The sequence below is a fragment of the Ictidomys tridecemlineatus genome, chromosome 14 (assembly GCF_052094955.1).
Source record: "Ictidomys tridecemlineatus isolate mIctTri1 chromosome 14, mIctTri1.hap1, whole genome shotgun sequence".
Classification (NCBI taxonomy): Eukaryota; Metazoa; Chordata; class Mammalia; order Rodentia; family Sciuridae; genus Ictidomys; species Ictidomys tridecemlineatus.
The window spans coordinates 5,051,303-5,122,545 of NC_135490.1; the positions used below are offsets into that span (position 1 = coordinate 5,051,303).

General features: G+C 46.7%; 1 protein-coding gene and 2 long non-coding RNA genes across 3 annotated transcripts; all 3 read right to left on the reverse strand.

Moving 5' to 3' along the window:
* Positions 1-5,129: 5,129 nt before the first annotated feature.
* On the reverse strand, positions 5,130-7,292 carry LOC144370562 (uncharacterized). Its single transcript, XR_013430480.1, has 3 exons — positions 7,217-7,292; positions 5,902-6,082; positions 5,130-5,337 (listed from the first exon to the last, which is right to left on the reverse strand). It is a non-coding gene; the product is annotated as an uncharacterized LOC144370562 (long non-coding RNA).
* Positions 7,293-27,114: 19,822 nt separating this feature from the next.
* On the reverse strand, positions 27,115-29,274 carry LOC144370650 (neutrophil antibiotic peptide NP-2-like). The gene is made up of 3 exons (XM_078031365.1): positions 29,198-29,274; positions 27,885-28,065; positions 27,115-27,319 (listed from the first exon to the last, which is right to left on the reverse strand). The coding sequence occupies exons 2-3, from the start codon at positions 28,051-28,053 to the stop codon at positions 27,210-27,212; spliced, it is 279 nt and encodes a 92-aa protein (XP_077887491.1). The 5' UTR covers positions 28,054-28,065; positions 29,198-29,274; the 3' UTR covers positions 27,115-27,209.
* A 38,682-nt stretch (positions 29,275-67,956) lies between these two features.
* Positions 67,957-70,136, reverse strand: LOC144370563 (uncharacterized). The gene is made up of 3 exons (XR_013430481.1): positions 70,037-70,136; positions 68,730-68,910; positions 67,957-68,163 (listed from the first exon to the last, which is right to left on the reverse strand). It is a non-coding gene; the product is annotated as an uncharacterized LOC144370563 (long non-coding RNA).
* Between the last annotated feature and the right edge of the window lie 1,107 nt (positions 70,137-71,243).

The window sequence follows — 71,243 nt, forward strand, 5'->3', positions numbered from 1 at the left end:
GGCCAAGAGCATGATCCAGGCAGAAGAAAGAAGCAAAGGTAAGGGCAAGATTCCCACTCGTCCCGAGTCCTGGCACCAGCCTCTCTGTGAAGTCAGAAATCCTGTTGAAATCCCCAGGACCGGGAAGCAGCTGCTGACACAGCTGGAGGGTTTCTGAGGGTCAACTCCAAGACTCATGCTAGTGCACAAGGTAAGCATGAAAAATAGCAAACACAGAGAAGTAGACACACAGACCTTAGATTGCACCAGGGGGAAATTAAGAGCAGAGCTTAGTTGATGTGGGTGCAGCCTGGTCTTCAGACTCCCCTGGTGACTCCGTGCTCTGCCAAGTGTGAGAAACACCTCCCATCTGCTGATTGACAGGGAGGGAAGCAGCCAAGTGAGGGGAGGTAAGGCAGGGGGTGAGGCTGGGGACCAGAGGCCCTGAGGCTGATAGTCAGAGGGAGGCCTGCAAGTGATGGCCAGAGTTAGAGTGTGGCCCTGGGTCAGGGGCAGAAGGCAGAGTAGGGAGGGTCAATATCGTTCGGGTTAGAGGACAGGGAGTTTGGTGTGGTGAATAGCAGGCCATGTTAGACTGAAGAACATTTTCCTCTTCCCTGTATGTTTCTCAATGCGTTTCTAGTGGCAAAGGGAAAAATTAAGCAAGCCCTTAAAATACAGGGGAACTTTTCCCATTATTTACATTCTGGTGGTAAGCAGAGTTCTGAAAATTGAATATCAGAAGGAAAACCAAAAGAGTAACTGTAGTCAAAATGTTGAAGAACTGTGTGTTTTCCATGTTTTTTTGCAGCTAGATTCACAGAAGCCTAGAAATGTCAGCAACTGATGTGTCCCTCCATGGAGAAGTGCCAAGGGGATGTGGCATCTGCACATTCACAGTGGAGATATTTTCAGTCGTACAAACTTGAGTGAGCCCAGAGGACACTAGTTAAGTGATCAAAGCCAGGCACATCTTAGTCATGTGGAATCTATGTTTTTCTCATAGAAGTAGGGAGTGGAATAATGTTCTAGCAAGAGAGAGAGATGAGAGGAGGGATTGAGTGTTGGTTGATGGACAAAGTGGGTTACTATGGGCCACAAGCTCTTGTGTTCTACTGCATAGTGAACCTAGTAAAAAATAATGTATTGTATATTTCAAAATAGGAGGAAAGGAAGATTTGACCGTTTCACCCCAAATAAATGCTAAGTGTTTGAGGTGATGTGTACACTAATTACCTGTCTTGATTACTTGACTTGATGACCATTCAGCATATATATGTGTCAAAAACTTCACAATAAATGCCATAAATTTGTACAGTCATTAGGTATTAGCTAAAATAATTTGTAATAAAGGGATGTCTTCTGATTTAAAGAATATTGCCCATGCAATTTTTAAAAACGGGAAGGAAGATGTATTCAGAAGATCTCAATGAGGTCAAGACCGATCTATAAAAAAGCTGAAATCAACCATCTTGTAGCAGAAGGCAGAATTTTTGGAGGAGAGCCATGGAGCAGACTGGATAAGGTTATGGGGAAGTTGTCAGTGTCCTCCACTGTCATCTTCCTGATTTGCATTTGCTGGTTTTAGGCTTCCACTGTCTGTCAAGGAGCAAGATCTCTTTCCATTCCATTTCAAAGGGCTGGCTCCACACCTGACCAAAGCTCATTCCTTGCCCTTTCACAGGAGTAGCCCATTGAAGGGAGAAATCTCAAATGTCCTGTGGGTGATCAGCACATAAGCAGTGGATGTCTGCTGCTGTTCATGGATTTGGGGTCTCGCTGGAGGCTGAGGAAGTTTCTTCCCTACCACCTCTGTGCCTGGAGGTGGCATGTGGCTCAGACCAGCCTCGATTGTCACAGCAACAGCCCAGGTCATGGGGCTGTGCCCTGCATCCACAGAGCAGACAGGTTGGTCCCACTCCTCCATGGCCCCTCTCCCTGATTGGCAGAGGCTTCTGGCCCTATCTGCCCTGAGCTCTGCTCACCCTCTTCCGGACTGTGTCCCTTCCCCCAGGCCATGGAGGTGGACCTGGCCCTGGTGCCCCCTTTTCCTCGCACTCTGTGCCTCAAATTCGGCCCCACTCCTTCCATGAACCTATCTGTTTCCCATGTCTGTGTGCTGCAGGAGGAGATTGACCGCAAACTGTTTTCTTAACCAGCTCTTTTTTTAAAGAGAGAGAGAGAGAGAGAGAGAGAGAGAGAGAGAGAGAGAGAGAAAGAGAGATAGAGAGAGAGAATTTTCTAAAATATTTATTTATATACTTTTTAGTTTTCGGTAGACACATCTTTATTTGTATGTGCTGCTGAGGATCAAATCGTGGCCACACGCATTGAATGCAAGCGTGCTAATGCTTGAGCCACATCCCCAGCCCTCAACGTGCTCTTTTGATTTAAACGTTCTGATGCTTCATGAAATTAAGATCATCTATTAATGCAATTAGATTAAACATTAATATCAATATTTATATATTCTTGTTTAATTCTAAAGGATTTTAATTATTTTATTTGACATAAATTGACATGTGAATTGGATACATGGAATGATTTTTCTCTGTAGGAATGAATTTTCTTCTAGACAGCTTAACAAAAATAACATCATTCATAACACTAGTTGCAGTTAGATGAAATTAATAATTTTGTGATAATGCAGCAGTCAGAATTAAATTCTGCATCACCTAATACATGTTAAGGAGTCACCCAGGTAGAGGGGAAGTGATGAGCAAAACATGGGTCATACATTCTATGGGAAACCAGTGCCAGAGAAGAACTAAATAAAATGTATGGCATGGTTTGACCTCCACAGAAGGAGCAAGAGAAGAAGTTGGATGTTGACAGCAGGGGAAACAGGGTGCAATCTGAAATATGGAATCACACAAAGCCCAGGGACAACGTGAAATTATAGAAGATAGCTGGGGGAGGGAGCTGGTCTGGAGGGCGTTGGGATCTGGAGCAGCCACATCCACAATTTAGGAATGATGTGGAGGCTTCCATTAGACCAGGACACAAAGAAAAGATCACTGACTCCAATTAATATCAAATTAAAGCAAGGTTATTATTTCAACCGGCTGGGCTGCCTCTCCCAACAAACACCACGGAGGTGAGATAGCTGTGCAGCGTTGTTGCAGCCTAGCCTTATAGCACATGAAGTTACACAAAGGAGGTGGGGGAGTTACAGATAACAAAACTCTGACCAGCATAACACAATGGCTAGTTTATACTTTTGCTGGCCCCGACATCAGAATTTATGAAGGTAATTAGAGTCTCAGAGAGGGTCGTTATCTGGCCAGGGAAGGCCAAGATTTAAGAGGCGCCACTGAAGTTTCAGAGTGGGCTGCTATGTGGTCAGAGAGAGCCGGGCATGGGTGAGTTCAAGGCATGGGCAGCATTCCAAGGCAGCTCAGAATTTGCAGTAATTTATAGTAAAGCAGAAATGAGCTTTTCATGTCTTTGTGGTGAGATGGCTCCCAATTTAAAGAGGGAATCAGGCTGGGTCTATGAGAACCTCAAGCCAGTGGAGGTGTAAGCCCCGGAAGAATGCACCTGACCTTCTAGGGAGTACCCCGTGGTAGACCTTCACTGTTCACACTGAGTCGAGCTGGTCCTTTTCTGTGTGAGACCCATAGACTTCCTCTGTGCTCCCTGGGGTCACTGTCCTGGTTCCCCAGCTGTGGGTGGTCCGTGGAGCCCCGTTCTGACCGTCTCACACAGGAAGACCCTTATTTGGGCTAAGACAGACCTCAGAGTCCAGTGGAGAGCATGAGGGAAGAGGACGTGTTTCCTTGGGCTGTCTGGGAATGGGTTCATTCTGGTGGTCACTGCCATGTCTGGGCCCATCTCAGTGTATCCTAGGTTGCAAATGATTCCACTTGTGTCACTGACCCTCTCTTTGCACCCTGTGGTCTCTGTTGCTCTAGGTCTTAGGTCATTTACCTGTGACCAGACAGCAGGAGTAGCACAGATGCCCTGGCAGCCCTATCTCCAGTCCTGTGCTCTAGGATCCCTTGGGAAGTACTGGGTGGAGTCAGGTTAGGACTCAGGGGCTCACACTGGACACCTCCCAGGGGCTCCTGTGTGGTGGACTCAGGGACAAACGGCCCAGAGGTCAGGGGTTTTTCTTGGGGAGGGAAGGAGAGGACCGACAGGATTGAGAGACGCATCCCACCCCAACAAGATGGAGTTGGCCCTTAGACATGGGTTTTAAGCAAGAGCATGACATCTTGACAATACTTTTTCACACAGGGATGGGTGGGGTTGTGTGTGTGTGTGTGTGTGTGTGTGTGTGTGTGTGTGTGTGTTGGGTGGCTGTGTGGTTCACAGGGCAGCAGGGAGCTGTGGCCATGCTGGTCCAGACCCTGGGATCTGGGGGCGCTGCTCCAGCCCTCCTTTCCCCACACCCAGATCCTGCCCTCAGTGGCCCTGCCTGAAGCTCTGAGGCTCAACCCCTCAGCACCCTGGAGCATGGCCGTGAACTCTGGGTGGCTTGGTCACTGCCTCCGACCCCTTCAGTCCTGGGTCTCCTTGGAAGCTGCACTTTACAGGCAGAGTCAGGTTCCCACAGCGGAGGGCATCCACCCGGGTGCCTGGGCCAGGTGGGGCTGAGTCCTGCTGGTGCCTGGTGAGCCTCTGGACCCAGCTCTGTGTGCCCAACCCAGCTCCACTAGTGTGCTACATGGTGGGGACGAGAGTGCGTCACCCTGAGGGGCACTCTGCTTTTCTTCCTGTGTGTGCTGTCCCCACTAAGAACCCTTCCTTCCACTCCTAGGGCTCTCTGTGTGGAGCGTCCGCAGCCCAGGGCCTAAAAACCAGATTACCCTCAGTGAGTTCAGGAAAATCCCACACTTTGAAGAGAGAAGGCGGTTTCTCTAGAAGGCATAATGACAAACTGGAAGCAGACAGTGATTGCTTTGCCACCACATGGGAGAGTCTTTGAGAGGGAGTCCACTCTAAGTGAGGGCAGAGCTCAGAGACAGGAGAGGGAATCAGGGGCACCAGCTGCATTTCAGCGTTCTCAACACTCCTTGTCTGAACCACTGTTCACCTTGGAATCCTCTCTATGAAGCCTGGATTTTGTTTAAAGTGCATTCATTGTCGATAACCCAAAGGAGTGCTCATGGGACACACAGCAAGCTTCCAAGGACCAAATGCACAGAGAGATTGATGCAAGGAATTTATTTGGGCTGGGAGGGAAATTGATGATATGACACAGTGAAACAGCGGCTTCCTTCTAGGTGTCAAAGCAAATTGTGACTTAACGGCAACAAAGCCTGAAATTGAGGCCATTCCGTATGCATCTTCCTGAGTTGCGCTCCAGGATCCCACAGAGGAATCTACAGTGGCACACCGCTCCTGCCCTTACACCTGCAGACATAGAAAGTGTGAGAATCCAGTGCTGGGCAGGAGGAGAGTCTGGGGAGGTGCAATCTGGGTGGGGAGGTTCCTCCTGTAAGTGCATTACAGAGAGTGGCCTGTGCTGACTCAGCCTATTGGAGTAAGGCACATGGCAAGCTCAGGTCACCCACATGGTCAGGCACACACCTTCTCCTGCCTTCACTCCAGCCCCATCACACATATGACTGAATACTCCTTCACACACATTTCCCATTCCTAAATGTTCCTTCTGAGAGAAAGAAGAAAATTGTCTCCCTGAGACTAAGGCGACCCAATTAGATCCAGAAAGGACTGGTCACTAAGTGTCTTCATGCACTAGACCTAGTATGGTAAAAACCTATCTTGGAATCAAAGGTTTTTGCAGGAAAGAAGTCCTCTGCCAAGAGTTACCAGGCACTCACTGTTCAATGAGAAATTTGAGGGCTCTGGGGCTTAGGTGAAGTCACGTCAGTGACTGTGGCTGGCCTGAGTCTGGGGCCCCCTGCCGTCCTCCCTTTGCACACTCTGTGTGTCCTACAGGAAGGCAGCTCTCACCTGCATCCTGAGCAGAGTTTTCATCCCCTGTAAAGGAGATGGTTGCCACCTGGTCCTCTTGTCCTGGCTGCTGCTGGTCCGGGGCCTCCTCAACTCTTGCTCTGAGAGGCTCAGCCTGGGCCTGGAGGGCCAGCAGGAGAAGGGCAGCGAGGAGGGCGAGGGTCCTCATGGCTGCAGTCACCTGGGGGAATGGAGGCAGGGGCCTGAGAGTGTGGAGGAGACATGGGCTGCATTTGCAGGTGTGTGAGGAGCAGGTTCACAGCCCGTGGCCGTGTCTCCATTGGATGGGAGGAGGGGAGCCTTGTCCTTGAGGTCCTCAAGGGAAACTGACAATGACGATTAAGACTCTGCTAAGGTTTTCTATTTCCCACCTAGATTTCCCATTTCCCTTTAGATCAAAAGTTTCCTTTTTAATATTTGAAAAGCAAGATCCTGTGGAGCACAGAGGAGTAGAAGGTGAGCTCTCCTGAGCAGGCTCAGGGCTGACTCTCCCTCTGAAGGGGGTATTGAGTCAGGGGGTGAGCAGGCTCCTGCCTGAGCAGGAGTGGGGCTCACAGTGGCCTCATCAGGAGTGACAGGAGCTCAGCAGGACCCTGGACAGAGAGCGCCTAAGCTGGAGCCTGTTGATGTTTCCATCTTTTGGAGCAAGCAGTGGCTACTTAGAACCTGTGTCTAAAGTGCACCACCTGATGTAGGATGTTCATTATTGGACCTTTGTCCACAGCAAATGGATTTAAAGCCTCAACACAAGACCTGAGAACACAGGGCGACTGGAAGGACACCTAGAGGTGCCTTCTGACCCTGGACCTGGCAGTGAGGTCTTGCCTGTGACCCCAAAGGCAGAGGCAGCAGAAGCCAAGGTGGAGCTAAGGGGTGGCCTCAGATCATGCAGGATTACACACAGAGGAAGCCACCAGCTGGATGAGGAAGCACAGCAGGAAGTGGGAGAAAACACAGGGAAAGCAGGAGTTCAGCCAGGATTCATGTCCACAGACACAGGCAACAGAGCACGTCAGTAGCCAAACCAAAGGACCTGGTTGAAACATGAGCAGCAGACGTTAGTGGACATTTCACAAAATCAGGGAATGTTTTATGGAGCCACTGTTCTGAGCAGGACAGAACCAGTAGGGTGCGTGTGTCTGGAGCCTTTGAGCTCCTCAGTAACTTAGCTGAGAGGGGCTCCCCTGGGCAGCTCCCAGGGGCCTGCAGAGGACCCCTGCAGGGCCTCCCCACTTGGCTTTCCTGCACAGGAGGAAGTGCTATCAGGCCAATGAGCTGAGCAGAGGGCAAAGCTCTGGAGCTTTCAGTTACTCACAGATCCTCAGCGAGGCTGGGCGACAGAAGCAGGCAGCGAGCAGTGCTGAGTCCCAGGTCGACTGAAGCCACAGCAGCCGCACACTCACAGGACACACTTCCCCTATTTAAAGGGCACTGGGTGGGGTGTCGTCACCTCTGTGTGTTTCTATTGGGCACTTCCAACAACTCTTGCACAAGGGCGATTGAACATTTTGTTGTGGTGGTGGGGTCAGAAGAGGGGCCCAAAGGGACATCTTACCTTTGTCCAGGTGTCTTTGCCTGGTCTAGCTGGTGACCAAGCTCCTTCTCCCTTCCTCCTAAGGTGGTAGACCCTGTGGCTGTGGCTGAAGCACCCAGAGCAGAGAAACTTTAAAAGGTGTCAGGAAATCATAGTCTGCAGGTCATATTCAGGCTTTGCTAAGATGACTAAGCTAAGATTGCCAAGACCACCCAAGAGGGTTTAGAATAAACTCTTGGTCAGCCTCCCCAGGGGCTGGGATCTCACCAGGAGAGCAATTATAGCTTGTGGCCAGTGGGGAGCCTGGGCCCTGGGGAGCTGTTATGCCAGTATTGCCTGTGTTGTGGAGTTGGGCAGGCCACACTGGAGTCTCCCTGACTGATGGATGTGTATGCAGCATGCAGTTCCCAAGGAACCAGCATCTCCTTGCTTGGCCAGTAGAAAGGCCAGGCTAAAGGACTGTCTGACCATCTGGGCCAAGCACTCATCAGATTGATGGCCCTCAAGAGGCAGCCAAGATGCTAGAGAGATTGTCCTTAGCCATTCACCTGGGGTTGTGTGCTGAAAGACATTGTACCCAAACTGGAACTGAACAGTCTCAAAGTGTCTCTCAGTGGAATAGCACTAGTGTAGTTTGCATGAGTCCTGGGTTGCCTTGGAAAAACTGAACATAAAAAAATACCTGTTGTATTTAAGATAGTGAATAGTGACATTTATGTCTATATACTGTTCCTTACCATCTCATGCCTCCTCATGGTGTGGTAAATGGGACCAGGTTCGTGGGAAAGAGAAATGAAACTCACAATCCCTGAGATACTAAGTACCCATGTCAAGCTTGCTAATTCAAATACAGTGAGTGACCCTCTAGGCCTTGGGGTTGTGCATATATTGAGGCTAGTGGACCATCTCAGAAGCCTTGCTTTATCTCTGTCAAGGTGGACACGTCAGTCTGAAGAATTTACAGGAATGTGTGAGTCGCAGAGAGGCTGAGGGCCTCAGTCCTGTGTCATATAATGAAGGCCAGGTCATCAGGGAGGTTACCCTGCAGGGACCCAGCATGTCTGTGTTGTGTGGGGCCAGCAGATGTTTGAAGAATCTGGGCGCAGGTCTCAGTACAGCACAGGGCCATATTAGGAATGGGATCTCAGATGATGGTTTTGGGGGCCTTGTTTGTATCTGGAGGGGCCCAGCAAAATGTGGATGTGGAGAGGAGCATTGGTGGTGTGTGCAAGAGGAATATCCTGGCAGTTGTTACACCTCTGTTGGCCCCCAGAAGTTAGAACATAAAGCAACTCCCATCCCCAAGTGTTTCCCACTGAGGCAGGAGAGAGCGGCATTATTGGGCAATCCAGTTAGACTGGCTGTTGTAATGTGTGGGTCTCCCAGTTCCACGAGTTTTGCATAACTACTGGGCATCTTCCCAACTGGCCGAGGCCTTGTGGCTTCCTTACAGTAGGGGGCATAGCTACTGGGGCCTCACTGAAGGCAAACAGTGGTCTCAGAAAATGCCATTCTGTGGGGTCATGTTCTGGGTATTTAGGGAAGCATGAGCCCAGTTGTGTGCCACTGCAAGTCAGGTGTACTGGACAAGACTGGCACTGCCTCCTCTGGCTATAGATGTCCCCAGCCTCTGCAGAAATAGGAAGAGGCTGTAAGTGAGCAGTGAGTGAGATTCCTTCTGTCTCCATTCTGATGAGGCCCCTGTTTACCTGGATGATCTCTTGAATTGGTGTGCCTTGCTCTGAAGCAGTGACATTCCACCAATGGTCTCATGGATGCAGGTGTTTAGTCATCTGGATATGGGGGTCACCTTTGTTGTGTCCACTCATGAAGGGAAGTGGAGAGTTGGGCATCTGGTGCCTAATGCAAGCCTTCGAGGCCAGAATACCTTGATTTGCATCAGGGCTGCACAAGCCTGTTAACTGCTGTGGGTCTTGCTGGTGTAGGCTTTATGGTGCTCCTGAGTCACACAGGGTGCTCCTGATCATATGTGGCATCTGTTGGTGGCTTGTGCACATCCTGGAGACTGGGATGAATTCGCGGGAAGTCTCTGGGATCTCTGCATGTGAAGCTCTTAGCCTGGGGCCCTGAGTTTGGGTTTGTCCTGCACAGCATCACTGACCAATGCAGAGGAGAGCCTGGCCATCTGAGGGCTGGCTGCCCATCTCTAAGACTTGAGCTGGGGTCGCAGAGCCCTGTCTGTTTCAGGCATTGGAGCCAGAGGGTGCATTTAGGGAGTAAGGATTGAAATTCAGGGCTGTATGCCTCCTTCTACCAGCGTTTCAGCATACCTGGGATTATAGGCTGGGTTACAACATTAGACCCGGAAGGCCTGTGTTTACAAACTGCCTGACGGGCACCCCAGAGCAGTGCCATCACCCCACTGCACAGAAGATAGCAGGCAAGGGCCACCATACACCATGCCACCTTCCTCTTCCGTGGGCTGTCTTCCCAGTGCTCCCTGTCAGCATTTCCATGGGGACCAACACTTGTTAGTGGCTTCCTGTGCCTCTGACATCAGCAAGGCCTTGAATGGTACTTCCATGTGGTCATCATTTAGTGTGGCCAGTGTCCATTCTTTGAGGGCTGCCTCTTCTTGTCTGGTGACCCAGGCTGAGTCACCTGTGGGACTCAGAGCCATCATCTTCTTGGCTTGGGGGTGGGGTGAGAGAGAGCTAGTAAGCAACCTTTAAACCTGGTGAAACCTGAGCTTCTGTGAAGGCTGCGTGTTGCTTGGGAAAATAGGTCCAGCAAGAGCCCCTTGTATGTGCTTTTTGCCTGCAGGACTGAGCTCTCTGGCCCCCAGGTATTGTAGCTTAGTCTGTCCCAGAAGGGTCCTCATTAAATATTGGAGGGCAATATGCATGAAATCTAGTACAGCTAGGGTGTATGTCAGTATTGGAGAAAATGTAAATGTTATTATCTCTATGGGAAATGACCCTGAGTCTTCTCCATGGCCATGGTGATCTAGGCTCAATTGTGATGAGGTGCTGTGACCAAGTTTCAAGAGTTAGTGTTAGGCTCTTGGAAGGAGCATGCTGTGCTTGGGGTCTGTGCATTCTTCAGGCTGAGTAATAAGAAGGTCAGGAGTCCATGTGTTAACCGAGGAGACCATGGGCTAGGCAACGCTAGGCAAGGTGGACGCAGTGTGGTGTCTCCTGGGCCACCGTAGCTGAGGAGTGGAGGGGTGCTGATCTGAATGGATGATACTGTGTGATCCAAAAGCAGGAAGCCAGGGATATCACAGTGTGGTGTTCTTCTGGGTGTCTGCATGGGAGAAACCCACAGAGGCTGAGACAGTGACTGTCTCTGCTCCTGGCTGCAGAGGGAACGGTCCCCACTGTGTGGGGGGGGAGAGGCCGAGGAAGTCAGTTTTCCACCAGCAGAAAGGTACCACCCCCAGGAACAAGGCAGTGCAGGCCTTATGCCATTGCTCAGGGCCACCAGCATTTGCAGACGCAGGTGATGTTGGGCCAGGGGAGAGGGAAGGGACCCCTGAGGATTGTGGCCCTCCAGCCTGTGCACAGATCCCAGAGGATGGAGGCTGAGTCATACCTCTGCCAGCACGGAGGCAAGAGGCCTGTGAACCTGGAAGGAAAGGAGACACTGCTGATGTCCTGGTGTAGGGACAAAGAGGGGTTTGGACTGCCTCACTTTGAGGAGGGACGTCAGGGGACTGTCACTCAGCTCTGTGTGGAGCCAAGAGCCAGCAGGTACAGTCATGGTCACAGCGATAGGGCTGAATCACCTGCCCTGTGGGGGGAAACAGCTCTGGGCCTGAGGCCCCGTGGGTAAGGCACCAGAGACACATTGCCTGTGGGTTGTTGGGGCGTCCACTAATGTGACTCAAGCCGGTTCAGGGTCCTTCCTGAATGTTAAAGAAGTCACATAGCCTTTGGCCCAGTCACATCAGCTGCCCATGCACATGACCTGGAAATCGTAAAAAGGAACCCGAGTGTGGTCTTTCACCTTGGCATCCTTCACTGCCCTCCAGAGTACCTGTCTCTGCAAGGTGGTGAGCCCAACTCTCTCCCTGGGGTGGGGTTGTTCCCCTCCTAGGTGGGTCAGCCGCTGTCCAAGGAGCTGAAGGCCGTGTGGCTCCTGGTTCCCTTCCCTCAGCTCTCCCAGGGGACTTCCCAGGTCAGCAGACATCCACTCTGTCTGCACTGAGGTCAGTTCCTGTGTGTTTGTGGGAGGGGGCTGAGTAACAGGGTGGCCCTGTCCTTCTGTCCTTTCAGAGACCACTGTGTCAGGATGGCTGCTCCTGCTGGCACCATTTCCATTAGACCAGAGGCCATGGAGAGTCTGAGACGCAGTGCACAGCTGGACTCTGCTCACAGAGGCAGTGGGGCAAGGTGGCTTTACCTGCAGCAGACAGGTGCTTTTCTGAGGGGCTTGAGGAGCTGGGCCTCCAGGATCCTCCGTGTGAGGAGGACATTGGTTAATCTGGGGCCACTGTGGGTGAGTGTGCATATGGAGGTAGGAAGAAGAGAGCTCTAGAAGGAACAAGGACATGACCCTGAGGTCCTGCTGTTCCTGATGCAGACACAGTGCAAGTCCAGTGGGGAGATGGCACTGGCAGGAGCCTCAGTCCCAGCAAGTGTGTGTCGGGGGCTTGGTGGGAGCCTCACAGGGAGCAGGACTTGGAGAGTTCGCATCCCTCTTTCTCTGGTCCCTCCACTGTCCTGGTCCTCTGAGGCCTGTGTCCTGTCTTCACACAGGGATGAAGCTTCGGAGCCTCCTTATCCTGCAGAGTCTGTGGCCCTGAAGAATCAGTGGCCCAGCCAGGGCCTGCCCTCCCTCCCTTCCCTCACGGTTTCACCCGCCCCTCCCAAACTCTCTCTACATTCCGTGTTTGTTGTCTGCTTTAATATTCCAACAAGATAGGAGGAAAGAGTGAAGTCTCTCTGGAAGCCATTCACCAGGTTTGAGGAAGCCCAGGTGTCCCATGAAGAGAACACAGGAACAAGAGGTCCCTTGTTATGGAGGACCCTAAATAGTTACAACCAGCTTCCTAGGAACAAAATGCCCTGATACATTGTGTTTGTTTGGAGATGTCAGTGGTCAAGATCCTCCTCACTATGGACATTAAAACTGTTTGAAAAACCTCCCCTCTTGAGCTGGATGAACTGATTCCAGCCCATCACCTGGTCCCATCCCCAGCCCTGTCTGAGCTCCCAGCGGGTGGCCAGTTCCCAAGTGCCAGCCCTATGGTAAGTCATCCTGCAATGACTTCTATATCCCCAAAGGGCACTTCTTCTGCCCATGGAGTTGACCAAAGCCCTAGTGGCAACTGTGCGTGTTAACACCTGTGCATGTTTCCAGGCCCCTAAGTGCTGGTGGGTTCTTAAGCAGAAGCAGGGGTATTGGGACAATTTCACAGGCCTGCAGAGAGGAGGGCCTGATGCACTTCCTTAGTCAACTATGTCTTCCCCAACTTGTTGGTGAAGTGGGTTTGAATTTTCCAAGTGTAAAAAATAACAAATTGTGTTGAAGTGGCATAAGATTCTGGACTCTAGAATATTTTGATGGACAATATTCCACTGACTCTTGGTACAGGGGATGCAGGAACAATAGGTGACCCAGGTGAGGTGCATAATCTTCCCTCAGGGACAGATTCAGAAGGACATTTTTTTTTTGTCTGGGTGTGTGTTTGCTGGCTCAATGGGGAAGGAAGTAGATATATTCTCCAGGATGCTAAGCTCCTAGGCCAGGTAGAGTTGTCCTTGAGTGGCTTTGCCATCACAGGAGACCTGGGCCAAGAGCATGATCCAGGCAGAAGAAAGAAGCAAAGGTAAGGGCAAGATTCCCACTCGTCCCGAGTCCTGGCACCAGCCTCTCTGTGAAGTCAGAAATCCTGTTGAAATCCCCAGTTCCGGGAAGCAGCTGCTAACACAGCTGGAAGGTTTCTGAGGGTCAACTCCAAGACTCACACTAGCGCACAAGGTAAGCATGAAAAATACCAAACACAGAGAAGTAGACACACAGACCTTAGACTGCACAAGGCGAAAATTAAGAGCAGAACATAGTTGATGTGGGTGCAGCCTGGTCTTCAGGCTCCCCTGGTGACTCCGTGCTCTGCCAAGTGTGAGAAACACCTCCCATCTCCTGATTGACAGGGAGGGAAGCAGCCAAGTGAGGGGAGGTAAGGCAGGGGGTGAGGCTGGGGACCAGAAGCCCTGAGGCTGATAGTCAGAAGGAGGCCTGCAAGTGATGGCCAGAGTTAGAGTGTGGCCCTGGGTCAGGGGCAGAAGGCAGAGTAGGGAGGGTCAATGTTGTCCAGGTGTCACAGGACAGGGAGGTTTGGATGGAACATCAGGCCATATTAGACTGAAGAACCTTTTCCCATACTCTATTTTTCTGAATTTAGTCAAGATATTTTAATGTAAAGAGGGAAAAAATTCAAGGGCTCCTTAAGGCTCATATTTTTAACATTATTTACATTCTAGTTAAAGTTGTAAACTTAGTTCCAAATGTCAAATGCATAAATGAAAAAACAAATTGAACTGTAAATCAGCATATGGAAAGGTACCTGGCTTTATTGGTCATTGTGCTTCTCTTCATAAATAGCAAGGGTTGTCACCAACCTAAAAGCTCACCCATGGGTGAATGGACAAAGAATGCGGTGAACATGTACTGGAATCCTAGCCATCCCTTGGAAGGAGGAATCCTGTCATTTAAACAACTTTATGAACCTGGTCAGTAGTTCAAGTGAAATAAGACATTGCAGAAGGTCAAGGACTACATTTTCTCATCCATATGTGGAAGTCAAAAAGTGGATCCTATAGAAATCGAGGATACACTAGTGGTTACCAGGTACTGGACTGGACATGGGGAGAAGCTGGTCAATGGGTTCAAAGTTACAGTTAGATGGAAGAATGAGTTCTGGGTTATCATTGCACAATGGCATTATTGTAGTCAATCATAACGTTTTGTATCTTTCAAAACAGAGTGGATTTCAAAGCTTTCACCACCAAGAAATGAAAAATGTGGGAAGTGACAGATATGCCAATTGTCTTGATTTGATTGTTGTACATTATGAACATCTATTGAAACTTCATATTTAACACCATAAATTTGCACCTTTAGTATAAGTCAATTTGAAAACAGAGTCTTATATCTTCCATGAAAATTTGCCCCCTGCAGACTTCAAAAGTGGGAAGGAAGAATTTACGAGGATATTGCAATAGGGTCACGACTTTGCAATAGGGAGAGGGGTTGGAATAAGCTCTCTGGAAACAAGAGGCAGGAGGCTGTTGGGTGCCTGGTGTCAGTGGAAAGGCCTGGAGGATGCTGGTGTGGGTGTTGGTCAATGCGGTTGGGTCACTGGCACTTGTGAAGCTAGGCTGCTAACTGCCACAGAGGCAGAGGAGTGATCGTCTTGAGCAACTGTGCTTCAAAGGGATTGCTCCACGTTTGACTTAGTCTTTATTTCTTTTTTCTAGGAAATGACTGACTTATTGTTTTTAAGTTGTATGTACTTATTTCAATTTCAGTCATTTTTTCCCAATAAGAACGTGTATTGTTCACTGCTAAAGGCTTAATGCCTTGAATTTGCAAGTACCATTTGCAGAAACTGGAAAATATTCCAGTTTAATGTAAAAATTACTAAGTCTTATCTCTTTTTCATCTTTGTAATCAATATATTTAACATTTTTACAGCCACCACAATTTTCACCAGATATTTGGAACTATAGTCTTATAAGTTTAAGGAAACAGTTGCACCCTAAGCATATGAGAACCCCCACCCTCCTTTCCTTTTTCCTCTGCAGCTTTCACAAGTGAGAAAAACATAGGACCCTTGGCCTTCAGAGTTTGGCTTGTTTCACTTAGTATGATGTTCTCAATTCTATCTACTTTCTTGCAAATGACATAGTTTCATTTTTCTTTATGACTGAATAATATGCCATTGTGTATATATTTTCTTTTCCCTTTTTCTTTATCCATTCATCCACTACTGGAGACCTAGGCTGGTTCCATAGCTTGGCTATTGTGAATTGTGCTCCTTTAGACATGAGTAATAGGTATATCACTGTAGTATGGTGGTTTTAGTTTTTTAGGATAAATATCAAGGAGTGATCATATGGTGGTTACAAGCCAAGTCTTTTGGGGAAACTCCATACTGATTCCCACAGTGACTGTACTAATTTACAGTTCCACAAAGAGTATAAAAGTGTCCCTTTTTTTCTATATCCTTTCCAGCATTTATTATTGTTTGGATTCTTGATGGCTGCCATTCTGACCGGAGTGAAATGAAATCTCAGAATTGTATTGATTTTAATGATGTTGAACATTTCTTCATTTATTATGAGCAACTAATTTAAGGTAGAAAATGTCTGTGTGTCTTTAGTAAGTAGTGTGTTTGCATTCCACTCACCAGCTCCGCGTCTTATTTGAGGCTAAGCAGGTTGCACTTGTTGGGAGGAACCCATCTTCTCTGGGTACAATCATTAATTTAATCAAATCTAATTTCTTAAATACTCCATCTGTCCCTGCAGTTGGCATCTGTCACTGACCAACCGAGATCGTCACAGTAACCACCACAGGTCAAGCTGCTGTGCCCCTGCATCCACAGAGCAGACATGGAGGTCCCACCCTCCACAGCCCCTCTCCCCTGATTGGCAGCCCCTCTCCCTGATTGGCAGCCCCTCTCCCCTGATTGGCTCCCGTCTCCCTGATTGGCAGCTCCTCTCCCCTGATTGGCAGCCCCTCTCCCTGATTGGCAGCCCCTCTCCCCTGATTGGCAGCCCCTCTCCCTGATTGGCAGCCCACTCCCCTGATTGGCAGCCCCTCTCTCCTGATTGGCAGCCCTCTCCCCTGATTGGCAGCCCCTCTCTCCTGATTGGAAGCCCTCTCCCCTGAGGGGCAGCCCTCTCCTCTGATTGGCAGCCCTCACTCCTGATTGGCAGCCCCTCTCCCCTGATTGGCAGCCCTCTCCCCTGATTGGCATTCCTCACTCCTGATTGGCAGCCCTCTCCCCTGATTGGCAGCCCTCTTCCCCTGATTGGCAGCCCTCTCCCCTGATTGGCAGCCCTCTCTTCTGATTGGCAGCCCCTCTCCCTGAGCATATCTGCTGTGAGCCCTGCCTCACCCTTTTCTCTGCTGCATCACTCGAGTGCCATGGAGGTGGACCGGACCCTGCATGCCCCTTTCCCTTACACCTCTGTCTCTGCCTAAATTTCTGCCCTACCCTATTTAATCTATCCAAGTGCCCATGTCTGTTGTATTTCAGGTTGAGATTTACTCTGTTTGCTTTTTTTTTTGTACTAAAGTTTGAACCCAGGAGCCCTTAACCACTGAGCCACATACCCAGTAATTTTTTTTTCTTTTAAGACAGAGTTTCACTAAGTTGCTTAGGCCCTCACTTAGTTGCTGAGGCTGCCTTTGAACTTGTGATTCTCCTGCCTCAGCTTCCTGAGCTGCTGGGATTCTAGACATGTGCTACCACGTCCCACTGTCTGAGCGCTTGATGAACCATTCCATGCCGTAACTATCTCCACCTTGTTTCTAAACTAATGATCCATGGTGTGACACTTAGCCTAGCACAGTTTTCTGTGTTTAGTTTCAAATGATTTTAATTGCTTGTTAAAGATAAACTGTCACATAACTTGGATACATGAACTGATTTAGGTCTGTAGTTTTCAGTTTTCTTCAACGCAACTGAGAAGTAATAATGTAAGTTTATATCATTATGTGAAACTGGATACAAGGATTAATTTAATCAAATCTGATTTCTTCAACACATAATTTGTGTATTTAAAAACTGGGCACGAAAGTGAGAAGAGCAGAGCTGACGTTCCATTTTAGGCAGAAAGTGGCTACACAAAGTAAAGACATAACATGTATTTACTGTTATTGCCACAGTCTGGCTGGGCACAAATCACGAGCCACTGAAACAGAAACAAACTTTATTTCTGAACTCCACCGGCACTCTCCAAAAATGCTCCCTGGATTTCCTCCCAAACCCCACGCTGCTCCTCCAGGAACCAGCAGCTGGAAATATCCTCTGGAAATCCCTCCTCCTGCACTTCCCCAACCAATGGGAACTCTCTGGGAATCCCCAGGAATCCCCAGGAGATCTCCAAAGTACTGTGAGAACTGCAAAGTAGCAGCCAAGGCGGATAGTAATGCCTTGCCTGTCAATCAATACTATTGGCAAAATGCCAGGGGCCATTCCAACTCAGCTGTGGCTCTCAGCATCTCCCCCCTTCTGTTTAATTAAGCAACAAGCAATGTGGCTTAGGTACCTTGCCTGTTAGGTTGTCCAATACTACATATGGTCCTTACCCATCATTGGATGAGCTGACCTCTAGGCATCAGCCTCCTGTCTTATGTTGGTATCACTGCAATTGGATCATACCCGTCACTGACTACGGGCCCAGAATACAGCCATACCTGTGGATAGACCTATGCACCAGTGGGGGGTGAGGTTCTTTGCCTCACCTCTGTTGGCCCCCAAATTTTAGACCATCACTAGCAGAAGGGAGGAGGATACAGAAATGCCACGACACTAAACAAATTGATGGCTCCTTTGAAAAATTGTACCATGGTGACACCATCAGCAAAGATACTCCAGCATTACCACAATTCGCTGCACCAACAGATAGTTCACAATATATAAAAGTGATACATAGTCCAGTCAAGTTCTGCAAGCAGTTCAAAGTGGAGGAATCTATCAATATGTCCATTTCCTCTCAAAGTAAATTGACTCCTTGATTGAGCATTACTTGTTGAGTTATTATTCATTGATGCATCAGTTTATACAGTTTGTTGTGATAGCTATCAAAGAAGCTGTAGTTTGGTTTTATCTTTGTTTTCACCGGCACTAGGATAAAGATAGGAATTCTGGCAATAATGGCTAAAAAAAAATTATGTAACATTATAACAGGTAATAAGAAAACAATTTTTTGAAAAATTTACATTATCCTTAACAGAATTTTTAAATATAATGAAAAGGAAAGGTGAAAGTAAACAAATAGATCTGTAAACCTCCTTATTTGTTCACATATTAAAACAATCCTCAACAGCTGTTTACCCAATTTAAATTAAACCATTTAAATCACATGAATAAAAAAATTAGGATCCATTTTTTCATGAGCGCTCCTCATATATGAATACATGAACATACGCACATACAGACATACAACAAAAAAGAGAAGTGTGCACACATAATATATACAACACATAACATAATAGTAAAGGTCTTGTATTTATTCACAGGTGAAATCACCATTGCAGTGTTTAAAAACTCCACAGTCAAAAAATAAAACTGATCAGAAAAACATTAACCTAGGTCTGTGTGAGCTCAAGAAATAAAATATAACTTTATGATTTTGGAAAAGGCAATAATAAAATAGATATCGGCAAAAGCATCCTGGTTAATCACTGTCACATATGTAAGAATAGCCAAGCTGGAGCTCTGGATATCAGCTGTTATGGATTTGAGTCAAATCATCTTCTTTTTGGTCTTTAGTAATTGCTATCGTTAGTCTTTCTGGAATCCAAATCGGCTGCTTTTCTCCCTGTGGAAACACACAAACAGAACCCCGACTCCAGACAATCACTGGGTCAGCACCTTTCCATTGTCCTGTTAGAATATCCTTCCAAAGTACCTTAGGCTTATGTACATTTTTTTGAAACATATGCCTTTCCGCAGCACTAAGCCCTGATGAATCCAAATTTAAAAAGTTTAGAATAAAAAGTGTTATTTTAAGTTTATCTTTGTGGGATATATACCCCTTTCCAAATCCCTCTTTTTGCTTTAATAAGTACATTTTAATAGTTTGTTGAGCTCTTTCAACTATGCCTTGTCCCTGTGGATTGTATGGGATTCCTGTTATATGAGTATTGCCAAATGATGAGCAAAATTGTTTAAAAGAGGTAGAGGTTTAGTCAGGACCATTATCTGTTTTTAACTGTTTTGGAATGACCACAGTGGCAAAATTTTTTAAGCAATGAGCTATAATATCTTTAGATTTTTCTCCGGCATGAAGGGAGCCCAATAAAAAATCTGGAAGAAATATGAACTGTAACATGCAAATATTTTAACTTTCCAAATTCTGGCAAGTGTGTGACGTCTGTCTGCCAAATATGGTTAGCTATCAGTCCTCTAGGATTGACTGCAAGATTAACTTGTGGGAAAAAGATCACACAATTTTGACATTGTTTTATTATTTGTCTTGCTTGTTCCTTAGTTATTTTAAAATGCTTTTGTAAAGTATTAGCATTGACATGGAACCTTTTATGAAAATTTGTAGCTTCTTCTAGTGTAGAGAAAATATGTATGTCATGTGTAGTTGTATCTGCTAAATCATTGCCCAAATTAAGTGCTCCAGGCAATCCTGTATGTGCCCTGATATGTCCTATAAAGAATGGATCTTTTCTGTCCCAGATTAAACTTTGTATAGTGGAAAACAAAGAGAAAACAGTAGAGGAAGGGGAAATCCTACAAGAATCTTCAAGGGATAATATAGCCTTAACTATATACTCAGAATCTTTAAACATCACAAAAGCTTGTAAAACTGCATTAAGCTCTACCTTTTGAGCTGATTGTTTGGGTACTAAAAATGTAAAAGTTTGATCAGGGGTAACTACTGCTGCTGTGCCATTATTTGACCCATCAGTGAATACATTTGGACCATTCATGATAGGGGTTTTTCTTGACATTTTTGGAAAAATTACAGTTGCAAAGTGTCGTGACCCCTTGCCCGCAAGGAAGACGCAACTCGGGAATCTTCTTTCAGCGGTTTATTCAGGCCCTTGATATTTCTTCTACTAATCCCTCGGATGCCCCTCCCAGCCTTAATATAGCATCTCAAGCCCCAATGCGAAGCTTCCATGTGGAACTTTCTCATAGGGTGCTGAAAAGCCATACGCCAACTCTCCCAAATAAGGAGTTGTTTGTCACAAACCACAGCGGAGCCAGCGCCATCTTGTAATGGCGACCATAATCTGCATAAGCAGCAGAGGCAGCTCACCACAGTTCCCCCTTTCTGTTTTCTTAAAACAATACAGGCGAGAGTAGAGGTCCTATCCCACTGTGCAGAATGGCTGCATAGTACGGCTCAGTCCTAAGGAGGGCCCTTCCCCAGATCTGACTCCATATCAGCCGACGCCTTTTTTCGTGGGGCGGGGCGTGGACACATCAAACCCGCATGCAATAGGACATGCTCTCCTTGAGGTCCCGGTCCACTGCGGGATCACTCAAGTGCAGTGCCTTGCCTCGCATCCTGTATCGTGATGATGGTGAACAAAAGGGGGGTAGCTGGGACTACCTCTGTAGGACAACCACAATTAAGTTGGCGACACCCTGAGAGAAAGGCACGGGCTTTAAAGCCATAGCTAAAGACCAGTGTGGAAACCCTTCTGCGTGCAATGGCAACAAGACCTGCAGAGTGCAAGGGCTTTCCAGCACTAGAAGAAAGACAAAAGAAGGACATGTCGAACCCAGTGCAATGTTAGAATAACTTGGGGTGCAACGACCATGTCAAAGGCACTAGTGTGGAAACCCATCTGCGTGCAATGGTAGCAAGACCAGCAGAGTGCAAGGGCTTTCCAACACTAAAAGAATAACGAGGAAAGACATGTCAATCCCAGTGCAATGTTATAATAACTTGGGGTGCAATGACCATGTCAAAGATTTACTGTTTAAGATGCGCAAGCCAGACTTGAGGTGAGTTGCCATTTTCTAAAGCTGCAAGAGCTTGCAGGATCATAGCCTTATCTTGAGCACTGCGGGCCTTAAGGCGACAGAGAAACCACAAACAGAGGAACATACCGAAGCAACACATTGCACCAAAAATGCTTACTCCCACCCACTCTTTAAAAAAGGAAAAATCAGAAGATATCCAATTAGTGAATTGACCCAAAGTCACGGGATCAACACGGGTGTTATTTAAGACAGCTATCTGAGTTAGTTGAGACTGGATCATGTCTTCCACCACCATGGACCAATTCCCAGCAAAATAGTCACCGATGATGCGGGAAGCATTCCTGGAATCATTAAATCTGACAGAGGTTATACACAAATGCGCACGTTGGTCAACACAACCCAAAAGCACCAAGTCAGCCAATTCTTCTACCTGAGCTTGGAGTAAATCTATTCTTTGGTTGGCAGGTAAAATCCCTGACAAAAGATGTTGGTTAACTTTATTTTGAGATTCGAGTATGGTGGAAGTTTGTTGAATAACATTATTAATAGTGGCAGCAGTTTGCACCTGGCTGGCCATGGCTACTCCGGCCGTAACTGCTGCAGCAGCAGCAAGGCCTGCATTAGTTAATGGGCCACCTATCTCTCTACAGACTTTCATCCAAGCCTCTATGCCTTTGTTTTTATAAGGAGTAATAGCTGTCTTACATTCTTTAGTACACTGTTCAAAGACCAATTGTTTAATCAAGGGCATGGCTCTATCGGGATCGCCAAAAATTTTTCCTGCAGCATCCACCATCCTAGCAACAAAGTCTGAGATCTGTATTGACTGTTCTCCAAACTTGAAAATGAAAAGTCCTCCCGAAGCCTTGGACTCCACCCACATACGGGGGCGGAACTACTGGAGGCGCGGGGAAGGGTGGAGCAGCATCAAGTACTGGCTCCTCCTCTAGATTCTCAACTTCCTCCCCAGAACTGGATTTATTACCCTTCTCACAGCAGGCTTTTACATCTGTTGTTTCCCGTTTTTTCTTTTTTATCTTAGTCTTACATAATTGTTGTAACAACCTGTCCAATTCCTCAGAACTGTCCGAGCTACTTGTGTCCTTGGGAGTTTTTAACTCAGTCAAGTCCGGATAGAGCCTTCTCCTCTGTTTAACTTCAGACTCCCTTGTCTGTTCACCACTCTTACTCCTAATACCTTCTGCTACCTCGCTATGTGACCCCTCCGATTTTTCTTCATGCAATTGCTCAAGAACGGCCTGACCCTAGCTCACAGCTTTCTGGCATTTACCATCCATTATACACCCCCTCACTAATTTCCAAAGCGGAATGGTACCGCCCTTTAAAGTTCCTTGTTTGTAAGCGAAATCCAGATCTTTCCCTAATTTATCCCAACTGGGAATCGTGAGACTCCCTGAAAAAGCAAACCAAGGAGCTACAGAGTCAGTCTCTTCTAAAAACCTCTGTAATGTGCTCCGCTTCACTTTAAGTCCCTTGGAACGCAGTAACCCGTCCAAGGCCAGCAAAATTGGGCTTGAGGAAGTAGCACCCATACTGTTCCAAGCAGTGTAAAGAAAGTGAAAGTACAAACCCTGCTCTCTCCTTATTTACAGAGGAGCGTCTTATTTTATTATTTTTCCCCACTCTCTCTTTATCTACAGAGGAGCGTCTTATTTATTATTTTTTCCCCCGCTCTCTCTTTATCTACAGAGGAGTGTCTTATTTTATTATTTTTTCCCTGCTCTCTCTTTAATTACCGAGGAACGCCCTGCTTTGATCGCGGAAACCACTTACCTGAGACTAACCGGTGCACCACCCCTGACCGCTGAAAGTTCTGGTTCCCGGGTCTCGGCACCACTTGTCGCGACCCCTTGCCCGCAAGGAAGACGCAACTCGGGAATCTTCTTTCAGCGGTTTATTCAGGCCCTTGATATTTCTTCTACTAATCCCTCGGATGCCCCTCCCAGCCTTAATATAGCATCTCAAGCCCCAATGCGAAGCTGCCACGTGGAACTTTCTCATAGGGTGCTGAAAAGCCATACGCCAACTCTCCCAAATAAGGAGTTGTTTGTCACAAACCACAGCTGAGCCAGCGCCATCTTGTAATGGCGACCATAATCTGCATAAGCAGCAGAGGCGGCTCACCACAGCAAAGACCAAAAAAGACAACAAAGAATTAGATGGCAAATGATTATCAAATGAAACATTAGATTTACACATGATTATTGCCCAAGTATTTAACTCATTAGCTAACTCATCAATTTGATCCATAGTATATGGAGTAATAATTTTATTGGGAGAAATTCTAAACACTCCCTTTGCTGCTTTTATTCCTTTGAGTATTAATTGTCCTACAGCCTCAGGATAGCTAGTAAGAATAGTGTTAGGAGAATAAGATAAATGTATCCACAATAATGGACCTTCTTGCCAAAATACTCCTGTAGGAATATTTTTTGTTGGTATTACAATAAATAATAAAGGCAAACTTATATCAATTCTATCCAAATGCATATTTTCCATATATGTTTCAATAATTTTTAATGCCTTTCTTGTTTCAGGTGTTAACATGTGGGGTGAATTTGAATCTGATGGACCTTTTAGGATATCAAATAAAGGTCCCAACTCTCCTGTTGGTATGCCTAGATAAGGCCTTATTCAATTTATGTCTCCTAATAACTTTTAAAAGTTGTTAGGTGATTTGAGTTGATCCACTCGTATTTGAATTTTTGGTGGACGGACCATGGTTGAGGAAAAGAGAACTCCTAAATAATTAATTGGAAAATTTAATTTACTTTATCTATTGCTATCTCTAGATTATAAGTTTTGAATGAATTTGTAAGTGTGGCATAACATTCTAGCAATGTGTTTTTATCTTTGTGTGCTAACAATACATCATCCGTATAGTGAAATATTTGTAGTTCAAGATTTTGATATCTAAGTGGCTGGATTGCTTTGTTAACATAAATTTGACACATAGTTGGGCTGTTAGCCATCCCTTGAGGGAGTACTTTCCATTCATATCTCTGATCAGGACCTTCATGATTCACTGCAGGGATAGTAAATGCAAAATGTCGACTATCCTCAGGATGAATTGGAATTGAAAAGAAACAATCTTTAATATCTATAGCTAAAACATACCAGGGTTTTGGCAAAGCAGACAATTGAGGAATCCCTGATTAAGCAGGTCCCATAATAACCATCTCATTATTAATGGATCTTAAATCTTGCAATAATCCCCATTTACCAGATTTCTTTTTAATAACAAAAATGGGAGTATAATAGGGAGATACGGAAGGTTGTATATGTCCCTCCGCTAATTGTTGTTTGACCAGGTCATGGGCTGCTTTTATCTTTTCTTTAGTCAGGGGCCACTGAGGAACCCATACTGGTCTTTCTGATTTCCAAGTAATTTTTATTGCCTCAATGACCCCTTCTGAAAACCCAATCCATGTCTATTTATTTCTTGATCTATTTGAATTGGTGTTGCTATAACTTGTTCTTGTTTCCCTAATCTTTTTTCTTTCCTGAAACCTTGTCTAGCCTTAATAGTGGGCACATTTGGATTGATGTTATTTGTTAATGTCAAACCTAATTGATCTAGGACATCTCATCCCCATAAATTTATAGGAAGATGATCCAATACATATGGCTGTATAGTTCCTTCACATCCTTCAGAATCCTTCCAATCTAATACCATTGCACTTCTATCGGGATTAGTTGCCACTCCTAGGCCTTGAAGTGCTGGAGTGGCTTGTTGTAATGGCCAATGTTTTGGCGATTCTTGACGAGATATGATGCTAAGTTCTGCACCTGTATCCAGTAGCCCATTAAATTCATGTCCTTGAATATTTCATTTTAGCATGGGGTGAGAATCTAAAATTAAAGACAGCATAGCCCAATCTACACCTGTGGAGCCTAATCCCCTGGAACTGCTTTCTATACTACTACTGGAAAATTTATCATGTAGGCTGGGTATTATTAAAAACTGTGCTATTCTATCTCCTGGTGAAATTACTGATATACCCTTTGGAGAACTAGCTATAATTTTTATTTCACCTTCATAATCGGGATCAATTACCCTAGGACTTATAATAAGTCCTTTGAGAGTAGAAGAACTACATCCTAACAATAAGCCTACTGTTCCTTTGGGAAGAAGTCCTTTTACTCCTGTGGGAATGATTTGAACTCCCATATCTGAAGTTAGTACTGCTCTGGCAGAGGTGCAGATGCCCAACCCTGCACTCCCTCTGGTTCATCTGATGAGAGATCTGATGAATAATGTGTCCTGGGCACTACCCTGATGGTGTTGCTGGGTTACTCCATGGTGTTTCTACGTTCTTCCAGTGCCCTGTATATTTGTGGTTGGGGGCCCCGGAGCATTGGGCCCCCCTGTACGTTTTTTGGCAATGGAGCCCGATTCCTTTCTCCACAATATCGTGGGTAAATACCTGGTCCTTGTCCATTTTTTGATAACAGAGTACCCTCTATGGTGGTTTGAGAACAGCATTCATTAGCCCAATGTCTCCCTCTACGGCATGGTGGGCAAATACCCGGAATTCTACTCCTTTTAAACCTAGCTTTGTTAAACCCTCCTCCTATGGGGCAACTCCTTTTAAAATGTCCTGTTTGTTCACAATTGTAGCATGTTTTTGGTCTGGCATCTAAAGCCTGTTGTATTGCATCTGCCAAGACTTGCCCTTGTTCATTAATGTCTCTACATAATTTAATATATATGTTTAAATCTCCATGTTTCCATGGTCTAATGACGTCTCTGCACCAACGATTTGCTTGCTCATAAGCCAGTTATTTTATTAATGGCATTGCTTGTTCTGTATCCCCAAAAACTCTGGTAGCTGTTTAAATAATCCTATCTACAAATTCAGTATAAGGTTCATTAGCTCCCTGTATTACCTTAAATAATTGACCTTGCAAATCTCCATGTTCTTGTAAAGTCTTCCATGCCCTAACTGCATCTTCAGCAATTTGTGCACATATAGCAGGATGATATTCAATTTGTTGCCTTTGACCCTCATAAGGTCCTTTTCCTAACAACGTATCTAGATTTCTTTGAGAGTAACTGGCTGCTGCATTTCACCTAGCCGTCTCTATGCAAAATTCATCATTGGCAACCTTCCATAACAAATATTGTCCTCCATTTAGTACAGATTTACACATGCTAGCCTAATCTGCTGGCGTCATGTTCAAGTTGGTAATGGATTCGACCATGCTTACATGGAAGGGTGCTTGAGGACCATAGGTTATTACAGCCTCTTTTAACTGCCTCACTGTTTTGAAACCTAAAGCACAGTGAATTTGCTGCCCTCCTGCCTTCTCAAGTACAGGGCATGCTAATCTTTGAGGTCCTGTCTCAGGATCCCATCTATCAACTATGGAGGTTGAGGGCCACTCAGCTGTCTCCATAGGTGGAGCTCTTGGTTGAATTACACCCTCTGGTGATAGAATGGTGTTAGTAGCAGCCTCTGTTGTAGCTTTTTCCCTAATAGCCCCTTTTCCTTTAAATTTTCTCCTCTGTCTGACCAGCTCATGGTGGGGACAAGAGTGTGTCACCCTGAGGGGCACTCTGCTTTTCTTCCTATGTGTGCTGTCCCCACTAAGAACCCTTCCTTCCACTCCTAGGGCTCTCTGTGTGTATCCTGCGCAGCTCAGGCCATAAAAACCAGATTACCCTCAGAGTGTTCAGGAAAATCCCACACTTTGAAGAGAGAAGGCGGTTTCTCTAGAAGGTATAATGACAAACTCGAAGCAGACAGTGATTGCTTTGCCACCACATGGGAAAGGCTTTGAGAGGGAGTCCACTCTAAGTGAGGGCAGAGCTCAGAGACAGGAGAGGGAATCAGGGGCACCAGCTGCATTTCAGTGTTCTCACCACTCCTTGTCTGAACCACTGTTCACCTTGGAATCCTGTCTATGAAGCCTGGATTTTGTTTAAAGTGCATTCATTTTCGATAACCCCAATGTGTGCTCATGGGACACACAGCAAGCTTCCAAGGAGCAAATGCACAGAGAGATTGATGCAAGGAATTTATTTGGGCTGGGAGGGAAATTGATGACATGGCACAGTGAAACAGTGGCTTCCTTCTAGGTGTCTAAAAAAATCTTGAATCAGCTGCAGCAAAGCATGTAAAAGATGCCATTCAGTCTGCATCTTCCTGAGACGCGCTCCAGGATCCCACAGGCGATTTTACAGGTGCACACCACTCCTGCCCTTATACCTGCGGACATAGAAAGTGTGAGAATCCACTGCTCGGCAGGAGGAGAGTCTGGGGAGGTGCAGATAGGGTGGGGAGGTTCCTCCTGTAAGTGCATTACAGAGAGTGGCTTGTGCTGACTCAGCCTATTGGAGTAAGGCACATGGCAAGCTCAGGTCACCCACATGGTCAGGCACACACCTTCTCCTGCCTTGACTCCGGCCCCATCACACATATGACTGAATACTCCTTCACACACATTTCCCATTCCTAAATGTTCCTTCTGAGAGAAAGAAGAAAATTGTCTCCCTGAGACTAAGGCGACCCAATTAGATCCAGAAAGGACTGGTCAGAAAGTGTCTTCATGTACTACACCTAGTATCTGCACAAACCTATCTTGGAATCAAAGGTTTTTGCAGGAAAGAAGTCCTCTGCCAAGAGTTATCAGGCACTCACTGTTCAATGAGAAATCTGAGGGCTCTGGGGCTTAGGTGAAGTCACGTCAGTGACTGTGGCTGGCCTGAGTCTGGGGCCCCTCTGCTGTCCTCCTTTGCACACTCTGTGTGTCCTACAGGAAGGCAGCTCTCACCTGCATCCTGAGCAGAGTTTTCATCCCCTGTAAAGGAGATGGTTGCCACCTGGTCCTCTTGTCCTGGCTGCTGCTGGTCCGGGGCCTCCTCAACTCTTGCTCTGAGAGGCTCAGCCTGGGCCTGGAGGGCCAGCAGGAGAAGGGCAGCGAGGAGGGCGAGGGTCCTCATGGCTGCAGTCACCTGGGGGAATGGAGGCAGGGGCCTGAGAGTGTGGAGGAGACATGGGCTGCATTTGCAGGTGTGTGAGGAGCAGGTTCACAGCCCGTGGCCGTGTCTCCATTGGATGGGAGGAGGGGGAGCCTTGTCCTTGAGGTCCTCAAGGGAAACTGACAATGACGATTAAGACTCTGCTAAGGTTTTCAATTTCCCACCTAGATTTCCCATTTCCCTTTAGATCAAAAGTTTCCTTTTTAATATTTGAAAAGCAAGATCCTGTGGAGCACAGAGGAGTAGAAGGTGAGCTCTCCTGAGCAGGCTCAGGGCTGACTCTCCTTCTGAGGGGGGTATTGAGTCAGGGGGTGAGCAGGCTCCTGCCTGAGCAGGAGTGGGGCTCACAGTGGCCTCATCAGGGGTGACAGGAGCTCAGCAGGACCCTGGACAGAGAGCGCCTAAGCTGGAGCCTGTTGATGTTTCCATCTTTTGGAGCAAGCAGTGGCTACTTAGAACCTGTGTCTAAAGTGCACCACCTGATGTAGGATGTTCATTATTGGACCTTTGTCCACATCAAATGGATTTGAAACCTCAACACAAGACCTGAGAACACAGGGCGACTGGAAGGACACCTAGAGGTGCCTTCTGACCCTGGACCTGGCAGTGAGGTCTTGCCTGTGACACCAAAGGCAGAGGCAGCAGAAGCCAAGGTGGAGCTAAGGGGTGGCCTCAGATCATGCAGGATTACACACAGGAAGCACCAGCTGGATGAGGAAGCACAGCAGGAAGTGGGAGAAAACACAGGGAAAGCAGGAGTTCAGCCAGGATTCATGTCCACAGACACAGGCAACAGAGCACCTCAGTAGCCAAACCAAATGACCTGGTTGAAACATGAGCAGCAGGCGTTAGTGGACATTTCTCAAAATCAGGGAATGTTTGAAGGAGCCACGGTTCTGAGCAGGACAGAACCCGTAGGATGCGTGTGTCTGGAGCCTTTGAGCTCCTCAGTAACTTAGCTGAGAGGGGCTCCCCTGGGCAGCTCCCAGGGGCCTGCAGAGGACCCCTGCAGGGCCTCCCCACTTGGCTTTTCTGCACAGGAGGAAGTGCTATCAGGCCAATGAGCTGAGCAGAGGGCAAAGCTCTGGAGCTTTCAGTTACTCACAGATCCTCAGCGAGGCTGGGCGACAGTAGCAGGCAGCGAGCAGTGCTGAGTCCCAGGTCGACTGAAGCCACAGCAGCCGCACACTCACAGGACACACTTCCCCTATTTAAAGGACACTGGGTGGGGTGTCGTCACCTCTGTTTGTTTCTATTGGGCACTTCCAACAACTCTTGCACAAGGGCGATTGAACATTTTGTTGTGGTGGTGGGGTCAGAAGAGGGGCCCAAAGGGACATCTTACCTTTGTCCAGCTGTCTTTACTGGTCTAGGTGGTGACCAAGCTCCTTCTCCCTTCCTCCTAAGGTGGTAGACCCTGTGGCTGAGGCTGAAGCAACAAGATAAAAGAAACATTAAAAGGTGTCAGGAAATCATAGTCTGCAGGTCATATTCAGGCTTTGCTAAGATGACTAAGCTAAGATTGCCAAGACCACCCAAGAGGGTTTAGAATAAGCTCTTGGTCAGCCTCCCCAGGGGCAGGGGTCTCACCAGGAGAGCCAATTGGAGCTTGTGGCCAGTGGGGAGCCTTGGCCCTGGGGAACTGGTATGCACTCTTGCCTGTGTTGCGGAGCTGGGCAGGCCACACTGGAGTCTCCCTGACTGATGGATGTGTATGCAGCATGCAGTTCCCAAGGAAACCAGCATCTCCTTGCTTGGCCAGTCGAAAGGCCAGGCTAAAGGACTGTCTGACCATCTGGGCCAAGCACTCATCAGATTGATGGCCCTCAAGGAGGCAGCCAAGATGGTAGAGAGATTGTCCTTAGCCGTTCACCTGGGGTTGTGTGCTCAATGACATTGTACCCAAACTGGAGCTGAACAGTCTCAAAGTGTCTCTCAGTGGAAAATCACTTGCCTATTTTGCATGAGTCTTGGGTTGACTTGGCAAAACTGAACATAAAAAATACCTGTTGTATGTAAGATGGTGAAGAGTGACATTTATGTCTATATACTGTTCCTTACCATCTCATGCCTCCTCATGGTGTGGTAAATGGGACCAGGTTCGTGGGAAAGAGAAATGAAACTCACAATCCCTGAGATACTAAGTTCCCATGTCAAGCTTGCTAAATTCAAATACAGTGAGTGACCCTCTAGGCCTTGGGGTTGTGCATATATTGAGGCTAGTGGACCATCTCAGAAGCCTTGCTTTATCTCTGTCAAGGTGGACACGTCAGACTGAAGAATTTGCAGGAATGTGTGAGTCGCAGAGAGGCTGAGGGCCTCAGTCCTGTGTCATATAATGAAGGCCACGTCATCAGGGAGGTTACCTACAGGGACCCAGCATGTCTGTGTTGTGTGGGGCCAGCAGATGTTTGAGGAATCTGGGCGCAGGTCTCAGTACAGCACAGGGCCATATTAGGAACAGGGTCTCAGATGATGGTTTTGGGGTCTTGTTGGTGTCTGGAGGGGCCCAGCAAAATGTGGATGTGGAGAGGAGCATTGGTGGTGTGTGCAAGAGGGATATCCTGGCAGCTGTTACACCTCTGGTGGCCCCCAGAAGTTAGAACATAAAGCAACTCCAATCCCTAAGTGTTTCCCACTGAGGCAGGAGAGAGCGGCATTATTGGGCAATCCAGTTAGACTGGCTATTGTAATGTGTGGGTCTCCCAGTTCCACGAGTTTTGCATAACTACTGGGCATCTTCCCAACTGGCCGAGGCCTTGTGGTTTCCTTACCCGTAGGGGGCATAGCTACTGGGGCCTCACTGAAGGCAAACAGTGGTCTCAGAAATGCCATTCTATTGGGTCATGTTCTGGATATTTAGGGAAGTGTGAGCCCAGTTGTGTGCCACTGCAAGTCAGGTGTACTGGACAAGACCGGCACTGCCTCCTCTGGCTATAGATGTCTCCAGCCTCTGCAGAAATAGGAAGAGGCTGTAAGTGAGCAGTGAGTGAGATCCGTTGCCGCTCAATTCTTTTCCCCTGATGACCTCTAGGTATGATGTTTTGCTCTGAAGCAGTGACATTCCACCAATAGTCTCATGGATGGAGGTGTTTGGTCATCTGGATGTGGGCGTCATGACATCTGGTAAAGCTAGGGTGTACGTCAGTATTGGAGAAAATGTAAATGTTATTATCTCTATGGGAACTGACCCTGAGTCTTTCTTGATGGCCATGGTGATCTAGGTCAGTTGTAATGAGGTGCAGTGGCCACGGTTCAAGAGTTAGGGAGGGTTAGGCTCTTGGAAGGAGCATGCTGTGCTTGGGGTCTGTGCATTCTTCCGGCTGAGTAATCGGGTATCAGAAGACCATGTGCCCACCCAGGATACCAGGGGCTGGGTAAGCGGAGGGAAGGTGGACACAGGTGTGGTGTCTCCTGGGCCACCGTAGCTGAGGAGTGGAGAGGTGCTGATCTGAATGGATGATACTGTGTGATCCAAAAGCAGGAAGCCAGGAATATCACTGTGTGGTGTTCTGCTGGGTGTCTGCATGGGAGAAACCCACAGAGGCTGAGACAGTGACTGTCTCTGCTCCTGGCTGCAGAGGGAACGGTCCCCACTGAGGGGGTGGGAGAGGCCAAGGAAGTCCGTTTTCCACCAGCAGAAAGGTACCACCCCCAGGAATAAGGCAGTGCCAGGCCTTATGCCATTGCTCAGGGCCACCAGCATTTGCAGTCACAGGTGATGGTGGGCCAGGGGAGAGAGTAGGGACCCCTGAGGATTGTGGCCCTCCAGCTTGTGCACAGATCCCTGAGGATGGAGGCTGAGTCATACTTCTGCCAGCACGGAGGCAAGAGGCCTGTGAACCTGGAAGGAAAGGAGACACTGCTGATGTCCTGGTGTAGGGACAAAGAGGGGTTTGGACTGCCTCAATTTGAGGAGAAACTCAGGGGACTGTCACTCAGCTCCGTGTGGAGCCAAGAGCCAGCAGGTACAGTCATGGTCACAGCGATAGGGCTGAATCACCTGCCCTGTGGGGGGAAACAGCTCTGGGCCTGAGGCCCCGTGGGTAAGGCACCAGAGACGCATTGCCTGTGGGTTGTTGGGGCGTCCACTAATGTGACTCAAGCAGGTTCAGGGTCCTTCCTGCATGTTAAAGAAGTCACATAGCCTTTGGCCCAGTCACATCAGCTGCCCATGCACATGACCTGGAAATCGTAAAAAGGAATCCGAGTGTGGTCTTTCGCCTTGGCATCCTTCACTGCCCTCCAGAGTACCTGTCTATGCAAGGTGGTGAGCCCAACTCTGTCCCTGGGGTGGGGTTGTTCCCCTCCTAGGTGGGTCAGCCGCTGTCCAAGGAGCTGAAGGCCGTGTGGCTCCTGGTTCCCTTCCCTCAGCTCTCCCAGGGGACTTCCCAGGTCAGCAGACATCCATGCTGTGTGCACTGAGGTCAGTTCCTGTGTGTTTGTGGGAGGGAGCTGAGTAACAGGGTCGCCCTGTCCTTCTGTCCTTTCAGAGATCCAGTGTGTAGGATGGCTGCTCCTGCTGGCACCATTTCCATTAGACCAGAGGCCATGGAGAGTCTGAGACGCAGCGCACAGCTGGACTCTGCTCACAGTGGCAGTGGGGCAAGGTGGCTTTACCTGCAGCAGACAGGTGCTTTTCTAAGGGGCTTGAGGAGCTGGGCCTGCAGGATCCTCCATGTGAGGAGGACATTAGTTAGTCTGGGGCCACTGTGGGTGAGTGTGCATATGGAGGTAGGAAGAAGAGAGCTTTGGAAGGAACAAGGACATGACCCTGAGGTCCTGCTGTTCCTGATGCAGACACAGTGCAAGTCCAGTGGGGAGATGGCACTGGCAGGAGCCTCAGTCCCAGCAAGTGTGTGTCGGGGGCTTGGTGGGAGCCTCACAGGGAGCAGGACTTGGAGAGTTCGCATCCCTCTTTCTCTGGTTCCTCCACTGTCCTGGTCCTCTGAGGCCTGTGTCCTGTCTTCACACAGGGATGAAGCTTCGGAGCCTCCTTATCCTGCAGCATCCGTTGCTCTGAAGAATCAGTGACCCAGCCAGGGCCTGCCCTCCCTCCCTTCCCTCACGGTTTCCCGCGCCCCTCCCAAACTCTCTGAATATCCCATGTTTGTTGTCTGCTTTAGTATTCCAATAAGATAGGAGGAAAGAGAGATGTCACTCTGGAACCCATTCTCCAGGTTTGAGAAAGCCCAGGTGTCCCATGAAGAGAACACAGGGACAAGAGGTCCCTTGTCATGTAGGACCACAAATAGTTACAACAGGCTTCCTAGGAAAAGCATGCCCTGATACATTGTTCGTTTGGAAATGTCAGTGGTCAAGATCCTCCTCACTACGGACATTAAAACTTTTTGTAAAAACCTCCCCTCTTGAGCTGGATGAACTAATTCCAGCCCATCACCTGGTCCCATCCCCAGCCCTGTCTGAGCTCCCAGAGGGTGGCCAGTTGCCAAGTGCCAGCCCTATGGTAAGTCATCCTGCAATGACTTCTATATCCCCAAAGGGCACTTCTTCTGCCCATGGAGTTGACCAAAGCCCAAGGGCAAGAGTGGGTGTTAACATCTGTGCATGTTTCCAAGCCCCTAAGTGCTGGTGGGTTCTTAAGCAGAAGCAGGGGTATTGGGACAATTTCACAGGCCTGCAGAGAGGAGGGCCTGATGCACTTCCTTAGTCAACTATGTCTTCCCCAACTTGTTGGTGAAGTGGGTTTGAATTTTCCAAGTGTAAAAAATAACAAATTGTGTTGAAGTGGCATAAGATTCTAACTCTAGAATATTTTAATGGACAATATTCCACTGACTCTTGGTACAGGGGATGCAGGAACAATAGGTGACCCAGGTGAGGTGCATAATCTTCCCTCAGGGACAGATTCAGAAAAACATTTTTTTGTCTGGGTGTGGGTTTGCTGGCTCTATGGAAAAAGAAGTAGATGTTTTCTCCAGAATGCTAAGCTCCTAGGCCAGGTAGAGTTGTCCTTGAGTGGCTTTGCCATCACAGGAGACCTGGGCCAAGAGCATGATCCAGGCAGAAGAAAGAAGCAAAGGTAAGAGCAACATTCCCACTCGTCCCGAGTCCTGGCACCAGCCTCTCTGTGAAGTCAGAAATCCTGTTGAAATCCCCAGTCCCGGGAAGCAGCTGCTGACACAGCTGGAAGGTTTCTGAGGGTCAACTCCAAGACTCACACTAGCGCACAAGGTAAGCATGAAAAATACCAAACACAGAGAAGTAGACACACAGACCTGAGATTGCACAGTGGGGAAATTAAGAGCAGAGCTTAGTTGATGTGTGTGCAGCCTGGTCTTCAGACTCCCCTGGTGAATCCGTGCTCTGCCAAGTGTGAGAAACACCTCCCATCTGCTGATTGACAGGGAGGGAAGCAGCCAAGTGAGGGGAGGTAAGGCAGGGGGTGAGGCTGGGGACCAGAAGCCCTGAGGCTGATAGTCAGAAGGAGGCCTGCAAGTGATGGCCAGAGTTAGAGTGTGGCCCTGGGTCAGGGGCAGAAGGCAGAGTAGGGAGGGTCAATGTTGTCCAGGTGTCACAGGACAGGGAGGTTTGGATGGAACATCAGGCCATATTAGACTGAAGAACCTTTTACCATTCTCTATGTTTCTGAATTTAGTCAAGAAATTTTAATGTAAAGAGGGGAAAAATTCAAGGGCTCCTTAAGGCTCATATTTTTAACATTATTTACATTCTAGTTAAAGTTGTAAACTTAGTTCCAAACATCAAATGCATAAATGAAAAATAAATTGAACAGTAAATCAGCCTGTGGAAAGGTACCTGGCTCCATTGGTCATTGTGCTTCTCTTCATAAATAGCAAGAGATGTCACCAACCTAAAAGCTCACCCATGGGTGAATGGACAAAGAATGCGGTGAACATGTACTGGAATCCTAGCCATCCCTTGGAAGGAGGAATCCTGTCATTTAAACAACTTTATGAACCTGGTCAGTAGTTCAAGTGAAATAAGACATTGCAGAAGGTCAAGGACTACATTTTCTCATCCATATGTGGAAGTCAAAAAGTGGATCCTATAGAAATCGAGGATACACTAGTGGTTACCAGGTACTGGACTGGACATGGGGAGAAGCTGGTCAATGGGTTCAAAGTTACAGTTAGATGGAAGAATGAGTTCTGGGTTATCATTGCACAATTGCATTATTGTAGTCAATCATAACGTTTTGCATCTTTCAAAACAGAGAGGATTTCAAAGCTTTCACCACCAAGAAATGAAAAATGTGGGAAGTGACAGATATGCCAATTGTCTTGATTTGGTTGTTGTACATTGTAAACTTCTATTGAAACTTCATATTTAATACCATAAATTTGCACTTTTAGTATAAGTCAATTTGAAAACAGAGTCTTATATCTTACATGAAAAGTTGCCCCCTGCAGACTTCAAAAGTGGGAAGGAAGAATTTACGAGGATATTGCAATAGGGTCATGGCTTTGCAATAGGGAGAGGGGTTGGAATAAGCTCTCTGGAAACAAGAGGCAGGAGGCTGTTGGGTGCCTGGTGTCAGTGGAAAGGCCTGGAGGATGCTGGTGTGGGTGTTGGTCAATGCGGTTGGGTCACTGGCACTTGTGAAGCTAGGCTGCTAACTGCCACAGAGGCAGAGGAGTGATCGTCTTGAGCAACTGTGCTTCAAAGGGATTGCTCTACGTTTGACTTAGTCTTTATTTTTTTTTCTAGAAAATGACTGACTTATTTTTCTTTTAACTTGAATGTACTTATTTCAGTTTCAGTCATTTTTTTTTCCAATAAGAACGTGTATTATTCACTGCTAAAGGCTTAATGCCTTGAATTTGCAAGTACCATTTGCAGAAACTGGAAAATATTCCAGTTTAATGTAAAAATTACTAAGTCTTATCTCTTTTTCATCTTTGTAATCAATATATTTAACATTTTTACAGCCACCACAATTTTCACCAGATATTCGGAACTATAGTCTTATAAGTTTAAGGAAACAGTTGCACCCTAAGTATATGAGAACCCCCACCTCCCTTTCCTTTTTCCTCTGCAGCTTTCACAAGTGAGAAAAACATAGGACCCTTGGCCTTCAGAGTTTGGCTTGTTTCACTTAGTATGATGTTCTCAATTCTATCTACTTTCTTGCAAATGACATAGTTTCATTTTTCTTTATGACTGAATAATATTCCATTGTGTATATATTTTCTTTTCCCTTTTTCTTTATCCATTTATCCACTACTGGACACCTAGGCTGGTTCCATAGCTTGGCTATTGTGAATTGTGCTGCTTTAGACATGAGTAATAGGTATATCACTGTGGTATGGTGGTTTTAGTTTTTTAGGATAAATATCAAGGAGTGATCATATGGTGGTTACAAGCCAAGTCTTTTGGGGAAACTCCATACTGATCCCCATAGTGATTGTACTAATTTACAGTTCCACAAAGAGTATAAAAGTGTCCCTTTTTTCCCATATCCTTTCCAGCATTTATTATCGTTTGGATTCTTGATGGCTGCCATTCTGACTGGAGTGAAATGAAATCTCAGCATTGTATTGATTTTAATGATGTTGAACATTTCTTCATTTATTATGAGCAACTAATTTAAGGTAGAAAATGTCTGTGTGTCTTTAGTAATTAGTGTGTTTGGATTCCACTCACCAGCTCCGTGTCTTATTTGAGGCTAAGCAGGTTGCACTTGTTGGGAGGAACCCATCTTCTCTGGGTACAATCATTAATTTAATCAAATCTAATTTCTTCAATACTCCATCTGTCCCTGCAGTTGGCATCTGTCACTGACCAACCGAGATCGTCACAGTAACCACCACAGGTCAAGCTGCTGTGCCCCTGCATCCACAGAGCAGACATGGAGGTCCCCCCCTCCACAGCTCCACTCCCCTGATTGGCAGCCCCTCTCCCCTGATTGGCAGCCCCTCTCTCCTGATTGGCAGCCCTCTCCCCTGATTGGCAGCCCCTCTCCCTGAGCATATCTGCTGTGAGCTCTGCCTCACCCTTTTCTCTGCTGCATCACTCGAGTGCTATGGAGGTGGTCAGGACCCTGCATGCCCCTTTCCCTTACACCTCTGTCTCTGCCTAAATTTCTGCCGTACCCTATTTAATCTATCCAAGTGCTCATGTCTGTTGTAGTCCAGCTTGAGATTTACTGTGAGCTTTTTTTTTGTACTAATGTTTGTACCCAGGAGCCCTTAACCACTGAGCCACATACCCAGTAATTTTTTTTTCGTTTAAGACAGAGTTTCACTAAGTTGCTTAGGCCCTCACTTAGTTGCTGAGGCTGCCTTTGAACTTGTGATTCTCCTGCCTCAGCTTCCTGAGCTGCTGGGATTCTAGACATGTGCTACCACGTCCCACTGTCTGAGCGCTTGATGAACCATTCCATGCCGTAACTATCTCCACCTTGTTTCTAAACTAATGATCCATGGTGTGACACTTAGCCTAGCACAGTTTTCTGTGTTTAGTTTCAAATGATTTTAATTGCTTGTTAAAGATAAACTGTCACATAACTTGGATACATGAACTGATTTAGGTCTGTAGTTTTCAGTTTTCTTCAACGCAACTGAGAAGTAATAATGTAAGTTTATATCATTATGTGAAACTGGATACAAGGATTAATTTAATCAAATCTGATTTCTTCAACACATACTTTGTGTATTTAAAAACTGGGCACGAAAGTGAGAAGAGCAGAGCTGACGTTCCATTTTAAGCAGACAGTGGCTACAAAAAGTAAAGACATAAGATATATTTACTGTTAGTGCCGCAGTCTGTCTGGGCACAAATCATGAACAAGTGAAGCAGGAACAAACTTTATTTCTGAACTCCACCAGCACTCTCCAAAGATGCTCCTAGGAACTCCTCCCGAACCCCACGCTGCTCGTCCAGGAACCAGCAGCTGGAAATATCCTCTGGAAATCCCTCCTCCTGCACTTCCCCAACCAATGGGAACTCTCCAGGAATCCCCGGGAATCCCCAGGAGAACTCCAAAGTATCGGCCAAAGCGTATAGTAATGCCTCACCTGTCAATCAATACTATTGGCAAAATGCCAGGGGCCATTCCAACTCAGCTGTGGCTCTCAGCATCTCCCCCCTTCTGTTTAATTAAACAACAAGTAATGTGGCTTAGGTACCGTGCCTGTTAGGTTGTCCAATACTACATATGGTCTTTACCCGTCATCGGATGAGCTGACCTGTAGGCGTCAGCCTCCTGTCTTATGTTGGTATCACTGCATTTGGATCATACCTGTCACTGACTACGGGCCCAGCATACAGCCATACCTGTGGGTAGGCCTATGGACCAGTGGGGGGTGAGGTTCTTTGCCTCACTTCTGTTGGTCCCCAAATTTTAGACCATCACTAGCAGAAGGGAGGAGGATACAGAAATGGCACGACACTAAACAAATTGATGGCTCCTTTGAAAAATTGTACCATGGGGACACCATCAGCAAAGATACTCCAGCATTACCACAATTCGCTGCACCAACAGATAGTTCACAATATATAAAAGTGATACATAGTCCAGGCAAGTTCTGCAAGCAGTTCAAAGCAGAGGAATCTATCAATATGTCCATTTCCTCCCAAAGTAAATTGACTCCTTGATTGAGCATTACTTGTTGAGTTATTATTCATTGATGCATCAGTTTATACAGTTTGTTGTGATAACTATCAAAGAAGCTGTAGTTTGGTTTTATCTTTGTCTTCACCGGCACTAGGATGAAGATAGGAATTCGGGCAATAATGGCTAAAAAAAAATTATTTAACATTATAACAGGCACTAAGAAAACAATTTTCTGAACAATTTACATTATCCTGAATAGAATTATTAAATATAATGAAAAAAAAGGTGAAAGTAAACAAATAGATCTGTAAACCTCCTTATTTGTTCACATATTAAAACAATCCTCAACAGCTGTTTACCCAATTTAAATTAAACCATTTAAATCACATGAATAAAAAAAAATTCGGCTTCATTTTTTTCATGAGCGCTCCTCATATATGAATACATGAACATACGCACATACAGACATAAAACACAAAAGAGAAGTGTGCACACATAATATAATATATACAACACATAACATAATAGTAAAGGCCTTGTAGTTTTTCACAGGTGAAATCTCCATTGCAATGTTTAAAAACTCCATAGTCACCAAATAAAACTGATCAGGAAAACATTAACCTAGGTCTGTATGAGCTCAAGAAATAAAATAGAACTTTATGATTTAGGAAAAGGCAATAATAAAATAGATATCGGCAAAAGCATCCTGGTTAATCACTGTTGCATATGTAAGAATAGCCAAGCTAGAGTTCTGGATATCAGCTGTTAGGGATTTGAGTCAAATCATCTTCCTTTTGGTCTTTAGAAATTGCTTTGGTTAGTCTCTCTGGAATCCAAATCGGCTGCTGTTCTCCCTGTGGAAATACACAAACAGAACCTCGACTCCAGACAATCACTGGGTCAGCACCTTTCCATTGTCCTGTTAGAATATCCTTCCAAAGTACCTGAGGCTTATGTACATTTTTTGGAAACATATGCCTTTCCACAGCACTAAGCCCTGATGAATCCAAATTTTAAAAGTTTAGAGTAAAAAGGGTTATTTTAAGTTTATCTTTAGGGTATATATACCCCTTTCCAATTCCCTGTTTTTGCTTTAATAAGTACATTTTAATAGTTTGATGAGCTCTTTCAACTATGCCTTGCCCCTGTGGATTGTATGGGATTCCTGTTATGTGAGTAATGCCAAATGATGAGCAAAATTGTTTAAAAGAGGTAGATGTATAACCAGGACCACTATCCATTTTTAACTGTTTTGGAATGCCCACAGTGGCAAAATTTTTTAAGCAATGAGCTATAATATCTTTAGATTTTTCTCCGGCATGAAGGGAGCCCATCAAAAATCTGGAAGAAGTATCAACTGTAACATGCAAATATTTTAATTTTCCAAATTCTGGCAAGTGTGTGACATCCATCTGCCAAATATGGTTAGGTATCAGTCCTCTAGGATTGACTCCAAGATTAACTTGTGGTAAAAATGTCACACAATTTTGACATTGTTTTATTATTTGTCTAGCTTGTTCCTTAGTTATTTAAAAATCCTTTTGTAAAGTATTAGCACTGATATGGAACCTTTTATGAAAATTTGTAGCTTCTTCTAGTGTAGAGAAAATATGTATGTCATGTGTAGTTTTATCTGCTAAATCGTTGCCCAAACTAAGGGCTCCACGCAATCCTGTATGTGCTCTGATATGTCCTATAAAGAATGGATCTTTTCTGTCCCAGATTAGACTTTGTATAGTGGAAAACAAAGAGAAAACAGTAGAGGAAGGGGAAATCCTACCAGCAACTTCAAGGGATACTATAGCATTAACTATATACTGAGTGTCAGAAAATAAATTAAATACAGAATCTTTAAACATCACAAAAGCTTGTAAAACTGCATTAAGCTCTACCTTTTGAGCTGATTGTTTGGGTTCTAAACATGTAAAAGATTGATCAGGGGTAACTACTGCTGCTGTACCATTATTTGACCCATCAGTGAATACATTTGGACCATTCATGATAGGGGTATTTCTTGTCATTTTTCAAAAAACTACAGGATGCGAAGACCAAAAAGACAACAAAGGATTAGATGGTAAGTGATTATCAAAGGAAACATTAGATTTACACATGATTATTGCCCAAGTATTTAACTCATTAGCTAACTCATCAATTTGATCCATAGTATATGGAGTAATAATTTTATTGGGAGAAATTCTAAACACTCCCTTTGCTGCTTTTATTCCTTTGAGTATTAATTGTCCTACAGCCTCAGGATACCTAGTAAGCATAGTGTTAGGAGAATAAGATAAAGGTATCCACAATAATGGACCTTCTTGCCAAAATACTCTTGTAGGAATATTTTTTGTTGATATTAGAATAAATAATATAGGCAAACATATCAATTCTATCCAAATGCATATTTTCCATATATGTTTCAATAATTTTTAATGCCTTTCTTGCTCCAGGTGTTAACATGCGGGGTGAATTTGGATCTGATGGACCTTTTAGGATATCAAATAAAGGTCCCAACTCTCCTGTTGGTATGCCTAGATAAAGCCTTATTCAATTTATGTCTCCTAATAACTTTTTAAAGTTGTTAAGTGATTTGAGTTCATCTACTCGTAATTGAATTTTTGGTGGATGGACCATGATTGAGGATAATAGAACTCCTAAAAAATTAATTGGAAAATTTAATAGTGCTTTATCTATTGCTATCTCTAGATTATAATTTCTTAATAAATTTGTAAGTGTGGCATAACATTCTAGCAAAGTGTTTTTATCTTTGTGTGCTAACAATACATCATCCATATAGTGAAATATTTGTAGTTCAAGATTTTGATATCTAAGTGGCTGGATTGCTTTGTTAACTTAAATTTGACACATAGTTGGGCTGTTAGCCATCCCTTGAGGGAGGGAGTACTTTCCATTTATATCTCTGAACGGGACCTTCATGATTCAGTGCAGGGATAGTAAATGCAAAATGTGGACTATCCTCAGGATGAATTGGAATTGAAAAAAAAAAACAATCTTTAATATCTATAGCTAAAACATACCAGGGTTTTGGCAAAGCAGACAATTGAGGAATCCCTGATTGAGCAGGTCCCATAATAACCATCTCATTATTAATGGCTCTTAAATCTTGCAATAATCTCCATTTACCAGATTTCTTTTTAATAACAAAAATGGGAGTATTATAGGGAGATACGGAAGGTTGTATATGTCCCTCCACTAATTGTTGTTTGACCAGGTCATGGGCTGATTTTATCTTTTCTTTAGTCAGGGGCCACTGAGGAACCCATACTGGTCTTTCTGATTTCCAAGTAATTTTTATTGCCTCAGTGACCCCTTCTGAAATCCCAATCCATGTCTATTTATTCCTTGATCTATTTGAATTGGTGCTGCTATATCTTGTTCTTGTTCTCCTAATCTTTTTTCTTTCCTGAAACCTTGTCTAGCCCTAATAGTGGGCGCATTTGGATTGATGTTATTTGTTAATGTCAAACCTAATTGATCTAGGACATCTTGTCCCCATAAATTTATAGGAAGATGATCCAATACATATGGCTGTATAGTTCCTTCACATCCTTCAGGATCCTTCCAATCTAATACCATTGCACTTCTATGGGGATTAGTTGCCACTCCTAGGCCTCGAAGCGCTTGAGTGGTTGTTGTAATGGCCAATGTTTTGGCCATTCTTGAAGAGATATGATGCTAAGGTCTGCACCTGTGTCCAGTAGCCCATTAAATTCATGTCCTTGAATATTTAATTTTAACATGGGGCGAGAATCTAAATTTAAAGACAGCATGGCCCAATCTACACCTGTGGAGCCTAATCCCCTGGAACTGCTTTCTATACTACTACTGGAAAATTTATCATGTAGGCTGGGTATTATTAATAACTGTGCTATTCTATCTCCTGGTTAAATTACTGATATACTCTTTGGAGAACTAGCTATAATTTTTATTTCACCTTCATAATCGGGATCAATTACCCTAGGACTTATCATAAGTCCTTTGAGAGTAGAAGAACTTTGTCCTAACAATAATCCTACTGTTCCTTGGGGAAGAGGTCCTTTTACTCCTGTGGGAATGATTTGAACTCCCATCTCTGGAGTTAGTACTGCTCTGGCGGAGGTGCAGATGTCCAACCCTGCGCTCCCTCTGGTTCGTCTGATGAGAGATCTGATGGATAATGTGTCCTGGGCACTAACCTGATGGTGTTGCTGGGTTACTCCCTGGTGTTTCTGAGTTCCTCCAGTGCCCCGTGTATTTGTGGTTGTGGGCCCCGGAGCATTGGGCTCCCCTGTCCGTTTTTTGGCAATGGAGCCCGATGCCTTTCTCCATGATATTGTGAATAAACACCTGGTCCTTGTCCGTTTTTTGATAATGGAATACACTTAATGGTGGTTTGAGAATGGCATTCATTAGCCCAATGTCTCCCTCTATGGCATCGTGGGCAAATACCCGGTATTCTACTCCTTTGATACCTAGGTTTGTTAAACCCTCCTCCTATGGGGCAATTCCTTTTAAAATGTCCTGTTTGTTCACAATTGTAGCATATTTTTGTCCTAGCATCTAAAGCCTGTTGTACTGCAGCTGCCAAGACTTGCCCTTGTTCATTAATGTCTCTACATAATTTAATTTGCTGGAGTGTCCGAAGGGAGGGGTGGGTCTGGCTTGTCTCTGGTCTGACCCATCTCGGTTGGTTTCAGTTCCGGTTCGCTGTTTCATGAAGGCTTGGTTAGCAACCTCTTCATAGGGTCCCTATGTCGTGTCCTAGTGAACCACCTCCTACTGTGCTGGTCTTCGCACAAAGGCAGAGGGTGGCGGGTCTGGACCTTCCCGCTGTGTGGCAGAGATTCACTGGTCTGGGGCAAACTATCACCTCCAATAATCCTACAAATTCCCCAGCAGGTCTCACTTCAGAGGAATTTTGCTAGAAGTCTCTCAGCAGTTAGAATCTGAACATATTAATGCATCTCTCTGTCCCCGTGTTTGAGGAGGTACTGAAAGGGCAGCCTCCCCACCCGACGCCATGTTGGGTCTCTCGGCCATACCCTTTTAAAAAACGGGAAGGAAGATGTATTCAGAAGATCTCAATGAAGTCAAGACCGATCTATAAAAAAGCTGAAATCAACCATCTTGTAGCAGAAGGCAGAATTTTTGGAGGAGAGCCATGGAGCAGAGCTGGATAAGGTTATGGGGAGGTTGTCATTGTCCTCCACTGTCATCTTCCTGATTTGCATTTGCTGCTTTTAGGCTTCCACTGTCTGTCAAGGAGCAAGATCTCTTTCAAATCCATTTCAAAGGGCTGGCTCCACACCTGACCAAAGCTCATTCCTTGCCCTTTCATAGGAGTAGCCCATTGAGGGAGAAATCTCAAGTGTCCTGTGGGTGATCAGCACATAAGCACTGGATGTCTGCTGCTGTTCATGGATTTGGGGTCTCACTGGAGGCTGTGGAAGTTGCTGTGGGAAGACCTCACCTTCTTCCCTACACCTCTGTGCCTGGAGATGGCATGTGTCTCAGACCAGCCTCGATTTTCACAGCAACAGCCCAGGTCATGGGGCTGTGCCCTGCGTCCACAGAGCAGACAGGTTGGCCCCACTCCTCCATGGCCCCTCTCCCTGATTGGCAGAGGCTTCTGGCCCTATCTGCCCTGAGCAATACCTCACCCTCTTCCGGACTGCGTCCCTTCCCCCAGGCCATGGAGGTGGACCTGGCCCTGCATGCCCCCTTTTCCTCGCACTCTGTGCCTCAAATTCGGCCCCACTCCTTCCATGAACCTATCTGTTCCACATGTCTGTCGTGCTACAGTAGGAGATTGAGCGCAAACTCTTTTCTCAACCTGCTACTTTTTTTTTCAAGAGAGAGAGAGAGAGAGAGAGAGAGAGAGAGAGAATTTTTTAAATATTTATTTATTAGTTTTTTGTGGACACATCTTTATTTGTTTGTGGTGCCGAGGATCGAATCCTGGCCACAAAATGCAATGCAAGCATGCTAATGCTTGAGCCACATCCCCAGCCCTCAACCTGCTCTTTTGATTTAAAAGTTCAGAAGCTTCATGAAATTAAGACCATCTATTAATGCAATTAGATTAAACATTAATATCAATATTTATATATTCTTGTTTAATTCTAAAGGTTTTAAATTATTTGATTTGACTTAAACTGACATGTGAATTGGATACATGGAGTGATTTTTCTCTGTAGGAGTGATTTATCCTCCAGGAAGCTGAGAAAAATTACATCATTCATAACACTAGTTGCAGTTAGATGAAATTAATAATTTTGTGATAATGCAGCAGTCAGAATTAAATTCTGCATCACCTAATACATGTTAAGGAGTCACCCAGGTAGAGGGGAAGTGATGAGCAAAACATGGGTCATACATTCTATGGGAAAAAGTGACAGAGAAGAACTAAATAAAATGTATGGCATGGTTTGACCTCCACAGAAGGAGCAAGAGAAGAAGTTGGATGTTGACAGCAGGGGAAACAGGGTGCAATCTGAAATATGGAATCCCACAAAGCCCAGGGACAACGTGAAATTTTAGAAGATAGCTTGGGGGAGCAGCCAGTGGACACTAGGCTGTGGACAGCAGCCCTGAGGAGGGGACTGGAGTAGCCACATCCACAGTTTAGGAATGATGTGGAGGTTTGCCACAAGGACCACAGAACCTCAAGCCAGTGGAGGTATAAGACCCTAAAGAATGCACCTGACCTTCTAGGGAGTACCCCAAGGTAGACCTTCACTGTTCACACTGAGGCAAGCTGGTCCTTCTCTGTGTGAGACCCATAGACTTGCTCTGTGCTCCCTGGGGTCACTGTCCTGGTTCCCCAGCTGTGGGTGGTCCGTGGAGCCCCGTTCTGACCGTCTCACACAGGAAGACCCTTATTTGGGCTAAGACAGACCTCAGAGTCCAGTGGAGAGCATGAGGGAAGAGGACGTGTTTCCTTGGGCTGTCTGGGAATGGGTTCATTCTGGTGGTCACTGCCATGTCTGGGCCCACCTCAGTGTCTACTAGATTGCAAATAATTCCACTTGTGTCACTGACCCTCTCTTTGCACCCTGTGGTCTCTGTTGCTCTAGGTCTTAGGTCATTTACCTGTGACCAGACAGCAGGAGTAGCACAGATGCCCTGGCAGCCCTATCTCCAGTCCTGTGCTCTAGGATCCCTTGGGAAGTACTGGGTGGAGTCAGGTGAGGACTCAGGGGCTCACACTGGACACCTCCCAGGGGCTACTGTGTGGTGGACTCAGGGACAAACGGCCCAGAGGTCAGGGGTTTTTCTTGGGGAGGGAAGGAGAGGACCGAGAGGAGTGAGAGTCACATCCCACCTCACCAAGACGCAGTTGGCCCTTCAGACACGAGTTTTAAGCAAGAGCATGGCATCTTGGTTGAGGAGAGGAGGACAAGCTAGGGAAGGGTGGGGTTGTGTGTGTGTGTGTGTGTGTGTGTGTGTGTGCGTGTGTGCATGTATATGTGTGTGTGTGTGTGTTGGGTGGCTGTGTGGTTCACAGGGCAGCAGGGAGCTGTGGCCATGCTGGTCCAGACCCTGGGATCTGGGGGCGCTGCTCCAGCCCTCCTTTCCCCACACCCAGATCCTGCCCTCAGTGGCCCTGCCTGAAGCTCTGAGGCTCAACCCCTCAGCACCCTGGAGCATGGCCGTGAACTCTGGGTGGCTTGGTCACTGCCTCCGACCCCTTCAGTCCTGGGTCTCCTTGGAAGCTGCACTTTACAGGCAGAGTCAGGTTCCCACAGCGGAGGGCATCCACCCGGGTGCCTGGGCCAGGTGGGGCTGAGTCCTGCTGGTGCCTGGTGAGCCTCTGGACCCAGCTCTGTGTGCCCAACCCAGCTCCACTAGTGTGCTACATGGTGGGGACGAGAGTGCGTCACCCTGAGGGGCACTCTGCTTTTCTTCCTGTGTGTGCTGTCCCCACTAAGAACCCTTCCTTCCACTCCTAGGGCTCTCTGTGTGGAGCGTCCGCAGCCCAGGGCCTAAAAACCAGATTACCCTCAGTGAGTTCAGGAAAATCCCACACTTTGAAGACAGAAGGCGGTTTCTCTAGAAGGTATAATGACAAACTGGAAGCAGACAGTGATTGCTTTGCCACCACATGGGAGAGTCTTTGAGAGGGAGTCCACTCTAAGTGAGGGCAGAGCTCAGAGACAGGAGAGGGAATCAGGGGCACCAGCTGCATTTCAGCGTTCTCAACACTCCATTTCTAAACCGGTGTTCACCTTGGAATCCCACCTATGAAGCCCGCATTTTGTTTAAAGTGCATTCATTGTCGATAACCCAAAGGAGTGCTCATGGGACACACAGCAAGCTTCCAAGGAGCAAATGCACAGAGAGCTTGCTGCAAAAATTTTATTTGGGCTGGGAGGGAAATTGATGACATGGCACAGTGAAAGAGCGGCTTCCTTCCAGGGGTCAAAGCAAATTTTGACTTAACGGCAACAAAACATGTAATAGATGCCATTCACTATGCAGCTTCCTGCGATGCGCTCCCCGGAATCGCACTCGGGTCTTCTGCAGGTGCACACGTCTCCCGCTCTTACACCTGCAGACACAGAGAAAGTGTCAGAATCAGTGCTGGACACTAGGAGAGTCTGGGGAGGTGCAGTCTGGGTGGGGAGGTTCCTCCTGTAAGTGCATTACAGAGAGTGGCCTGTGCAGCCTCAGCCTATTGGAGTAAGGCACATGGCAAGCTCAGGTCACCCACATGGTCAGGCACACACCTTCTCCTGCCTTCACTCCGGCCCCATCACACATATGACTGAATACTCCTTCACACACATTTCCCATTCCTAAATGTTCCTTCTGAGAGAAAGAAGAAAATTGTCTCCCTGAGACTAAGGCGACCCAATTAGATCCAGAAAGGACTGGTCAGTAAGTGTCTTCATGTACTACACCTAGTATCTGCACAAACCTATCTTGGAATCAAAGGTTTTTGCAGGAAAGAAGTCCTCTGCCAAGAGTTACCAGGCACTCACAGTTCAATGACAAATTTGAGGGCTCTGGGGCTTAGGTGAAGTCACGTCAGTGACTGTGGCTGGCCTGAGTCTGGGGCCCCTCTGCCGTCCTCCTTTGCACACTCTGTGTGTCCTACAGGAAGGCAGCTCTCACCTGCATCCTGAGCAGAGTTTTCATCCCCTGTAAAGGAGATGGTTGCCACCTGGTCCTCTTGTCCTGGCTGCTGCTGGTCCGGGGCCTCCTCAACTCTTGCTCTGAGAGGCTCAGCCTGGGCCTGGAGGGCCAGCAGGAGAAGGGCAGCGAGGAGGGCGAGGGTCCTCATGGCTGCAGTCACCTGGGGGAATGGAGGCAGGGGCCTGAGAGTGTGGAGGAGACATGGGCTGCATTTGCAGGTGTGTGAGGAGCAGGTTCACAGCCCGTGGCCGTGTCTCCATTGGATGGGAGGAGGGGAGCCTTGTCCTTGAGGTCCTCAAGGGAAACTGACAATGACGATTAAGACTCTGCTAAGGTTTTCTGTTTCCCACTTAGATTTCCCATTTCTCTTTAGATCAAAAGTTTCCTTTTTAATATTTGCAAAGCAAGATCCTGTGGAGCACAGAGGAGTAGAAGGTGAGCTCTCCTGAGCAGGCTCAGGGCTGACTCTCCCTCTGAAGAGGGTATTGAGTCAGGGGGTGAGCAGGCTCCTGCCTGAGCAGGAGTGGGGCTCAAGTGGCCTCATCAGGGGTGACAGGAGCTCAGCAGGACCCTGGACAGAGAGCGCCTAAGCTGGAGCCTGTTGATGTTTCCATCTTTTGGAGCAAGCAGTGGCTACTTAGAACCTGTGTCTAAAGTGCACCACCTGATGTAGGATGTTCATTATTGGACCTTTGTCCACATCAAATGGATTTAAAGCCTCAACACAAGACCTGAGAACACAAGACGACTGGAAGGACACCTAGAGGTGCCTTCTGACCCTGGACCTGACAGTGAGGTCTTGCCTGTGACACCAAAGGCAGAGGCAGCAGAAGCCAAGGTGGAGCTAAGGGGTGGCCTCAGATCATGCAGGATTACACACAGGAAGCCACCAGCTGGATGAGGAAGCACAGCAGGAAGTGGGAGAAAACACAGGGAAAGCAGGAGTTCAGCCAGGATTCATGTCCACAGACACAGGCAACAGAGCACGTCAGTAGCCAAACCAAAGGACCTGGTTGAAACATGAGCAGCAGGCGTTAGTGGACATTTCTCAAAATCAGGGAAAGTTTGAAGGAGCCACTGTTCTGAGCAGGACAGAACCCGTGCGTGTGTCTGGAGCCTTTGAGCTCCTCAGTAACTTAGCTGAGAGGGGCTCCCCTGGGCAGCTCCCAGGGGCCTGCAGAGGACCCCTGCAGGGCCTCCCCACTTGGCTTTCCTGCACAGGAGGAAGTGCTATCAGGCCAATGAGCTGAGCAGAGGGCAAAGCTCTGGAGCTTTCAGTTACTCACAGATCCTCAGCGAGGCTGGGCGACAGAAGCAGGCAGAGAGCAGTGCTGAGTCCCAGGTCGACTGAAGCCACAGCAGCCGCACACTCACAGGACACACTTCCCCTATTTAAAGGGCACTGGGTGGGGTGTCGTCACCTCTGTGTGTTTCTATCGGGCACTTCCAACAACTCTTGCACAAGGGCGATTGAACAATTAGTTGTGGTGGTGGGGTCAGAAGAGGGGCCCAAAGGGACATCTTACCTTTGTCCAGGTGTCTTTGCCTGGTCTAGCTGGTGACCAAGCTCCTTCTCCCTTCCTCCTAAGGTGGCAGACCCTGTGGCTGAGGCTGAAGCACCCAGAGCAGAGAAACATTAAAAGGTGTCAGGAAATCATAATCTGCAGGTCATATTCAGGCTTTGCTAAGATGACTAAGCTAAGATTGCCAAGACCAACCAAGAGGGTTTAGAATAAGCTCTTGATCTGCCTCCACAGGGATTGGGATCTCACCAGGAGAGCAATTAGAGCTTTTGGCCAGTGGGGATCCTGGACCTTGGGGAGCTGGTATGCCATTCTTGCCTTGTGGAGCTGGGTGGCTACACTAGAGTCTCCCTGACTGATGGATGTGCATGCAGCATGCAGTTTTCAAGGAAACCAGCATCTCCTTGCTTGGCCAGTAGAAAGGCCAGGCTAAAGGACTGTCTGACCATCTGGGCCAAGCACTCATCAGATTGATGGCCCTCAAGGAGGCAGCCAAGATGGTAGAGAGATTGTCCTTAGCCGTTCTCACCTGGGGTCCTGTTCTCAAAGACATTGTACCCAAACCAGTGCTGAGCAGTCTCAAGGCGTCCCTCAGTGGAAAATCACTTGCCTATTTTGCATGAGTCCTGGGTTGCCTTGGCAAAACTGAACATAAAAAAATACCTGTTGTATGTAAGATGGTGAAGAGTGTCATTTATGTCTATATACTGTTCCTTACCATCTCATGCCTCCTCATGGTGTGGTAAATGGGATCAGGTTCATGGAAAAGAGAAATGAAAATAAAAACCCTTAAGTACACACATCACAGTTACTGAATCTAAATAGAGTGAGTGGCCAACTAGGCAAGGTTGTGGTGCATGTGCCCAGGCTTCAGGGCCATCTCAGAAGCCCTGCTGTGTCTCTGTCAAGGTAGAGAAGTTAGATATAAGCATTGGCAGCACCTGTTTGAGTCTCAGAGAGGCTGAGGGTTTAGTCTTGTGTCAGATGGTGAAGGCCAGGTCTTCATGGAGGCTGCACTGCAGGGGACTCCAGGCCAGTGCTGTATGGAGCCAGCAGAGGTTTGAGGAACTGGGCACAGGTCTCAGTGCAGCACAGGGCCATATTAGGAATGGGATCTCAGATGATGGTTTTGGGGGCCTTGTTTGTATCTGGAGGGGCCCAGCAAAATGTGGATGTGGAGAGGAGCATTGGTGGTGTGTGCAAGAGGGATATCCTGGCAGTTGTTACAACTTCTGGTGGCCCCCAGAAGTTAGAACATAAAGCAACTCCAATCCCTAAGTGTTTCCCACTGAGGCAGGAGAGAGCGGCATTATTGGGCAATCCAGTTAGACTGGCTGTTGTAATGTGTGGGTCTCCCAGTTCCACGAGTTTTGCATAACTCCTGGGTATCTTCCCAACTGGCCTAGGCCTTGTGGCTTCCTTACAGTAGGGGGCATAGCTACTGGGGCCTCACTGAAGGCAAACAGTGGTCTCAGAAAATGCCATTCTGTGGGGTCATGTTCTGGGTATTTAGCGAAGCGTGAGCCCAGTTATGTGCCACTGCAAGTCACGTGTACTGGACAAGACCGGCACTGCCTCCTCTGGCTATAGATGTCCCCAGCCTCTGCAGAAATAGGAAGAGGCTGTAAGTGAGCAGTGAGTGAGATTCGTTGTGTCTCCATTCTGGTGAGGCCCCTGTTTACCTCGATGACCTCTTGAATTGGTGTGCCTTGCTCTGAAGCAGTGACATTCCACCAATGGTCTCATGGATGCAGGTGTTTAGTCATCTGGATGTGGGGGTCATCCTCCCTTGGGTCCACTCATGAAGGGCAGTGGAGGGTTGGGCATCTGGTGCCTAATGCAAGCCTTCGAGCCCAGCACACCTTGATTTGCATCAGGGCTGCACAATACTGCTAACTTCAGTGGGTCTTGCTGGTGCAGGCTTTATGGTGCTCCTGAGTCACACAGGGTGCTCCGGATCATATGTGGCATCTGTTGGTGGCTTGTGCACATCCTGGAGACTGGGATGACTGAGTGGGAAGTCTCTGGGATCTCTGCATGTGAAGCTCCTAGCCTGGGGCCCTGAGCCTGGGTTTGTGTTGCACAGCATCACTGGCCAATGCAGAGGAGAGCCTGTCCATCAGGGCCGGCTGTCCATCTGTAAGACTTGAGCTGGGGTTGTAGACCCTGACTGTGTTCAGGCATTGGAGCCAGTGAGCCCATTTATGGAGTAAGGAATGAAATCCAGGCTTGACCTCAGGTCTGGGGGCTCTTGGCCTCCCTCTACCAGCTTTCCAGCATACCTGGGATTGTAGGCTCGGGTACTAGAGCAGACCTAGGAGGCCTGTTTCACAAGCTGCCTGATGGGCACCCCACAGCAGCGCCATCACCCCATTGCACAGAAGATAGCAAGCAAGACCCACCATAAACCATGCCACTTTCCTCTTCTGTGGGCTGTCTTCCCAGTGCTCCCTGTCAGCATCCATGGGGACCAACGCTTGTTAGTGGCTTCCTGTGCCTCTGACATCAGCAAGGCCTTGAATGGTACTTCCATGTGGTCATCATTTAGTGTGGTCAGTGTCCATTCTTTGAGGGCTGCCTCTTCTTGTCTGGTGACCAGGCTGAGTCACCTGTGGGACTCAGAGCCATCATCTCCATGGCTTGTGGGTGGGGTGAGAGAGAGCTAGTAAGCAACCTTTAAACCTGGTGAAACCCGAGCTTCTATGAGGGCTGCGTGTTTCTTGGGAATGTAGGTCCTGCTAGAGCCCCTTGTATGTGCTCTTTGCCTGTAGGACTGAGCTCTCCGGCCCTCAGGTATTGTAGCTTAGTCTGTCTCCAAGGGGTGGGTCTTTAGTAAATGTTGGAGGGCAGTATGCATGGCATCTGGTAAAGCTAGGGTGTATGTCAGTATTGGAGAAAATGTAAATGTTATTATCTCTATGGGAAATGACCCTGAGTCTTCTCCATGGCCATGGTGATCTAGGCTCAATTGTGATGAGGTGCACTGGCCAAGTTTCAAGAGTTAGTGAGTGTTAGGCTCTTGGAAGGAGCATGCTGTGTTTGGGGTCTGTGCATTTTTTAGGCTGAGTAATAAGGAGGTCAGGACTCCAGGTTTAACGGAGGGGACCATGGGCTAGGCCACCCTAGGCAAGGTGGACACAGTGTGGTGTCTCCTGGGCCACTGTAGCTGAGGAGTGGAGGGGTGCTGATCTGAATGGATGATACTGTGTGATCCAAAAGCAGGAAGCCAGGGATATCACAGTGTGGTGTTCTGCTGGGTGTCAGCATGGGAGAAACCCACAGAGGCTGAGACAGTGACTGTCTCTGCTCCTGGCTGCAGAGGGAACGGTCCCCACTGTGGGGGGGGGAGAGGCCGAGGAAGTCCGTTTTCCACCAGCAGAAAGGTACCACCCCCAGGAACAAGGCAGTGCAGGCCTTATGCCATTGCTCAGGGCCACCAGCATTTGCAGACGCAGGTGATGTTGGGCCAGGGGAGAGGGAAGGGACCCCTGAGGATTGTGGCCCTCCAGCCTGTGCACAGATCCCAGAGGATGGAGGCTGAGTCATACTTCTGCCAGCACGGAGGCAAGAGGCCTGTGAACCTGGAAGGAAAGGAGACACTGCTGATGTCCTGGTGTAGGGACAAAGAGGGGTTTGGACTGCCTCACTTTGAGGAGGGACGTCAGGGGACTGTCACTCAGCTCTGTGTGGAGCCAAGAGCCAGCAGGTACAGTCATGGTCACAGCGATAGGGCTGAATCACCTGCCCTGTGGGGGGAAACAGCTCTGGGCCTGAGGCCCCGTGGGTAAGGCACCAGAGACGCATTGCCTGTGGGTTGTTGGGGCGTCCACTAATGTGACTCAAGCCGGTTCAGGGTCCTTCCTGAATGTTAAAGAAGTCACATAGCCTTTGGCCCAGTCACATCAGCTGCCCATGCACATGACCTGGAAATCGTAAAAAGGAACCCGAGTGTGGTCTTTCGCCTTGGCATCCTTCACTGCCCTCCAGAGTACCTGTCTCTCTGCAAGGTGGTGAGCCCAACTCTGTCCCTGGGGTGGGGTTGTTCCCCTCCTAGGTGGGTCAGCCGCTGTCCAAGGAGCTGAAGGCCGTGTGGCTCCTGGTTCCCTTCCCTCAGCTCTCCCAGGGGACTTCCCAGGTCAGCAGACATCCATGCTGTGTGCACTGAGGTCAGTTCCTGTGTGTTTGTGGGAGGGGGCTGAATAACAAGGTCGCCCTGTCCTTCTGTCCTTTCAGAGACCACTGTGTCAGGATGGCTGGTCCTGCAGGCACCATTTCCATTAGACCAGAGGCCATGGAGAGTCTGAGATGCAGCGCACAGCTGGACTCTGCTCACAGTGGCAGTGGGGCAAGGTGGCTTTACCTGCAGCAGACAGGTGCTTTTCTAAGGGGCTTGAGGAGCTGGGCCTCCAGGATTCTCCGTGTGAGGAGGACATTACTTAGTCTGGGGCCACTGTGGGTGAGTGTGCATATGGAGGTAGGAAGAAGAGAGCTCTAGAAGGAACAAGGACATGACCCTGAGGTCCTGCTGTTCCTGATGCAGACACAGTGCAAGTCCAGTGGGGAGATGGCACTGGCAGGAGCCTCAGTCCCAGCAAGTGTGTGTCGGGGGCTTGGTGGGAGCCTCACAGGGAGCAGGACTTGGAGAGTTCGCATCCCTCTTTCTCTGGTCCCTCCACTGTCCTGGTCCTCTGAGGCCTGTGTCCTGTGTTCACACAGGGATGAATCTTTGGAGCCTCCTTATCCTGCAGCATCCGAGGCCCTGAAGAATCAGTGGCCCAGCCAGGGCCTGCCCTCCCTCCCTTCCCTCACGGTTTCACCCGCCCCTCCCAACCTCTCTGAATATCCCATGTTTGTTGTCTGCTTTAACATTCCAACAAGACAGGAGGAAAGAGAGAAGTCTCTCTGGAACCCATTCTCCAGGTTTGAGAAAGCCCAGGTGTCCCATGAAGAGAACACAGGGACAAGAGGTCCCTTGTTATGGAGGACCCTAAATAGTTACAACCGGCTTCCTAGGAAAAGCATGCCCTGATACATTGTGTTTGTTTGGAGATGTCAGTGGTCAAGATCCTCCTCACTATGGACATTAAAACTGTTTGAAAAACCTCCCCTCTTGAGCTGGATGAACTGATTCCAGCCCATCACCTGGTCCCATCCCCAGCCCTGTCTGAGCTCCCAGAGGGTGGCCAGTTCCAAAGTGCCAGCCCTATGGTAAGTCATCCTGCAATGACTTCTATATCCCCAAAGGGCACTTCTTCTGCCCATGGAGTTGACCAAAGCCCTAGTGGCAACTGTGCGTGTTAACACCTGTGCATGTTTCCAGCCCCCTAAGTGCTGGTGGGTTCTTAAGCAGAAGCAGGGGTATTGGGACAATTTCACAGGCCTGCAGAGAGGTGGACCTGATGCACTTCCTTAGTCAACTACGTCTTCTCCAACTTGTTGGTGAAGTGGGTTTGAATTTTCCAAGTGTAAAAAATAACAAATTGTGTTGAACTGGCATAAGATTCTGGACTCTAGAATATTTTGATGGATAATATTCCACTGACTCTTGGTACAGGGGATGCAGGAACAATAGGTGACCCAGGTGTGGAGCAAAATCTTTCTTCAGGGACAGATTCAGAAAAACATTTTTTTGTCTGGGTGTGTGTTTTCGGGCTCAATGGAGAAGGAAGTAGATGTTTTCTCCAGGATGCTAAGCTCCTAGGCCAGGTAGAGTTGTCCTTGAGTGGTTTTGCCATCACAGGAGACCTGGGCCAAGAGCATGATCCAGGCAGAAGAAAGAAGCAAAGGTAAGGGCAACATTCCCACTCGTCCCCTGAGTCCTGAGACCAGCCTCTCTGTGAAGTCAGAAATCCTGTTGAAATCCCCAGTTCCGGGAAGCAGCTGCTGACACAGCTGGAGGGTTTCTGAGGGTCAACTCCAAGACTCATGCTAGTGCACAAGGTAAGCATGAAAAATAGCAAACACAGAGAAGTAGACACACAGACCTTAGATTGCACCAGGGGGAAATTAAGAGCAGAACATAGTTGATGTGGGTGCAGCCTGGTCTTCAGACTCCCCTGGTGACTCCGTGCTCTGCCAAGTGTGAGAAACACCTCCCATCTGCTGATTGACAGGGAGGGAAGCAGCCACGTGAGGGGAGGTAAGGCAGGGGGTGAGGCTGGGGACCAGAGGCCCTGAGGCTGATAGTCAGAGGGAGGCCTGCAAGTGATGGCCAGAGTTAGCGTGTGGCCCTGGGTCAAGGGCAGAAGGCAGAGTAGGGAGGGTCAATGTTGTCCAGGTGTCACAGGACAGAAAGGTTTGGATGGAACATGAGGCCATGTTAGACTGAAGAACCTTTTCCCATACAATATGTTTCTGAATTTAGTCAAGATATTTTAATGTAAAGGGGGGAAAAATTCAAGGGCTCCTTAAGGCTCATATTCTTAACATTATTTACATTCTAGTTAAAGTTGTAAACTTAGTTCCAAACGTCAAATGCATAAATGAAAAATAAATTGAACAGTAAATCAGCCTGTGGAAAGGTACCTGGCTCCATTGGTCATTGTGCTTCTCTTCATAAATAGCAAGAGTTGTCACCAACCTAAAAGCTCACCCATGGGTGAATGGACAAAGAATGCGGTGAACATGTACTGGAATCCTAGCCATCCCTTGGAAGGAGGAATCCTGTCATTTAAACAACTTTATGAACCTGGTCAGTAGTTCAAGTGAAATAAGACATTGCAGAAGGTCAAGGACTACATTTTCTCATCCATATGTGGAAGTCAAAAAGTGGATCCTATAGAAATCGAGGATACACTAGTGGTTACCAGGTACTGGACTGGACATGGGGAGAAGCTGGTCAATGGGTTCAAAGTTACAGTTAGATGGAAGAATGAGTTCTGCGTTATCATTGCACAATGGCATTATTGTAGTCAATCATAACGTTTTGCATCTTTCAAAACAGAGAGGATTTCAAAGCTTTTACCACCAAGAAATGAAAAATGTGGGAAGTGACAGATATGCTAATTGTGTTGATTTGATTGTTGTACATTATAAACATCTATGGAAACTTCATATTTAACACCATAAATTTGCACCTTTAGTATAAGTCAGTTTGAAAACAGAGTCTTATATCTTACATGAAAAGTTGCCCCCTGCAGACTTCAAAAGTGGGAAGGAAGAATTTACGAGGATATTGCAATAGGGTCACGGCTTTGCAATAGGGAGAGGGGTTGGAATAAGCTCTCTGGAAACAAGAGGCAGGAGGCTGTTGGGTGCCTGGTGTCAGTGGAAAGGCCTGGAGGATGCTGGTGTGGGTGTTGGTCAATGCGGTTGGGTCACTGGCACTTGTGAAGCTAGGCTGCTAACTGCCACAGAGGCAGAGGAGTGATCGTCTTGAGCAACTGTGCTTCAAAGGGATTGCTCCACGTTTGACTTAGTCTTTATTTCTTTTTTCTAGAAAATGACTGACTTATTTTTCTTTTAACTTGAATGTACTTATTTCAGTTTCAGTCATTTTTTTTTCCAATAAGAACGTGTATTATTCACTGCTAAAGGCTTAATGCCTTGAATTTGCAAGTACCATTTGCAGAAACTGGAAAATATTCCAGTTTAATGTAAAAATTACTAAGTCTTATCTCTTTTTCATCTTTTGAATTAATATATTTAACATTTTTACAGCCACCACAATTTTCACCAGATATTCGGAACTATAGTCTTATAAGTTTAAGGAAACAGTTGCACCCTAAGCATATGAGAACCCCCACCTCCCTTTCCTTTTTCCTCTGCAGCTTTCACAAGTGAGAAAAACATAGGACCCTTGGCCTTCAGAGTTTGGCTTGTCACTTAATATGATGTTCTCAGTTCTATCTACTTTCTTGCAAATGACATAGTTTCATTTTTCTTTATGACTGAATAATATTCCATTGTGTATATATTTTCTTTTTCCTTTTTCTTTATCCATTCATCCACTACTGGAGACCTAGGCTGGTTCCATAGCTTGGCTATTGTGAATTGTGCTGCTTTAGACATGAGTAATAGGTATATCACTGTAGTATGGTGTTTTTAGTTTTTTAGGATAAATATCAAGGAGTGATCATATGGTGGTTACAAGCCAAGTCTTTTGGGGAAACTCCATACTGATCCCCATAGTGATTGTACTAATTTACAGTTCCACAAAGAGTATAAAAGTGTCCCTTTTTTTCCATATCCTTTCCAGCATTTATTATTGTTTGGATTCTTGATGGCTGCCATTCTGACTGGAGTGAAATGAAATCTCAGCATTGTATTGATTTTAATGATGTTGAACATTTCTTCATTTATTATGAGCAACTAATTTAACATAGAAAATGTCTGTGTGTCTTTAGTAATTAGTGTGTTTGCATTCCACTCACCAGCTCCGTGTCTTATTTGAGGCTAAGCAGGTTGCACTTGTTGGGAGGAACCCATCTTCTCTGGCTACAATTATTAATTTAATCAAATCTAATTTCTTCAATACTCCATCTGTCCCTGCAGTTGGCATCTGTCACTGACCAACCGAGATCGTCACAGTAACCACCACAGGTCAAGCTGCTGTGCCCCTGCATCCACAGACAGGGAGGTCCCACCCCTCCACAGCCCCACTCCCCAAGCCCCTCTCCCCTGATTGGCAGCCCTCTCCCCTGATTGGCAGCCCCTCTCCCCTGATTGGCAGCCCTTCTCCCTGATTGGAAGCCCTCTCCCCTGATTGGCAGCCCCTCTCCCTGGGCATATCTGCTGTGAGCTCTGCCTCACCCTTTTCTCTGTTGCATCACTCAAGTGCCATGGAGGTGGACCGGACCCTGCATGCCCCTTTCCCTTACACCTCTGTCTCTGCCTAAATTTCTGCCCTACCCTATTTAATCTATCCAAGTGCTCATGTCTGTTGTAGTCCAGCTTGAGATTTACTCTGAGCTTTTTTTTTTTTTGTACTAAAATTTGAACCCAGGAGCCCTTAACCACTGAGCCAGATACCCAGTATTTTTTATATTTTTTTCTTTTAAGACAGAGTTTCACTAAGTTGCTTAGGCCCTCACTTAGTTGCTGAGGCTGCCTTTGAACTTGTGATTCTCCTGCCTCAGCTTCCTGAGCTGCTGGGATTCTAGACATGTGCTACCACGTCCCACTGTCTGAGCGCTTGATGAACCATTCCATGCCGTAACTATCTCCACCTTGTTTCTAAACTAATGATCCATGGTGTGACACTTAGCCTAGCACAGTTTTCTGTGTTTAGTTTCAAATGATTTTAATTGCTTGTTAAAGATAAACTGTCACATAACTTGGATACATGAACTGATTTAGGTCTGTAGTTTTCAGTTTTCTTCAACGCAACTGAGAAGTAATAATGTAAGTTTATATCATTATGTGAAACTGGATACAAGGATTAATTTAATCAAATCTGATTTCTTCAACACATACTTTGTGTATTTAAAAACTGGGCACGAAAGTGAGAAGAGCAGAGCTGACGTTCCATTTTAAGCAGACAGTGGCTACAAAAAGTAAAGACATAAGATATATTTACTGTTAGTGCCGCAGTCTGTCTGGGCACAAATCATGAACAAGTGAAGCAGGAACAAACTTTATTTCTGAACTCCACCAGCACTCTCCAAAGATGCTCCTAGGAACTCCTCCCGAACCCCACGCTGCTCGTCCAGGAACCAGCAGCTGGAAATATCCTCTGGAAATCCCTCCTCCTGCACTTCCCCAACCAATGGGAACTCTCCAGGAATCCCCGGGAATCCCCAGGAGAACTCCAAAGTATCGGCCAAAGCGTATAGTAATGCCTCACCTGTCAATCAATACTATTGGCAAAATGCCAGGGGCCATTCCAACTCAGCTGTGGCTCTCAGCATCTCCCCCCTTCTGTTTAATTAAACAACAAGTAATGTGGCTTAGGTACCGTGCCTGTTAGGTTGTCCAATACTACATATGGTCTTTACCCGTCATCGGATGAGCTGACCTGTAGGCGTCAGCCTCCTGTCTTATGTTGGTATCACTGCATTTGGATCATACCTGTCACTGACTACGGGCCCAGCATACAGCCATACCTGTGGGTAGGCCTATGGACCAGTGGGGGGTGAGGTTCTTTGCCTCACTTCTGTTGGTCCCCAAATTTTAGACCATCACTAGCAGAAGGGAGGAGGATACAGAAATGGCACGACACTAAACAAATTGATGGCTCCTTTGAAAAATTGTACCATGGGGACACCATCAGCAAAGATACTCCAGCATTACCACAATTCGCTGCACCAACAGATAGTTCACAATATATAAAAGTGATACATAGTCCAGGCAAGTTCTGCAAGCAGTTCAAAGCAGAGGAATCTATCAATATGTCCATTTCCTCCCAAAGTAAATTGACTCCTTGATTGAGCATTACTTGTTGAGTTATTATTCATTGATGCATCAGTTTATACAGTTTGTTGTGATAACTATCAAAGAAGCTGTAGTTTGGTTTTATCTTTGTCTTCACCGGCACTAGGATGAAGATAGGAATTCGGGCAATAATGGCTAAAAAAAAATTATTTAACATTATAACAGGCACTAAGAAAACAATTTTCTGAACAATTTACATTATCCTGAATAGAATTATTAAATATAATGAAAAAAAAGGTGAAAGTAAACAAATAGATCTGTAAACCTCCTTATTTGTTCACATATTAAAACAATCCTCAACAGCTGTTTACCCAATTTAAATTAAACCATTTAAATCACATGAATAAAAAAAAATTCGGCTTCATTTTTTTCATGAGCGCTCCTCATATATGAATACATGAACATACGCACATACAGACATAAAACACAAAAGAGAAGTGTGCACACATAATATAATATATACAACACATAACATAATAGTAAAGGCCTTGTAGTTTTTCACAGGTGAAATCTCCATTGCAATGTTTAAAAACTCCATAGTCACCAAATAAAACTGATCAGGAAAACATTAACCTAGGTCTGTATGAGCTCAAGAAATAAAATAGAACTTTATGATTTAGGAAAAGGCAATAATAAAATAGATATCGGCAAAAGCATCCTGGTTAATCACTGTTGCATATGTAAGAATAGCCAAGCTAGAGTTCTGGATATCAGCTGTTAGGGATTTGAGTCAAATCATCTTCCTTTTGGTCTTTAGAAATTGCTTTGGTTAGTCTCTCTGGAATCCAAATCGGCTGCTGTTCTCCCTGTGGAAATACACAAACAGAACCTCGACTCCAGACAATCACTGGGTCAGCACCTTTCCATTGTCCTGTTAGAATATCCTTCCAAAGTACCTGAGGCTTATGTACATTTTTTGGAAACATATGCCTTTCCACAGCACTAAGCCCTGATGAATCCAAATTTTAAAAGTTTAGAGTAAAAAGGGTTATTTTAAGTTTATCTTTAGGGTATATATACCCCTTTCCAATTCCCTGTTTTTGCTTTAATAAGTACATTTTAATAGTTTGATGAGCTCTTTCAACTATGCCTTGCCCCTGTGGATTGTATGGGATTCCTGTTATGTGAGTAATGCCAAATGATGAGCAAAATTGTTTAAAAGAGGTAGATGTATAACCAGGACCACTATCCATTTTTAACTGTTTTGGAATGCCCACAGTGGCAAAATTTTTTAAGCAATGAGCTATAATATCTTTAGATTTTTCTCCGGCATGAAGGGAGCCCATCAAAAATCTGGAAGAAGTATCAACTGTAACATGCAAATATTTTAATTTTCCAAATTCTGGCAAGTGTGTGACATCCATCTGCCAAATATGGTTAGGTATCAGTCCTCTAGGATTGACTCCAAGATTAACTTGTGGTAAAAATGTCACACAATTTTGACATTGTTTTATTATTTGTCTAGCTTGTTCCTTAGTTATTTAAAAATCCTTTTGTAAAGTATTAGCACTGATATGGAACCTTTTATGAAAATTTGTAGCTTCTTCTAGTGTAGAGAAAATATGTATGTCATGTGTAGTTTTATCTGCTAAATCGTTGCCCAAACTAAGGGCTCCACGCAATCCTGTATGTGCTCTGATATGTCCTATAAAGAATGGATCTTTTCTGTCCCAGATTAGACTTTGTATAGTGGAAAACAAAGAGAAAACAGTAGAGGAAGGGGAAATCCTACCAGCAACTTCAAGGGATACTATAGCATTAACTATATACTGAGTGTCAGAAAATAAATTAAATACAGAATCTTTAAACATCACAAAAGCTTGTAAAACTGCATTAAGCTCTACCTTTTGAGCTGATTGTTTGGGTTCTAAACATGTAAAAGATTGATCAGGGGTAACTACTGCTGCTGTACCATTATTTGACCCATCAGTGAATACATTTGGACCATTCATGATAGGGGTATTTCTTGTCATTTTTCAAAAAACTACAGGATGCGAAGACCAAAAAGACAACAAAGGATTAGATGGTAAGTGATTATCAAAGGAAACATTAGATTTACACATGATTATTGCCCAAGTATTTAACTCATTAGCTAACTCATCAATTTGATCCATAGTATATGGAGTAATAATTTTATTGGGAGAAATTCTAAACACTCCCTTTGCTGCTTTTATTCCTTTGAGTATTAATTGTCCTACAGCCTCAGGATACCTAGTAAGCATAGTGTTAGGAGAATAAGATAAAGGTATCCACAATAATGGACCTTCTTGCCAAAATACTCTTGTAGGAATATTTTTTGTTGATATTAGAATAAATAATATAGGCAAACATATCAATTCTATCCAAATGCATATTTTCCATATATGTTTCAATAATTTTTAATGCCTTTCTTGCTCCAGGTGTTAACATGCGGGGTGAATTTGGATCTGATGGACCTTTTAGGATATCAAATAAAGGTCCCAACTCTCCTGTTGGTATGCCTAGATAAAGCCTTATTCAATTTATGTCTCCTAATAACTTTTTAAAGTTGTTAAGTGATTTGAGTTCATCTACTCGTAATTGAATTTTTGGTGGATGGACCATGATTGAGGATAATAGAACTCCTAAAAAATTAATTGGAAAATTTAATAGTGCTTTATCTATTGCTATCTCTAGATTATAATTTCTTAATAAATTTGTAAGTGTGGCATAACATTCTAGCAAAGTGTTTTTATCTTTGTGTGCTAACAATACATCATCCATATAGTGAAATATTTGTAGTTCAAGATTTTGATATCTAAGTGGCTGGATTGCTTTGTTAACTTAAATTTGACTCATAGTTGGGCTGTTAGCCATCCCTTGAGGGAGGGAGTACTTTCCATTTATATCTCTGAACGGGACCTTCATGATTCAGTGCAGGGATAGTAAATGCAAAATGTGGACTATCCTCAGGATGAATTGGAATTGAAAAAAAAAACAATCTTTAATATCTATAGCTAAAACATACCAGGGTTTTGGCAAAGCAGACAATTGAGGAATCCCTGATTGAGCAGGTCCCATAATAACCATCTCATTATTAATGGCTCTTAAATCTTGCAATAATCTCCATTTACCAGATTTCTTTTTAATAACAAAAATGGGAGTATTATAGGGAGATACGGAAGGTTGTATATGTCCCTCCACTAATTGTTGTTTGACCAGGTCATGGGCTGATTTTATCTTTTCTTTAGTCAGGGGCCACTGAGGAACCCATACTGGTCTTTCTGATTTCCAAGTAATTTTTATTGCCTCAGTGACCCCTTCTGAAATCCCAATCCATGTCTATTTATTCCTTGATCTATTTGAATTGGTGCTGCTATATCTTGTTCTTGTTCTCCTAATCTTTTTTCTTTCCTGAAACCTTGTCTAGCCCTAATAGTGGGCGCATTTGGATTGATGTTATTTGTTAATGTCAAACCTAATTGATCTAGGACATCTTGTCCCCATAAATTTATAGGAAGATGATCCAATACATATGGCTGTATAGTTCCTTCACATCCTTCAGGATCCTTCCAATCTAATACCATTGCACTTCTATGGGGATTAGTTGCCACTCCTAGGCCTCGAAGCGCTTGAGTGGTTGTTGTAATGGCCAATGTTTTGGCCATTCTTGAAGAGATATGATGCTAAGGTCTGCACCTGTGTCCAGTAGCCCATTAAATTCATGTCCTTGAATATTTAATTTTAACATGGGGCGAGAATCTAAATTTAAAGACAGCATGGCCCAATCTACACCTGTGGAGCCTAATCCCCTGGAACTGCTTTCTATACTACTACTGGAAAATTTATCATGTAGGCTGGGTATTATTAATAACTGTGCTATTCTATCTCCTGGTTAAATTACTGATATACTCTTTGGAGAACTAGCTATAATTTTTATTTCACCTTCATAATCGGGATCAATTACCCTAGGACTTATCATAAGTCCTTTGAGAGTAGAAGAACTTTGTCCTAACAATAATCCTACTGTTCCTTGGGGAAGAGGTCCTTTTACTCCTGTGGGAATGATTTGAACTCCCATCTCTGGAGTTAGTACTGCTCTGGCGGAGGTGCAGATGTCCAACCCTGCGCTCCCTCTGGTTCGTCTGATGAGAGATCTGATGGATAATGTGTCCTGGGCACTAACCTGATGGTGTTGCTGGGTTACTCCCTGGTGTTTCTGAGTTCCTCCAGTGCCCCGTGTATTTGTGGTTGTGGGCCCCGGAGCATTGGGCTCCCCTGTCCGTTTTTTGGCAATGGAGCCCGATGCCTTTCTCCATGATATTGTGAATAAACACCTGGTCCTTGTCCGTTTTTTGATAATGGAATACACTTAATGGTGGTTTGAGAATGGCATTCATTAGCCCAATGTCTCCCTCTATGGCATCGTGGGCAAATACCCGGTATTCTACTCCTTTGATACCTAGGTTTGTTAAACCCTCCTCCTATGGGGCAATTCCTTTTAAAATGTCCTGTTTGTTCACAATTGTAGCATATTTTTGTCCTAGCATCTAAAGCCTGTTGTACTGCAGCTGCCAAGACTTGCCCTTGTTCATTAATGTCTCTACATAATTTAATTTGCTGGAGTGTCCGAAGGGAGGGGTGGGTCTGGCTTGTCTCTGGTCTGACCCATCTCGGTTGGTTTCAGTTCCGGTTCGCTGTTTCATGAAGGCTTGGTTAGCAACCTCTTCATAGGGTCCCTATGTCGCGTCCTAGTGAACCACCTCCTACTGTGCTGGTCTTCGCACAAAGGCAGAGGGTGGCGGGTCTGGACCTTCCCGCTGTGTGGCAGAGATTCACTGGTCTGGGGCAAACTATCACCTCCAATAATCCTACAAATTCCCCAGCAGGTCTCACTTCAGAGGAATTTTGCTAGAAGTCTCTCAGCAGTTAGAATCTGAACATATTAATGCATCTCTCTGTCCCCGTGTTTGAGGAGGTACTGAAAGGGCAGCCTCCCCACCCGACGCCATGTTGGGTCTCTCGGCCATACCCTTTTAAAAAACGGGAAGGAAGATGTATTCAGAAGATCTCAATGAAGTCAAGACCGATCTATAAAAAAGCTGAAATCAACCATCTTGTAGCAGAAGGCAGAATTTTTGGAGGAGAGCCATGGAGCAGAGCTGGATAAGGTTATGGGGAGGTTGTCATTGTCCTCCACTGTCATCTTCCTGATTTGCATTTGCTGCTTTTAGGCTTCCACTGTCTGTCAAGGAGCAAGATCTCTTTCAAATCCATTTCAAAGGGCTGGCTCCACACCTGACCAAAGCTCATTCCTTGCCCTTTCATAGGAGTAGCCCATTGAGGGAGAAATCTCAAGTGTCCTGTGGGTGATCAGCACATAAGCACTGGATGTCTGCTGCTGTTCATGGATTTGGGGTCTCACTGGAGGCTGTGGAAGTTGCTGTGGGAAGACCTCACCTTCTTCCCTACACCTCTGTGCCTGGAGATGGCATGTGTCTCAGACCAGCCTCGATTTTCACAGCAACAGCCCAGGTCATGGGGCTGTGCCCTGCGTCCACAGAGCAGACAGGTTGGCCCCACTCCTCCATGGCCCCTCTCCCTGATTGGCAGAGGCTTCTGGCCCTATCTGCCCTGAGCAATACCTCACCCTCTTCCGGACTGCGTCCCTTCCCCCAGGCCATGGAGGTGGACCTGGCCCTGCATGCCCCCTTTTCCTCGCACTCTGTGCCTCAAATTCGGCCCCACTCCTTCCATGAACCTATCTGTTCCACATGTCTGTCGTGCTACAGTAGGAGATTGAGCGCAAACTCTTTTCTCAACCTGCTACTTTTTTTTTCAAGAGAGAGAGAGAGAGAGAGAGAGAGAGAGAGAGAGAATTTTTTAAATATTTATTTATTAGTTTTTTGTGGACACATCTTTATTTGTTTGTGGTGCCGAGGATCGAATCCTGGCCACAAAATGCAATGCAAGCATGCTAATGCTTGAGCCACATCCCCAGCCCTCAACCTGCTCTTTTGATTTAAAAGTTCAGAAGCTTCATGAAATTAAGACCATCTATTAATGCAATTAGATTAAACATTAATATCAATATTTATATATTCTTGTTTAATTCTAAAGGTTTTAAATTATTTGATTTGACTTAAACTGACATGTGAATTGGATACATGGAGTGATTTTTCTCTGTAGGAGTGATTTATCCTCCAGGAAGCTGAGAAAAATTACATCATTCATAACACTAGTTGCAGTTAGATGAAATTAATAATTTTGTGATAATGCAGCAGTCAGAATTAAATTCTGCATCACCTAATACATGTTAAGGAGTCACCCAGGTAGAGGGGAAGTGATGAGCAAAACATGGGTCATACATTCTATGGGAAAAAGTGACAGAGAAGAACTAAATAAAATGTATGGCATGGTTTGACCTCCACAGAAGGAGCAAGAGAAGAAGTTGGATGTTGACAGCAGGGGAAACAGGGTGCAATCTGAAATATGGAATCCCACAAAGCCCAGGGACAACGTGAAATTTTAGAAGATAGCTTGGGGGAGCAGCCAGTGGACACTAGGCTGTGGACAGCAGCCCTGAGGAGGGGACTGGAGTAGCCACATCCACAGTTTAGGAATGATGTGGAGGTTTGCCACAAGGACCACAGAACCTCAAGCCAGTGGAGGTATAAGACCCTAAAGAATGCACCTGACCTTCTAGGGAGTACCCCAAGGTAGACCTTCACTGTTCACACTGAGGCAAGCTGGTCCTTCTCTGTGTGAGACCCATAGACTTGCTCTGTGCTCCCTGGGGTCACTGTCCTGGTTCCCCAGCTGTGGGTGGTCCGTGGAGCCCCGTTCTGGCCTCCTCACACAGGAAGACCCTTATTTACACTAAGACAGACCTCAGAGTTCCAGTGGAGAGCATGAGGGAAGAGGACGTGTTTCCTTGGGCTGTCTGGGAATGGGTTCATTCTGGTGGTCACTGCCATGTCTGGGCCCACCTCAGTGTCTACTAGATTGCAAATAATTCCACTTGTGTCACTGACCCTCTCTTTGCACCCTGTGGTCTCTGTTGCTCTAGGTCTTAGGTCATTTACCTGTGACCAGACAGCAGGAGTAGCACAGATGCCCTGGCAGCCCTATCTCCAGTCCTGTGCTCTAGGATCCCTTGGGAAGTACTGGGTGGAGTCAGGTGAGGACTCAGGGGCTCACACTGGACACCTCCCAGGGGCTACTGTGTGGTGGACTCAGGGACAAACGGCCCAGAGGTCAGGGGTTTTTCTTGGGGAGGGAAGGAGAGGACCGAGAGGAGTGAGAGTCACATCCCACCTCACCAAGACGCAGTTGGCCCTTCAGACACGAGTTTTAAGCAAGAGCATGGCATCTTGGTTGAGGAGAGGAGGACAAGCTAGGGAAGGGTGGGGTTGTGTGTGTGTGTGTGTGTGTGTGTGTGTGTGCGTGTGTGCATGTATATGTGTGTGTGTGTGTGTTGGGTGGCTGTGTGGTTCACAGGGCAGCAGGGAGCTGTGGCCATGCTGGTCCAGACCCTGGGATCTGGGGGCGCTGCTCCAGCCCTCCTTTCCCCACACCCAGATCCTGCCCTCACTGGCCCTGCCTGAAGCTCTGAGGCTCAACCCCTCAGCACCCTGGAGCATGGCCGTGAACTCTGGGTGGCTTGGTCACTGCCTCCGACCCCTTCAGTCCTGGGTCTCCTTGGAAGCTGCACTTTACAGGCAGAGTCAGGTTCCCACAGCGGAGGGCGTCCACCCGGGTGCCTGGGCCAGGTGGGGCTGAGTCCTGCTGGTGCCTGGTGAGCCTCTGGACCCAGCTCTGTGTGCCCAACCCAGCTCCACTAGTGTGCTACATGGTGGGGACGAGAGTGCGTCACCCTGAGGGGCACTCTGCTTTTCTTCCTGTGTGTGCTGTCCCCACTAAGAACCCTTCCTTCCACTCCTAGGGCTCTCTGTGTGGAGCGTCCGCAGCCCAGGGCCTAAAAACCAGATTACCCTCAGTGAGTTCAGGAAAATCCCACACTTTGAAGACAGAAGGCGGTTTCTCTAGAAGGTATAATGACAAACTGGAAGCAGACAGTGATTGCTTTGCCACCACATGGGAGAGTCTTTGAGAGGGAGTCCACTCTAAGTGAGGGCAGAGCTCAGAGACAGGAGAGGGAATCAGGGGCACCAGCTGCATTTCAGCGTTCTCAACACTCCATTTCTAAACCGGTGTTCACCTTGGAATCCCACCTATGAAGCCCGCATTTTGTTTAAAGTGCATTCATTGTCGATAACCCAAAGGAGTGCTCATGGGACACACAGCAAGCTTCCAAGGAGCAAATGCACAGAGAGCTTGCTGCAAAAATTTTATTTGGGCTGGGAGGGAAATTGATGACATGGCACAGTGAAAGAGCGGCTTCCTTCCAGGGGTCAAAGCAAATTTTGACTTAACGGCAACAAAACATGTAATAGATGCCATTCACTATGCAGCTTCCTGCGATGCGCTCCCCGGAATCGCACTCGGGTCTTCTGCAGGTGCACACGTCTCCCGCTCTTACACCTGCAGACACAGAGAAAGTGTCAGAATCAGTGCTGGACACTAGGAGAGTCTGGGGAGGTGCAGTCTGGGTGGGGAGGTTCCTCCTGTAAGTGCATTACAGAGAGTGGCCTGTGCAGCCTCAGCCTATTGGAGTAAGGCACATGGCAAGCTCAGGTCACCCACATGGTCAGGCACACACCTTCTCCTGCCTTCACTCCGGCCCCATCACACATATGACTGAATACTCCTTCACACACATTTCCCATTCCTAAATGTTCCTTCTGAGAGAAAGAAGAAAATTGTCTCCCTGAGACTAAGGCGACCCAATTAGATCCAGAAAGGACTGGTCAGTAAGTGTCTTCATGTACTACACCTAGTATCTGCACAAACCTATCTTGGAATCAAAGGTTTTTGCAGGAAAGAAGTCCTCTGCCAAGAGTTACCAGGCACTCACAGTTCAATGACAAATTTGAGGGCTCTGGGGCTTAGGTGAAGTCACGTCAGTGACTGTGGCTGGCCTGAGTCTGGGGCCCCTCTGCCGTCCTCCTTTGCACACTCTGTGTGTCCTACAGGAAGGCAGCTCTCACCTGCATCCTGAGCAGAGTTTTCATCCCCTGTAAAGGAGATGGTTGCCACCTGGTCCTCTTGTCCTGGCTGCTGCTGGTCCGGGGCCTCCTCAACTCTTGCTCTGAGAGGCTCAGCCTGGGCCTGGAGGGCCAGCAGGAGAAGGGCAGCGAGGAGGGCGAGGGTCCTCATGGCTGCAGTCACCTGGGGGAATGGAGGCAGGGGCCTGAGAGTGTGGAGGAGACATGGGCTGCATTTGCAGGTGTGTGAGGAGCAGGTTCACAGCCCGTGGCCGTGTCTCCATTGGATGGGAGGAGGGGAGCCTTGTCCTTGAGGTCCTCAAGGGAAACTGACAATGACGATTAAGACTCTGCTAAGGTTTTCTGTTTCCCACTTAGATTTCCCATTTCTCTTTAGATCAAAAGTTTCCTTTTTAATATTTGCAAAGCAAGATCCTGTGGAGCACAGAGGAGTAGAAGGTGAGCTCTCCTGAGCAGGCTCAGGGCTGACTCTCCCTCTGAAGAGGGTATTGAGTCAGGGGGTGAGCAGGCTCCTGCCTGAGCAGGAGTGGGGCTCAAGTGGCCTCATCAGGGGTGACAGGAGCTCAGCAGGACCCTGGACAGAGAGCGCCTAAGCTGGAGCCTGTTGATGTTTCCATCTTTTGGAGCAAGCAGTGGCTACTTAGAACCTGTGTCTAAAGTGCACCACCTGATGTAGGATGTTCATTATTGGACCTTTGTCCACATCAAATGGATTTAAAGCCTCAACACAAGACCTGAGAACACAAGACGACTGGAAGGACACCTAGAGGTGCCTTCTGACCCTGGACCTGACAGTGAGGTCTTGCCTGTGACACCAAAGGCAGAGGCAGCAGAAGCCAAGGTGGAGCTAAGGGGTGGCCTCAGATCATGCAGGATTACACACAGGAAGCCACCAGCTGGATGAGGAAGCACAGCAGGAAGTGGGAGAAAACACAGGGAAAGCAGGAGTTCAGCCAGGATTCATGTCCACAGACACAGGCAACAGAGCACGTCAGTAGCCAAACCAAAGGACCTGGTTGAAACATGAGCAGCAGGCGTTAGTGGACATTTCTCAAAATCAGGGAAAGTTTGAAGGAGCCACTGTTCTGAGCAGGACAGAACCCGTGCGTGTGTCTGGAGCCTTTGAGCTCCTCAGTAACTTAGCTGAGAGGGGCTCCCCTGGGCAGCTCCCAGGGGCCTGCAGAGGACCCCTGCAGGGCCTCCCCACTTGGCTTTCCTGCACAGGAGGAAGTGCTATCAGGCCAATGAGCTGAGCAGAGGGCAAAGCTCTGGAGCTTTCAGTTACTCACAGATCCTCAGCGAGGCTGGGCGACAGAAGCAGGCAGAGAGCAGTGCTGAGTCCCAGGTCGACTGAAGCCACAGCAGCCGCACACTCACAGGACACACTTCCCCTATTTAAAGGGCACTGGGTGGGGTGTCGTCACCTCTGTGTGTTTCTATCGGGCACTTCCAACAACTCTTGCACAAGGGCGATTGAACAATTAGTTGTGGTGGTGGGGTCAGAAGAGGGGCCCAAAGGGACATCTTACCTTTGTCCAGGTGTCTTTGCCTGGTCTAGCTGGTGACCAAGCTCCTTCTCCCTTCCTCCTAAGGTGGCAGACCCTGTGGCTGAGGCTGAAGCACCCAGAGCAGAGAAACATTAAAAGGTGTCAGGAAATCATAATCTGCAGGTCATATTCAGGCTTTGCTAAGATGACTAAGCTAAGATTGCCAAGACCAACCAAGAGGGTTTAGAATAAGCTCTTGATCTGCCTCCACAGGGATTGGGATCTCACCAGGAGAGCAATTAGAGCTTTTGGCCAGTGGGGATCCTGGACCTTGGGGAGCTGGTATGCCATTCTTGCCTTGTGGAGCTGGGTGGCTACACTAGAGTCTCCCTGACTGATGGATGTGCATGCAGCATGCAGTTTTCAAGGAAACCAGCATCTCCTTGCTTGGCCAGTAGAAAGGCCAGGCTAAAGGACTGTCTGACCATCTGGGCCAAGCACTCATCAGATTGATGGCCCTCAAGGAGGCAGCCAAGATGGTAGAGAGATTGTCCTTAGCCGTTCTCACCTGGGGTCCTGTTCTCAAAGACATTGTACCCAAACCAGTGCTGAGCAGTCTCAAGGCGTCCCTCAGTGGAAAATCACTTGCCTATTTTGCATGAGTCCTGGGTTGCCTTGGCAAAACTGAACATAAAAAAATACCTGTTGTATGTAAGATGGTGAAGAGTGTCATTTATGTCTATATACTGTTCCTTACCATCTCATGCCTCCTCATGGTGTGGTAAATGGGATCAGGTTCATGGAAAAGAGAAATGAAAATAAAAACCCTTAAGTACACACATCACAGTTACTGAATCTAAATAGAGTGAGTGGCCAACTAGGCAAGGTTGTGGTGCATGTGCCCAGGCTTCAGGGCCATCTCAGAAGCCCTGCTGTGTCTCTGTCAAGGTAGAGAAGTTAGATATAAGCATTGGCAGCACCTGTTTGAGTCTCAGAGAGGCTGAGGGTT

Coding starts and splice junctions, on each gene's coding strand:
- LOC144370650 (XM_078031365.1), bottom strand. CDS start 28,053: ATGAGGACCCTCGCCCTCCTCGCTGCCCTTCTCCTGCTGGCCCTCCAG. Junction 27,320..27,884: donor AAACTCTGCTCAGGATGCAG/GTGAGAGCTGCC, acceptor CTATGTCCGCAG/GTATAAGGGCAGGAGTGGTG.